This window comes from Budorcas taxicolor, chromosome 15 (assembly GCF_023091745.1).
Source record: "Budorcas taxicolor isolate Tak-1 chromosome 15, Takin1.1, whole genome shotgun sequence".
In the NCBI taxonomy this organism is placed as follows: Eukaryota; Metazoa; Chordata; class Mammalia; order Artiodactyla; family Bovidae; genus Budorcas; species Budorcas taxicolor.
The window spans coordinates 45,091,144-45,163,065 of record NC_068924.1 but is presented as its reverse complement, the minus strand read 5'-3'; the positions used below and the strand labels follow the sequence as shown (position 1 = coordinate 45,163,065).

At 38.7% G+C, this 71,922-nt stretch overlaps 5 protein-coding genes, 1 long non-coding RNA gene and 1 other non-coding gene across 7 annotated transcripts; 5 read left to right on the top strand and 2 right to left on the bottom strand.

Moving 5' to 3' along the window:
* Positions 1–2,137: 2,137 nt before the first annotated feature.
* On the top strand, positions 2,138–3,085 carry LOC128060386 (olfactory receptor 10A4). The gene has a single exon (XM_052652787.1). The coding sequence runs from the start codon at positions 2,138–2,140 to the stop codon at positions 3,083–3,085; it is 948 nt and encodes a 315-aa protein (XP_052508747.1).
* A 1,325-nt stretch (positions 3,086–4,410) lies between these two features.
* LOC128059833 (olfactory receptor 2D2) lies at positions 4,411–5,397 on the bottom strand. Its single transcript, XM_052652117.1, has one exon. The coding sequence runs from the start codon at positions 5,395–5,397 to the stop codon at positions 4,411–4,413; it is 987 nt and encodes a 328-aa protein (XP_052508077.1).
* An 18,531-nt stretch (positions 5,398–23,928) lies between these two features.
* On the top strand, positions 23,929–24,915 carry LOC128060555 (olfactory receptor 2D3). Its single transcript, XM_052652957.1, has one exon. The coding sequence runs from the start codon at positions 23,971–23,973 to the stop codon at positions 24,913–24,915; it is 945 nt and encodes a 314-aa protein (XP_052508917.1). The 5' UTR covers positions 23,929–23,970.
* A 6,228-nt stretch (positions 24,916–31,143) lies between these two features.
* LOC128060029 (uncharacterized) lies at positions 31,144–38,290 on the top strand. The gene is made up of 3 exons (XR_008200647.1): positions 31,144–31,254; positions 35,221–35,308; positions 38,153–38,290. It is a non-coding gene; the product is annotated as an uncharacterized LOC128060029 (long non-coding RNA).
* A 1,280-nt stretch (positions 38,291–39,570) lies between these two features.
* ZNF215 (zinc finger protein 215) lies at positions 39,571–53,620 on the top strand. Its single transcript, XM_052653046.1, has 5 exons — positions 39,571–40,176; positions 47,818–47,906; positions 49,293–49,425; positions 49,966–50,061; positions 52,752–53,620. Exons 1-5 carry the CDS (start codon positions 39,777–39,779, stop codon positions 53,618–53,620), a joined length of 1,587 nt encoding a protein of 528 aa, XP_052509006.1. The 5' UTR covers positions 39,571–39,776.
* Positions 53,621–61,886: 8,266 nt separating this feature from the next.
* TRNAR-ACG (transfer RNA arginine (anticodon ACG)) lies at positions 61,887–61,958 on the top strand. The gene has a single exon. It is a non-coding gene; the product is annotated as a tRNA-Arg (tRNA).
* A 6,472-nt stretch (positions 61,959–68,430) lies between these two features.
* Positions 68,431–71,354, bottom strand: ZNF214 (zinc finger protein 214). Its single transcript, XM_052652097.1, has 2 exons — positions 71,228–71,354; positions 68,431–70,121 (listed from the first exon to the last, which is right to left on the bottom strand). Exons 1-2 carry the CDS (start codon positions 71,352–71,354, stop codon positions 68,431–68,433), a joined length of 1,818 nt encoding a protein of 605 aa, XP_052508057.1.
* Positions 71,355–71,922: the final 568 nt, after the last annotated feature.

The window sequence follows — 71,922 nt, the reverse complement described above, 5'->3', positions numbered from 1 at the left end:
AGCCAGGTGGCATCATTTCCTGAAATGAGGTAGATGAAAGTGAGGAGGAGAGGGTGGCGGAGGTTGGGCAGGAGGAAGATGTGACTGACCAATGATGTATGCAGTCTTTTGTGTCTAAATTCCTTATGAATGTGGCTCACTGTGCCTACACACTGCCTATATAGGTATTTCCCTAATTATTTCATATCTTCTTCATTCTTCAATTAATAACAAATTACTGGGCATGTGCCTTAAAAGTTGAATAGCACAATTTCTGCTCTCAAGGAATATACCCCCTAGAATATGAGATGGAGACATATATTCATGATTATTCTAAGATAAGGACTGTGAAAGTGGTATTTCAGGTCTCCAATGGTGCTAACACCTTGAAATGTTCTGCCCTTCTAGACGTAATCTTGCTTCTTTTCTCCTTTGCTACCATCCTATGCCGAGCACTCCAGCTTAGTCTCACCTGTGAGTTCAGATTCATTTCCATTCTCAGAGAGGGGGTGAAAGTTCCACCTAACAGGCAAACCCATGGTTTGCAGTCAGATGCCAACCCTTGCTGGCTGCCTAACTTCAGGAAAACTACTCCCTTCTCTGGGCTTCATATTCCTTGGATGTAAAGTGAAACTAGTAATAGTCCCTACATCTTCTGGTAGTTGTGAAACAACCATAACACTTGCAAAACCCTCAGAGTACTGTCCAGTATTGACTCGGTGCTCAATAAATGTTCATTTTTACTATGAAAATAAATAAGATTTCAAAAAAGTTTCTATAAAGTAAGTAAGTGATGCCCAGCTTGAGATTTTTTAAATGAATAGAAATCAGGAAAAAAAATTAAAAGACTCTCTATTTTGCTCTTTACCTCCCTCCTTCTTTCACCACCTTGACTTCGTCTTGCACCTGCTCAGGACTTTACTCAAAAATCATCTTCTCAGTGAGACCTTCTGTGACACACCGCACACTCTAAATCCTGTCTTCTCCACTGCTTTATTCTTCTCATCATCTAACATAATAAACATTTTATTCATATAACTTAATATAACCCACATTTCCTGTTAAAAAGTGAGTTATATTTTTGTTTGCTTTATTTACTAGTATATTATCTTCAATATCTAGAGCAGTGTCTGGCACACTAAAGATAATCAATATTTATTGAATAAATTATTTTTTTCTCTTAGTGATTGAAAATAAAAGGCTACAGTGATTTGGGGGCAATATATTATATAAGAAGTAGATCAATGGTGAAACCTTCTGATTCTTTTTCACAGGATTTAACATTATTAGTCACACTTGCATGTTTGATTTGGTCTTTATTAATGTGTAAAATTTGCTTCATATTTCCTGAGAGTCAAGACCCAAGATAACCAGTAGAAGCTGATGAAAGCATTCATACATAACATACCTGTCTGCTCTCTATGGTCTGACAGTATTTTGAGTCTATGTTCTCTTTGCCTGATCACATATATCCACAAGCAGTGGGTTTAGTCCTGTGATCAAGAGAAGCCACAGTTCCTATATTATTCATCTTCTTGTTTAAACTACAATTGTCTGAGTTTAGAAATGTCTGAGTTTAGAATTGATTGAGTTTAGGAATGATTCTTCCAGGATACTGAACTCTTCCCAAGTATGAGCTGCTCCAAACAGGGACACATTCAGGTTTCCTCCTCAGGGATCATTGGTAATAGTTGACTCACTTTCCTTGACTTTCTCCTTCCATCTTTCATTTTGCAGAAAACACACCCTCACCATCTTTCTGCCATTGAGACCCTTCTCTTCAGACATGGTTGGCCTGGCTTCATATTTAGCAATACTGACTGTTGAAGAGAGATAGAATAGAAGGACAAAAATGCAGCTGTGTCTTTGACCATCCTCTATTGAGTAAAGAAAAGTTAGGACATGTATAGATATATATGGTATGCCTCAGTTCAGTCTGAAAAAAAAGTTTACATTCTTCAAAAAAACAAGTGACTCCCATAATCAGACTTGTTTTTAACATTGGAAAGCATAGCTGTTTGAGCTCCAACAATAATAAGAGGATGAGGAATGAGGCCATGGGAATTTCCCTGTCTAAGGGTGTAACAAAGTCTAAATAACATATGGAGACTGCCACCTTCCTGGGGTGTGAATGTCCAATAAAATCCTGAGCAGAGGAATGATGCGGGGAAACGGGACAGTCGTCAGGGAGTTTGTTCTTGTGAGCTTCTCATCCCTGTCCTCTCAGCTACAAACTCTGTTGTTTCTCCTTTTTTTGACCATTTACCTTGTTACCCTGATGGGAAACGTCCTCATAATCCTGGTTACTACAGCTGACTCTGCCCTCCAAAGTCCTATGTACTTCTTCCTCAGGAACTTGTCTTTCCTGGAGATAGGTTTCAACTTGGTTATTGTGCCCAAGATGCTGGGGACCCTGATTATTCAGGACACAACCATCTCCTTCCTCGGCTGTGCTACCCAGATGTACTTCTTCTTCTTCTTCGGAGCTGCCGAGTGCTGCCTCCTGGCCACCATGGCGTATGACCGCTATGTGGCCATCTGTGACCCTTTGCGCTACCCAATCATGATGGGTCGCAGGGCCTGTGGCCAGCTGGCAGCTGCCTCCTGGTTCTCAGGATTCCCAGTGGCTACTGTGCAAACCACATGGATTTTCAGCTTCCCTTTTTGTGGCCCCAACAGGGTGAACCACTTCTTCTGTGACAGCCCCCCTGTCATCGCACTGGTCTGTGCTGACACCTCTCTGTTTGAACTGGAAGCTCTAACAGCTACTGTCCTGTTCATCCTCTTCCCTTTCTTGCTGATCCTGGGCTCCTATGTCCGCATCCTCTCCGCTATCTTCAGGATGCCCTCAGCCGAGGGGAAGCGCAAGGCCTTCTCCACCTGCTCCTCCCACCTTCTGGTTGTCTCCCTCTTCTACAGCACTGCCATCCTCACATACTTTCGACCCCGGTCCAGCAACTCTCCTGAGAGCAAGAAGCTGCTGTCGCTCTCCTACACGGTGGTGACTCCCATGTTGAACCCCATCATCTACAGCTTGAGGAACAGTGAAGTAAAGGCTGCACTAAGGCGGGCCATCCGCAGGACCTTGGGCTTTCAGAAACTATGACTGACTTAGATGGAAACTGAGGGGGTAGAACACATAGGCAAAGGAAAGAAAAGCAAGTTCCTCAAATACATCTTTGGTCTCTATTCTTTCCAAGAGCCACAGTATACACACTGGGACTTTGGACTTTCCATTGGGATCCATTAATGAATGAAAGAACATGAGTGATGCAATAACGAACTTCAGTAGGCCCAGAATTCTCTGGGACTGGGGTACCGATGTCTCTGAGGATGCTATATTGGTTTACACAGATTCGCAGTCTGGTGGTTGACGACTTCATTACTTCTTGTCATTTCTTATTTGCTTTAACTTTTCTTGAACTTCTTCATGTCATTTTATAATTTTCTGCTTTATTTTCTTTTGTACATCCAAGAATTCCACCAGTAACTTTCAAAGATCTTCCTGCTTAGAAGATAAATTAATGATAATTGTGATAATAAATAATAGAGTTTGCTTCATTCTTTCACTCACTTTTTTTTTCAAAATCTTTGGGTTTAGAATCAAACTTTCAAAAATTTAAGAACTCAAAATGTCAACAAATTTTTATTCAGCATATGTAAGACCTTATTTAGACCCTGAAGACACATGGGTGAATAAGACAAATTTCTTGCCTCATGGAATCTATATTCTAGTGAGAAAGAGAGAAAATAAAATGATACTTTAAATCCACCATTTGCTTGTAAATTACCCATGTTTAGAAGGGTATGATTTGAGGACTTCCTCTGCTACCATAATTGGTCTGTGCCTCATATGGGGAAAACTAATTCACTACATGGAAAACTGCCTTAATCTCAAACTATCCACCTTGAATATGGGAGTTGCTTGGCAGAAAGGGTGTAAAAAAATCCCAAGTTAAGTAGATGTGGACAGATTATGGGAAACTACTATGAATAACCCAGATTTTTTGTTTCTAGATTTTTTGGGGAGTAATGTTATTATGATTGGATGGAATCAACTGTCCTTCTTAAGCTTGCATATCCCTCAACAAATTTTGCTGCCCCTTTAAGACTTTGTCAGTGAACATAGTTCAGTTCTAGACTCTTGGCAAAGAGCAGACTTGGGACATGGGCACCGTAGCTTTGTGTAAAGTATTCATAAGAATTTATTGATAATTCATTGATATATTTATTGATATAAAATGGGAGTGTTTCTCAGGTGATTTTTTTAAAAGACTGACCAGAAGGAAGCAGAGCATCCTTTCTAATACTTCATGAATTATTGTCCTTCTTCTTCTACAAAGGGAGTGCTGGATAAAGGATGGAGCATGGGTCCACACATGAGTACCAAGGATGAAAGTTACCATATTCCAGTCTTGCAGAGGCACCTACTCAGCCAGTCTTAGAAGTAGACAACCAGGAGGTTCTTGGTGTCTGGAAAACTCCAAACCTGCATGCGAAATTCTTTGTGGTTACTTTCCTCAGAGCCCCCTTCACATCCTTGTTCCTCAGGCTGTAGATGAGCGGATTAAGCATGGGAGTCACCATTGCATAGAACACAGATACCAGCTTTTCCTGTTCTTTGTAAGACTTTGGTGTCATGTAGGTGACAATTGCTGACCCATAAAAAAGGATGACCACCACAAGATGGGAGCCACAGGTTGAGAATGCCTTGAGCTTGCCCTCAGCTGACCTCATCCTGACCACAGTCACTATGATGCGGCCATAAGACGCCAGGATTAGAGAAACCGGTATGAGGAGAATCACAACCCCCATGAGGAAAATGGCCATCTCTGAAGTGTAGGTGTCTGTGGATGCCAAGATCAACACTGCAGGGGCTTCACAAAAGAAATGAGCAATATTATTGCTGCCTTGGTAGGGCAGCCTTAGTGTGAAGGTGGTGTCCACCACAGACACCAGAATGCCACTGGTCCATGACCCTACAGCCAGCTGGATGCACACCCTCCAAGTCATGGTGCTAGGGTAATGCAGAGGGTTGCAGACAGCCACATATCGATCATAGGACATCACGGCCAAAAGGGCACATTGTGTACACCCAAAAATGAGGAAGAGTAGAAGCTGAGCTGCACAACGTGTGAATGAAATCACTTTCTGTCTGGATAGCAGGTGGACTAGGGCTTGAGGAACAATGTTGGTAGAGAAACAGAGGTCAGCCAGAGATAAATTGCAGAGAAAAAAATACATGGGTGTGTGAAGCTGAGAGTCAACCTGAATAAGGAACATGAGAAGCAGATTTCCAAGCACAGTGACCAGGTAGACACCCAGGAATAAGGTGAAAAGCAGCTGTTGGGTGTGTTGGTCATCAGAGAGTCCCAGAAGGAAGAATTCTGTCACCTGCGTCTGATTTGTCTGTCTCATAGTTTTATCAGTGTGAAGTCACTATACAGTATATATAGTTGGATATAGGCTATAAGATTATACAATTCAGAACTGGAAGGCTTAGAAATTGCCCCCAGTTATACCAACCATTTTAAGAATCCCCTTTATTAGGCTGTTAGGAAAAGACTATACTGCTTTTTTGGAATGTTTTCAATGTTGCAAAACTTAATACTTCATAAGATGGTACATTCATTTCTAGTGTCATCTGACAAGCATATGGTAGATCGAAAGAATCATCTTCATCCTTCTCTATCTGAACAGCATACTTCTAATGATAAAAACAATAGATTGAATTCACTTGTAAAGTCATGAAATTTAATCTCTTTATTATCAGCAAAAACATTTGAGTCTTATTTTGCTCTCGTGACACCTCCCCCATCTCATGATGGTATAGATATTTTTTTTTAGTCTCTCAAACATACAAATCTTCCTATTGTTTCTTCCCTGAAAAACAAAACAAAACAAAACAGTCACTCACCAAGGTATAAGAAAAAGAACCAAAGCACCTTGTAGAATTGATGTTTTTTTCTTGGACAAAATAATCTATTTTGAAAGAGCTAGGAAACCAAGGGATAACTCTGTATGGTGTGCTATAATCTTTCTGAATGTCCTGTCCCCCACTTCAACTGGAGCTCCTGAATATAAATCTTAGCCATCAGTGAACTTCCAAAACACCATTATAACATAATTTCCATTTTAAGCCGGCACCCTGTCTGGTTTGTTTCAGACTAAACAGCACTAATCCACCACTTCCAGCACATCATCTCTCGCTTGTTATTGCCTTATCATCTGTCTTGCATTATCTGTCTACTCTTCTCAGAGACTAAAAACTCCTTTGATAACTGTGTCTATGTCTTTTTCATTTTTGAGTTCTTTAAAAGACATAGCGTAGAACTTTATTCAATAAATTATATTCCATGAAGTAAGTAAAAATAATTTGACCACATAGTTTTTAGTCGAGTTGTTTAGAAAGCCTAGAGACACTTGCAGTAATGTGGGAACAATAATAAAATTTTTTGTGGAGCTGTTGCAAAAAAGAAAGGAAAGAAATTTACTTAAGACTAAAGTTTAGAACTCTATGCAAGTTTTGGGCTATCAGTCCTTTATGTGTTTGGTAAAGGTGATTCAAAGTTTTTTTTTTTTTAAGATTTCACATTAAAAATAAATTTTAAAATACATACATCAAATAGAACGCATAAGATTACCAAGGAAACAGTTACCAAAACAGTTTTGGGGAAAAAAACTATGTGATATAATAATACGTGTGGCTCTTTAACACATTAAAACTTAGGCAGATCTAATAATCACCTTAGTTTCAAAATGATGAGCCTAAATAAGATTTTGAGGTAACGTCAACAACTGCAATATTATTTTAAAATACTTCTAATTTCTGTTGGTGATAAAGTCATGGATACTGCTACATCCAAACAAGAAAGAAATTTCAGTAAAGTAAAAACAAAGGAGATTGAAGAACCCTCATGGAATTGAAGAATTTCAAGTTAGGAAGTTGTGGGCTAAAGGAATCCCAGGAGTTTTCTCAAAAAGTCGTAATTACATTCTATGTTATCAGATAATGGAGTCTTAGGTTTCTGGATGGTTCTAGATGGGTCAATATGATGAAAGATTTCAATTCAACATTGAAATAATAAGCAAACAAATAAAACATTAATAAGAACAATCTCATCTCTGATTGATGGTCATTTGTGTCTTCCTTATCCAATCCCAAGTCACTTTTCTAGCTATTTTTCCTGCCACATACCCAGGACACACTGCATTTTTAAACCTCATTGGTTTTTGCTCAGCATAGTCTCTCTATTAACAGATAAGCCAGCTACGTAGAGATAGCATTGTTTTCCTTGAGCATTCAACACTCCTGCAATATTCAATTACCTGATTTCTGAGCATTATTGGCCAACCACGTGCTTAGTAAAGGGGATACAGATAGAAGACCCAAAGCCAGAGGCCCTCAGATAGGAGGGACCAAACTATAGTCATGTTTCATCTCTAGTGCCATAGTCGTCCCTAGAACAACATAGATTCACAGCATATCATAGTTTAATGAATGAATGTACTGGGCCAAGTGAGTCTGTATCACCTAAAAATTACTTACATCAAAATGATATAGAATTGCTTCTAAGGGAAATATAGTCTGTTGTCAAAACAGCTGATATAAAAATAAATTTTGAGAACAAGCTATGTTAAGATAGATACTTTCAGAATTGTCACGCATTTAGAGAATCCCAGGGACAGGGGAGCCTGGTGGGCTGCCATCTATGGGGTCGCACAGAGTCGGACACGACTGAAGCGACTTAGCAGCAGCAGCAGCAGCAGTAGTGGAAGTTATTACTTCATAGGTTCTTAGTCTCCAGGATATAGTTCAGTTTGGGTCCTTTAGACTTAAGTTATTTCTCTGCCACACATCCTTCCCAGAATAGAAATTAGTGCAACTGTATCAGTCATGTGACTAGATCTCAGGGAAAATTAAATGATTAGCAAATATCTTTCTGTTTTGATGCAAAGAAGTAGAGAGCATAGAACTAAACACTTGTTGCAAAGTTCAAAGTGATGCCTACAATCAGTGGTTAACTTATTGAATGGCCAGTTACAGGATATTGATAATTTCTATGCCTTCTTCATCTCCTATAGATTTTTCAAGATCCCGTTTGGGAAAAAATATTATTTTGGAAAATTTTCTTTTCTGACTCACACATTTTCTCCATTCCCCACTCCCAGTCACTCCCAACGAAACAGACATAGACTCATACACAAATACACACATTCTCAAACATCTAGTCTATCCTAGATACATAAGTGTACCTATAGCATCATAACTCTTAATGAATTATATTGAAATTATTTTCTTTCTCAGAGACTGTAAGATGTTTGAGGGCAGGGACCTCAACTGAATCATCCTTATTTAGAGTAAGTAAGATAAATCCTGGTACAGAAATAATTAACTCACCTTTTTCGAATTGATTTGACCTGAGCCAAAGTAGCAGGAGACAGAGAGGTCAGTGTGAGTCAGAGATGAGTGTGAACTGTCAAAGGGTAGCAGCTCTCATGGGCCCTGAGAGTGCAGCATTAGAGGGCTACACTCTGACCTTGCTTGATTTGTTTTCAAAAGCATATTATTCTCCCATGCAAGCATGGAAAAGAAAATGTCCCCCCAGGTGACTGCATATCTGCCCCTAGGGTCAGGAAGCCTTTGTAAGAAAATGATGTTTACTGTCAATCTTTCTCTTGTGTTATTGTACCTTTTCCTCAGATTCAACATCAGATTGTAAGTTCATTTCTCTAAAAATGACATGTGTTACTGGATGTGGAACAGGACGACAGGGTCACAGAACCAGGCATTGTCTAATCTGACATTTCTTTTAGGAAGAGGATACTGAGGAAATCCATAGGAACCAACAAAAAAATATACTAAATTTATTTTCTGAGGCCAAGATCTTCTGGACTCAAAATCACCTAGTCCCTATTTCCCATACCTATTTACCGTCTTCCATGCCCAGCTCAACAGAAGCATGAGAAGTGTAAGAATCCCCATGGAAGTTCTGCTTATGTTTCCGTCAGGTGAGAACCACAATTCCTCATCACAAAGAATGTGACATTGTAATTGTGGTTTGATAAGGTAAATTCACTGTGGAAAAAACCTTGCCTAGATCTATGCCAGAAGATTTAGCAGTAAGAATCAGACTGTTGGGACAAAATTATTAATAGTTGAATTTTAAAAATCGAATCTATGAAGAGATTTAAACCAGTTCACTCCCAATATATGCCAAGTTATCCCCTTTGTTCAACTCATACCCTCTCTTTTCCTCCCCCTAACAATCATATCAGCATTTTCTCATCCAGTGGAGAGAAAACAAAAAAAAAAAAGATCGCATTAGCATGTTAAAGCCAGTAAAAACATCTCACTGTTGAGGGGAAAATTGCTGCAGGTGTATCAGTTGCAGAATTAGAATAGCGGAGACTGGGGTATTGTGTTATCAAGTTAAATTGCTCAGTAAAATCTCTGAAGTCAAGATCAAGGACAAAGCAGGAAAGGGAATCCGCACATCTTCTGTGTCCTCCTGCTCTATCCAAAGTTCTTATTGATCTGGAGGCATATTGTGCAACAATAGTTCCTTTTAAATGAGCTAAACACCAGAATACCAGGAGCAGCCTCTGGAGCAGCTGAAGTGCTCAGGAGAATTTGAACCATTAGGGTGGATCCTGAGCTGCATTCCTCTCAGAAGGTTCCCAAATGGTTATAAGGAGAACAGAAAATAACATTTAGTAAGCACCCACATCTCCATTTACAAGCCACATTACCAGTTCTTCTAACATGTCTTTTCTTTGGCGAAGTGTTTGTAATTAAGTACTATTTTCTGGGGATTCCCTGGTGGCTCAGACGGTAAAGCATTCGCCTGCAATGCGGGAAACTGGGGTTCAATCCCCGGGTTGGGAAGATCCCCTGGAGAAGGAAATGGCAACCCACTCCAGTACTCTTGCCTGGAAAATTCCATGGATGGATGAGCCTAGTGGGCTACAGTCCATGGGGTCACAAAGAGTTGGACACAATTGAGCAACTTCACTCACTCACTCACTCATTGTTTTCTGGAGGAAAGATTATCAAGTTGCAACCCAAGTTCTATCACATAGTCTGTGTATGATTTTGAGCAATTTTATAATTTACTGAATGCAAATGTAGTATGCCTCAGAAAATAACTAGATCCTCTCATTATTAACATTTAACAATACTTTATTTTCACATACAGTATTTTAATAATTTAATAGTAAGCTATAGACATGATGCCCAGAATATATAAAGAACTTCTACAGATTAGAAAAGTCAGAAAATTCCAGTTTTTAAAATGGGTAAAAGACTTGAATATGTCTTGCAATATAGAAAATAGTTCATAAGCATGTGAACAGCATAATTAGACACCAGAGTGTATAAATTTAAACCATAGTGAAATACCACTAACCCTTAATAAAAATCCATAAAATGACTGAGGATGTGGAAAAATTTTTATTGCTGATTGGAGCATAAATTGGTACAATGAATTTTAAAAGTCCTTTTGGAAGTATCTTTGAAAACTAATCTAAGCATATGTCTTCGCTCCAACAACCTAGTAAATTTTTTTCTGAATATATACCATATAGAGATGCATGTTTATATTTATCACAAGATATGTACAAGGATGTCATAACTCTATTCAAAATAGCTACAGGTGGAAACAATATAAATTCCCATAGACAACAGAAAAGATCTACTGTGGTACAGTCAAGCACTGCAATACTATTAAATAATTTTAAAAGGAAGACCTACTGCTATATATATACAAGCCCACAGAAGAAACGCACAGCATGATGTTCTGTAAAAGAAGCCAGACATACAGAGAAGTAGGTACTGCATGGTTCCATTTATTTGAAGCACAAGAACAGGAAAACCTAACCTTTGCTTTTAGAATCCCAAATAATGGTTACTGTTGAAGGAGTGTTGACTAGGCGCATTTTGATAAGCTGTGAATGTTCTACATTCTGACCTACATAATGGTTATGTAGGTGTACACATATGTAAAAACTTCTTGAGCTATACTTAAGACTGGTTCACATTACTGTGTGTAAGTAGCACCTCATTAAAAGAAAGAGAGGTGAGAGAGAGAGGAGAGAGACAGGAGAGAAAAAATAAAGTGATGCATTTAATTAAAGCTGCTGGGGGCAGAGGTGTGAAGTAGCAGAGCAAATCCAAATTCAAAAGAGGAGATCAATGAAATAGACAACAAAATATAAACATGATAAGATTATCAAAATACCAAACTGGTTCTTTGTAAAGATTACAGAGATAGTCAAAGTTCTGTCCAAAATTATTTTTAAGAGTGAAACAGTAAAATAGAGGATCCCAAAGGGCCATCCCGCAAAGAAATATAAAAGAAAAAATGGCAAATACTGTTGAAAAAAAATCTTTATCTGGACTCTGGAAAATACCAAAAGCTTACAATAAACAGTTGCACGTTTAATCAAGAAAAAGACAACTGGAATCCAATTAGGAGAGCTATGTGCTGTATTAACCAAGAAACTGAAAAGGACAACTTATAGAATAGGGAAAATATTTGCAAACCATATAGCTGATGACAGTTTAGTATCCAGAATGTATAAAGAACCCATTCAACTTAAGACAAGAAGAACCAACCTAATTTTAAAGTGGACTAAATTAAAGTAAGTGCCTGACTCTTTGCAACCCCATGGACTGTAGCCTACCAGGCTCCTCTGTCCATGGGATTCTCCAGGCAAGAATACTGGAGTGAGCTGCCATTTCCTTCTCCAGGGGATCTTCCCGACCCAGGGATCGAACCCAGATCTCCCGCATTGCAGGCAGATGCTTTAACCTCTGAGCCACCAGGGAAGCCCTAAATAAATAAAGTAAAAATGCACAAAGCACTTAAAAGGCATGTCTCCAAAGAAAATGGCTAAGAAGAATATGAAGAATGCTCAACACCATTACACATTTGGGAAATGGAATTTAAAACCACAGTGAGATATCACTTGACACCCACTAGGATAACTATAATAATAAGACACGAAGGAAGGAAGATAAGAACAAGGATTGGTGAAGATGTGGAAAAACTGGAACCCTCATGCATTGCTGTTGGGAATGTAAATTTGTGCAGCTGTTGTGAAAACGTTTGGCAGGTCCTCAATAAGTATAGCGGAGAAGGCGAAGGCACCCCACTCCAGTACTCTTGCCTGGAAAATCCCATGGACAGAGGACCCTGGTGGGCTGCTGTCCATGGGGTCGCGAAGAGTCAGACACGACTGAGCGACTTCCCTTTCACTTTTCACTTTCATGCATTGGAGAAGGAAATGGCAACCCACTCCAGTGTTCTTGCCAGGAGAATCCCAGGGACGGGGGAGCCTGGTTGGGCTGTTGTCTATGAGGTCACACAGAGTCGGACACGACTGAAGTGACTTAGCAGCAGCAGCAGCAGCAGCAATAAGTATAGAACTACCATACATCTTGGCAATTTCATTCCTTGGTAAACACCGAAGAGAACTGAAAATAAGAACTCAAACAAATACTTGTGCATAAATATTCATAGCAGCACTGGTCAAAATACCCTGAAGTTAGAGACAACCCAAATGTCCACCAACTGAGGACTGAAGAAGCAAAATGTGTTATACCCATACAAGGGAATTAAGTACTGATATTTGCGACAGAGTCCATGGAAGGACTCTGAAAACATGTACAAGGCTCTCAATACTTTTATCAGCCTATGGTTTGCAAATATTCTTTCCCATTCTGTGACAAATTCATTTGAGGTAAAGAACTAAGAAGCCCCTATCCCACTCCTTACATCAAAATACATTCTGGATGCAGCAAGATATAAATGTAAGCAAAAATATGAAAATCCTAGAATAAAAAAATTAATATTTTTAAAAAGCATAGTGATTTAAAATATCAATAGAGACCTTTTAAATATTAAAGACTGATTGATTTGGTTAAATTATAAAAACACGTGTGATACAAAAAATCCATAAAGTAGGTCAACAAACAAAATGGAAACATACTTATTTCTGAGAGAAAATCGAAGAGTCAATTTTTCAAAATCAAGGGTCTTACAAAGCAGTTAAAGAAAGTTGGGGTTTCCCTGGTGACTTAGCAGTAAAGAATCCTCCTGCCTATGCAGGAGATGCAGTTTTGATCCCTGGGTCAGGAAGATCCCCTGGAGAAGGAAATGGCAATCCTCTCCAGTATTCTTGCCTGAGAAATCCCATGGACAGAGGAGCCTGGCAGGCTACAGTCCATGGGGTTGCAAAAGAGTCAGATAGTACTTACTGATTTAACAACAAAGAAAGTTGAACAACCTAGTAAGAGAAAATGAGTAAACAGTCCCTTTACAGAAAAGGAAATGAAAAGGATGAATAAACATACAAAATTACGCTCATCCTCAAATATAATTGAAGATTATATAGTAAAATAACAGTGAGGGTTTTTTCCCTAATGGATTAGCAAAATTGAAGAGCATGACATACCAACTGTAAGGAAAGATATAATTAAATAGGAACTTGAATGCAATTTTAATGGAAGTATAAATTAATGCAACTGACAATATTTGTTAATATTTTAAAGGAATATACTTTTAGACCCTCAGGAAACATACTCATCAAATATATTTGAAAAGGACACAAAGATATGTATTCAAAAGTATTCATCATAGCACTGTGTTGATATCTGAAGACTGGAAATAACCCAGAAGTCCATTAACGTGAATATAGTTAAATAGATCATGGCATATTTATACCACAAAACAAAATCCATTTATTTTTAATGAGTTACATTTATATGTTCTGTGAAACCTCAACTAAACTACCAATAATGTCTAAGCCAAACCACAAAACCAGTAAAACTATAGAATTCAAATTAATAGCATTTCCTTAATGTGACAGATGATGTCTTGCTGAAACTAAATTGCCACTTGAACTATGATTGGAGAACTAACAGCTTCAGGACATTTTCTAGAATCTTAGAATCTAGAATCTTGATAACTCGATTCTTCCATCATTTTCATCTTGCATTGCTTGGCCTTTAGATAATATGTATGCCCCATTTAGATATATTTACTTTTTTTTTTCATTAGCTTGAGAGAACTGTAGCAGTAGTTCCATTTTCACATAGTCAAACCAGTCTTAATAGTTTAAGAAACAAAGCTAAAGTTTCATTCTTAAAAACTGTCTTTTGGTTGTAAATTTTCTCCACAAAAGAAAAGCTTTGACTTTGTGTTCAGTAAAAGTATACAATTTTAATATAACAGCACACCCTGTTCTCATGTGATATCAGACAGCACTAACCAAATTAAACTCTACCACTTAAGGTGATCACACGGCACCTAAATAACCATAAATTGAAATGAAAATACAAGCCCTTCAACCAAGTTGCATAACTCAATTAGAAAGCTAGCATCTGCATAACCCAGTATCTGCCCATTTTCATTTCTATTTCATTATCATACAAATGGAGACACAATTTTTGATGACTTATGAACCTCTGAGACTAGGTGTGCTGACATTATTTGAATAACATTTATAAGGTTTAAAAGAGAGATGATTATGATTTGAAGGCTTTAGTCTGTGATTTCAAATATAACATGAAATGCCCTAGGGTGCCTCAAAGGATGGAAAGTATTAAGATAATAAGGTAAAAAGGTTGAGGGTTCTTGAACTCCAGGGATTGCCCTGTTTACATCACTTTCAGGACCTCACTTTTAAATATTCCATGGAAGGAAAATCATCTGTTCAGAGCTGGGACATAGAGAATGGGAATTTGTACCTTGAATTAAGTAAGGCAGAGAAGCTTGGGTCTGAGTGAAACTCACAAGATGACTCTAGTACAGACCTTGAGAGGCATTGCTTAAAAGCCTACCTACAACTGGTGATGTTCTTCAAGAGTGGCTATGCAGGCTATAGGAATCACTCCCTCTGGCACTTGATTCTCATTTCCTTTACCAATGACTCCTCAGCCTTTTTCTATTTTCTCTCTGCCCTCAGGTAAGAGTAGGAAAGTCTCTGATGGACCTCAGTCTACAGTTCTGCGATACAGGTTGGGGACTGGGGTATGGGCATGGTGTTGGGAAAGATGAGCTTTGTCACTCTCTTACCCATTAATTTTTTCCTTGCTAGACTCCCAGAGACAATTCCATTTCCAGTCTTCTCCTCCAGAATCCCAGCCCCAAATCCTCTTCCAGAATTTCTCCTTCTGGGATGAGGCTGTTTCCAGAGAGGTCACATGACTTCCCTCTTGCTGTTGAAAAACAACTTTGATACTCCCCTGCCCTCTGCTGTCAGCCCTTCGGTCTTCACTGCTCCCCCAGCGTCTCCTCTTGAATAGGCAGGGAGCTCAAGGATACTGGGAATCCTGCTTTGAGGAATCCCTTTAAGAGTTTCTTGTCTGTGAACATGCTCTGGGTAGGAGATATGAAGGAACCTGGCCTGTATGATATACTGTTCTAGGAATGCTAGCACTGCCGCCTCCAATCCCCTTGATGAGTCAGAGCAGATGGGGGAAAGCTACAGTCAGCACTGTCCTTCCAGTCTGGGGGAGGACACTAGCCTCCACTGCTGGGCCCTCACACGTATACCTCATATTCCAATATTCTTCTCATACGAGTCAGGCACAGTGACTTCCTATATGACCCAGCCTTGGTCAGTATCCAGTTGGCCCAAAACTTACTCTGCAACTCCTTTTGTTATGGTAAAGATTTGGGGGCTATGAAAATAAGTATATAAGAATACAAAATACTCATGTGAGTCTATCTGTGATTTGTAGCTGTCTGTGTGTTTGTCTGAAATATTGCTTGTGAAATTGACTGAGTAGGTATGCATAGCATCATTATCTGTGTATGACGAGGAGTCATTCCCAAGTGTGCAGTTGGGTGTACATAAGATTAAATCACTAAGAGAAGATATCTGGAAAGATCATACCGGTTATGATGTTATTAGGGCCTCAGAGGTATAAAAGATTCACTGCCTGTCTTTTTTGTTTGGGAAAACAGCCAGACTTACAGATCTCCTCCTGTAGCCCCCTCCTCCTTTTGCTTTTCTCCACATTTCTGGCTTCCTGTCCTCTATGTTCAGCCTCCCCTCCCTACTTTCTTCTAACTTTTTTTCCCATTAATATTTTTCCCATCCATTTTTGCTTCCTCATTTTCTATCTGTATTTAAGAGAATTATTTAGTCAAGTTGACAAAGTTATATGAAAATTTAGAGAGTAAAAGAATAATTTTCCCTGACTTTCCTTGGGATATAAATGATACTACATTTCATCTTATTTGGCTATTTTTTTCACTCATTTATTACTCTCTCTGCTTCGAGATTAAACCAAATTCTTCCTCAACCCACATATATACACACATGTATGTTAAATGTACAAATGCTAGCTTAGAGAGATAACCATTCTTCATATATACTGTACAGTTTCTACCTGAATTCTTAGTTTGTTGTGTGTTAAGTTCATCAGTGTGATAGGGTGTTATTTAAAGGATTCATTGAGATACACACACACATGCACGCACATGTTATTTTGCAAACTACTTTTTTGATGCAACAGTGTCAGACATCTTCCTTTGGAAAATATAGATCTACTTACCTTTCAATGGTTTATTGCATCATCATCATCACCCTAAAGGCAGGCAGGCATTTCTTTAATGTAGTTGCCAGACACTGAGAAAACTATTTTCCATTAAGTTCTTAAGTTAATCTTGATAATCATACAGTGAATTTGTGTTATGTCCATTCTACGTTAGGAAACTGTCACATGCAAGCAAGAGATACTTAAATTGTCCAAGGATACAGAGTTAAGCAATAAGGGGAAAAGGATCCAAAGCTTACATCTGTGAGACTCAGACATCTTTACTCTTACCTGTTTCTCTTGCTATATTGATTACATTAAATAGCAAATCTAGAATTTATTTAACATATCACCTATTGTTAAACTTTAAGTGTTTTTTTCTGGAAATAATTCTATATGTGAAGATCATTTGAGACAAAGATTTTGAATATCTATAATGATTTCCAAAATATAAAGACCTAAAATTAGCATTGTTTAGAAAAAAAGATAAGCTTATTTTAGAATTTTGTGATATTTTGAGATTACCTTCCAGAGATATTTTGGTAAATGTACATGCTACATACTTCAAATCTGTTTGCCCCACTCTCCAATACACAGTGGGTGGCTTCAATCTATTTTCAGCTTTGCTAATTTTCTTATACAGGATTATATTCTGAGTTGGCTATTGTCCAATGTCTGAAAAATGATTGTTCTATATTTTGTTTTATATTTGCTTCCAGAAAGATGGCTAGTTCTATGCCACTTATTTTATCAAGACTAAAAGTAGAAGCAATAAAATGACCTTAGTTTAAAGCATCCTCAATTAAATACTGAGATTTTCCTATTTTCTTATTTTTCCTATATTGTAACTATGTGGCCTTTTAAAGAACAACTTTAAAGCATCACAGTATCAGAAAGGAAGAAAAATAAGCCACCTATAATTCCAGTACCTGGAGTAAACTGCTCTCAACATTTTGGAAAATTTTGTTCAATATTTTCTATACATTTTGAATGTGTGTGCGTGCATGTGTGTGTGTGTGTGTGTGCGCGCGCGTGCACGCGCACACTCAGTTACTCAGTTGTGTCTGACTCTTTTGCAACCCCATTTTCTATAACGCACCAGGCTCCTCTGCCTATAGAATTTTCCAGCCAAGAATACTAGAGTGGGTTGCCATTTCCTACTCCAGGGGATCTTTCCCACCCAGGGATTGAACTTGCATCTCCTGCATTGGCAGCCAGATTCTTTCCCATTAGCACCACCTGGGAGATGTTATTTTTCTCTCTCACACCAATGGAAGATTATTGTCCGCATTATCATTATTGATAATCACTATTCGTAGGGTGTAGAAGAAATGGTGCTCAGATAACATCAGACAAGAGAACAGAAAAAAGAAAATGACAGATTTGACTTTGAAGCTGAGCGTGCTGAGAACAGGTAAGTTATTCCCTGTGGAATTTCAAAAATAACTGGAAAAGGAAATATTTCTTTGAATAACTAAAAGAACTATGCTATACAGTACATCTCTAGGACTTATCTTGTCTAACTGAAACTTCATATCATTTGACTAATACTTTCCCATTTCCTCCTCCCCACAGCCCCTGGCAACTCTCTCCTTCTATGAGTTTGACTATTTTATATTTCTCATATAAGTGATATTACGTATTTGTACTCCTGTGTCTGGCTTATTTCACTGAGCATAATGTCTTCTTAGCTTACCCATGTCATCACAAATAGCAGGATTTCCTTCTTTTTAAGGGTGAATAATGTTCCACTGTGTGTATATCCAACACTTTCTTTACCCATTTTTTATTGAGGTATACTTGCTTTGTGATATTAGCTTCAGGTGTACAACACAGTGATTCAGTGTTGTTATATGCAGATTATACTCTAAATTTACCATACAATGTTGACTAGATTCTCTGTGCTGTAAATATATGCGTGTAGCTTATTTACTTTATACACAGTATTTGGTGCCTCTTAATCTCCTACTTCTGTCCTGCCCCTCCCTCTGTCTTTCTCCCCTTCAGCGACCAGGAGTTTGTTCTCTAGATCTGTGAGTCTATTTCCATTTTGTTATATTCCTTCATTTGTTTTATTTCTTGGATTCCACATATAAGTGAAGTCATACAGTATTTGTCTTCCTCTGACATATTTCACGTGATACCTTCTAGGTCCATCCATCTTGCAGCAAATGGCAGAATTTCATTATTTTTATGGCTGACTACTATTCCTTTGTGTGTATATACTACATCTTCTTTATGCATTCATTTGATGGATATTAAGATTGCTTCTATATATTGATAAGTAATGCTGCTATGAACATCAGGGTGCACCTATCTTTTCAAATCAGTGTTTTTATTTTCTTTGGAAATGCTGGATTATAGGATAGTTCTATTTTCAGTTTTTTGAGAAACTTCCATGATGTTTCCCATTATACCTGCACCAATTTACATTCTCACAGTGTTGAAGTGTTCCCTTTTCTCTGCCTTTTTACCAACATTTACTATACCTGTTTTTTTGTTTTTTATGATAGTCATCCTAACAAGGATGAGGTAATTATTGTGGTTTTGACTTACATTTCGATGTTGATTAGTGATGTTGAGCACTTTTTCATATACCTGTTGGCCATTTGTATGTTTTCTTGAAAAAACATCTATTCAATTCCTTAGTGCATATTTTAATTGTGTTATTTGCTCTTTTGACGTTGCGTGTATGATTTCCTTATGTACTTTAAACATCAACCTTTTTTCTGATAGATGGTTTGCAAATATTTTCTCCCATTCCATAGGTTACCTTTTCGTTTTGTTAACTGTTTCTTTGGGAATGTAGAGGCTTTTTAGATGTAGTTTCACCTGTCTACTTTTGCTTTTGTTGCTTGCGCTTTTACTGTCATATTCAAGGAATCATTCAGGCAGGTCAAGTGGTCTGGTATTCCCATCTCTTGAAGAATTTTCCAGTTTGTTGTGATCCCCACAGTCAAAGGCTTTGGCATAGTCAATAAGGCAGAAATCGATGTTTTTCTGGAACTCTCTTGCTTTGTTGATGATCCAGCGGACGTTGGCAGAGGTTTACCCCATATTTTCTTATAGGAGTTAAGTCTTTATTTTGAGTTAATTTTATATAATGTGAGATAAGGGTCCAGTTTCATTCCTTGGTGTGTAAGTATCCAGTTTTCCCAACAACATTTTTTGAAGAGACTATCCTTTCCCCATTATATATTCTTGACACCTTATTAACCATATACGTGGGGGTTTATTTTCAGTTCAGTTCAGTTCAGTCGCTCAGTCATGTCCGACTCCTTGCGACTCCATGAATCACAGCACGCCAGGCCCCCCGTCCATCACCATATCCCAGAGTTCACTCAGACTCACGTCCATCGAGTCCATGATGCCATCCAGCCATCTCATCCTCGGTCGTCCCCTTCTCCTCCTGCCCCCAATCCCTCCCAGCATCAGAGTCTTTTCCAGTGAGTCAACTCTTCTCATGAGGTGGCCAAAGTACTGGAGTTTCAGCTTTAGCATCATTCCTTCCAAAGAAATCCCAGGGCTGATCTCCTTCAGAATGGACTGGTTGGATCTCCTTGCAGTCCAAGGGACTCTCAAGAGTCTTCTCCAACACCACAGTTCAAAAGCATCAATTCTTCAGCGCTCAGCCTTCTTCACAGTCCAACTCTCACATCCATACATGACTACTGGAAAAACCATAGCCTTGACTAGACGGACCTTAGTCCGCAAAGTAATGTCTCTGCTTTTGAATATGCTATCTAGGTTGGTCATAACTTTTCTTCCAAGGAGTAAGTGTCTTTTAATTTCATGGCTGCAGTCACCATCTGCAGTGATTTTGGAGCCCCCAAAAATAAAGTCTGACACTGTTTCCACTGTTTCCCCATCTATTTCCCATGAAGTGATGGGACCAGATGCCATGATCTTCGTTTTCTGGATGTTGCGCTTCAAGCCAACTTTTTCACTCTCCTCTTTCACTTTCATCAAGAGGCTTTTTAGTTCCTCTTCACTTTCTGCCATTAGGGTGGTGTCATCTGCATATTTGAGGTTCTTGACATTTCTCCCAGCAATCTTGATTCCAGCTTGTGTTTCTTCCAGTCCAGCATTTCTCATGATGTACTCTGCATAGAAGTTAAATAAGCAGGGTGACAATATACAGCCTTGACGTATACCTTTTCCTATTTGGAACCAGTCTGTTGTTCCATGTCCAGTTCTAACTGTTGCTTCCTGACCTGCATACAGATTTCTCAAGAGGCAGGTTAGGTGGTCTGGCATTCCCATATCTTTCAGAGTTTCCCACAGTTTATTGTGATCCACACAGTCAAAGGCTTTAGCATAGTCAATAAAGCAGAAATAGATGTTTTTCTGGAACTCTCTTGCTCTTTCCATGATCCAGCAGATGTTGGCAATTTGATCTCTGGTTCCTCTGTCTTTTCTAAAACCAGCTTGAACATCAGGGAGTTCACAGTTCATGTATTGCTGAAGCCTGGCTTGGAGAATTTTGAGCATTACTTTACTAGCATGTGAGATGAGTGCAACTGTGCAGTAGTTTGAGCATTCTTTGGCATTGCCTTTCTTCGGAATTGGAATGAAAACTGACCTTTTACAGTCCTGTGGCCACTGCTGAATTGTCCAAATTTGCTGGCATATTGAGTGCAGCACTTTCACAGCATCATCTTTCAGGATTTGAAACAGCTCAACTGGGATTCCATCACCTCCACCAGCTTTGTTCGTAGTGATGCTTTCTAAGGCCCACTTAACTTCACATTCCAAGATGTCTGGCTCTAGATTAGTGATCACATCATCATGATTATCTGGGTCGTCAAGATCTTTTCTGTACAGTTCTTCCGTGTATTCTTGCCACCTCTTCTTAATATCTTCTGCTTCTGTTAGGTCCCTACCATTTCTGTCCTTTATCAAGCCCATCTTTGCATGAAATGTTCCCTTGGTATCTCTAATTTTCTTAAAGAGATCTCTAGTCTTTCCCATTCTGTTGTTTTCCTCTATTTCTTTGCATTGATCGCTAAATTACATTGCATTGGTCTGAATGTCTGTTTCTAACCATTATTTCACTATGTGATATAAGAATGTACTTTCTTGTGAATATTTTCTGAAATTTAGAGTATTTATTTAGAATGGACTCCTAGAGTTGGATTTAGAAATTGGGATAATGTTTGGGGGTGTTAGAATAAATTAGGCTTAGTGAAAGTGAAAGTGAAAGTGAAGTCGCTCAGTCGTGTCCGACTCTTTGCGACCCCGTGGACTGTAGCCCACCAGGCTCCTCCGTCCATGGGGTTCTCCAGGCAAGAATACTGGAGTCGGTTGCCGTTTCCTTCTCCAGGGGATCTTCCTGACCCAGGAATCGAACCCATGTCTCCTGCATTGCAGGCAGACGCTTTAACCTCTGAGCCACCAGGGAAGCAGGAGGCCTTAATGCTACTCTATTCCAAATCATTCCTCCCCTTAGAATTCTATAAAAGAAATATGAATTAATGAAAACTAAGATGCCACTTTTTATTAATCAGGCTAGTCCCTAATGCCACTGAAGTTCAGAGCTCTGAAGAGCATGGATTGGGCTACATGATCTAGTCTAAAGTTCTTTAAAGTTCCCTTATGGCTTAAACCCATATTGTATCATAATATTGCTTTCTGGCTGGCAAAGTGATGATGAGTACACCAAGGAACTAGTCAAAAATGAGCGAATAGAGCAAGTAAAGTTCTAAAGCACGACCTTGTTCAAGGTCCATTAAGGGACATTAACAGTCCTCTCTTTGGAAGAAGAGAAAAAATAGAAACGAGCATGGCCTTTTAAAGCACAATAACTCTACCTACTAGTAAACAGGGACCAATCAACATCCTCATGTTACAAATCAGATTTTTACTCTTCCTGGGGAGAAAGGACTAGTAAAAAACAGTTTCTTCCTTACCCATGCTACTGAGAACTGGGTCAAAGCATACGAGTATTTGAGTCATTTAATGTATTTAACAAAATTGTTTCTCAGAAATACATTAACTTTCCTACTTACATTGTACAAAAATGCCTTTTTCTCTGCATTTTTGTCATACAGCTAATGAATTCTGACATTTATTAATTGGGTGATTTAACCTCTTTGTGCCTCAATTTTCTCATCTACAAAATAAGACAGTGTCTACTTCAAGATGTTATTAGGACAATTTTATCAAACAAAACCCTTAAAGGAATGCCTGATATGTGTTAAATGCTCAATAAAATACTAGTTATTATTTTTTGTTGTGACTTTTTCTATTAAAACCTTAGCTAATTTCCCAGGTAAAAGCTGTATCTCTCATTGTTGTGATTGTACTTAGTCATAATAATATTGAAGTTTTTTTCTTATGGTTAGTATTTGCATTTTTTTCTTTGTAAATAGTCTGTTCATGTCCTTGGTCCATTATTTCTTAGACTCAACAATTTTCATAGTGTTTTACATAGAATCATAATGTAATAAACTATTTTAAGTTTTTTCTGAAATCTCCCTCAAATATTTTTCTCAGTTTGTAGTTTAATTTTATTCATGATATTATTATCTCATTTATGTTGTAAATTCTACACTTTTCCTTCAAGGTTTCTTAGAAAGCTGTTGTGATTTTCAAGTCTAATCCTAATCATATTTCACAACTTTAACCTATTTTTCCTTTTTTGTGTTGTTTTACTTTTACTATTTTATTCTTTAATCCAAACAGAATTGTCCTTAGTGTTAATATGCTAAGGCTTTATTTTTAAACCCAAGAAAAGTTTGCTGTTTTTTAAGAGGTCAAATTAAACTTGATGCCTGAAACTGTTTCATGTTTTTCAAGCATATGTTATAATTTAACATGTAGTGTTTTGAACAGTTATTGGCACATTTGTTACACATGGTGATAATCGTAACAGTCTACACAGTCATTTCCTAACAATCTGTGTATAGCCGTTTAGTAAAGTTCACATGAACTTTAATACCCTCATATCAGAACATACAAAACCCAAGAAGGTTTTAACAACATCGTATTTTATCTGTAAATAAGTGGTACTGGGGAGGGAGATTTGGGGAAAAAAATAAAGTGAATTTAAATTATAGCCAACTAATAAGAGTAAAATATTCTACTTAGTATCAATTAGAACAAGTTGGATAGCAGAAAGCTAGAAATATCCAATTAAGTTTTTAAACTGAGCTTTAAATGAGCCTCTTCTATAGGTTGTTGTTTTAAGTCAGTCCAGCTCTTTGCAACCTCATGGATAATAGCCTGTCAGGCTCTTTCTGTCCATGGGATTTCCAAGGCAGGAATACTGGGGTAGGTCACCATTTCCTTCTCCAAGGCATCTTCCCCACCCAGGTATTGAAACTGTCTCTCCTGCATGGCAGGCAGATTCTTTACCACTGAGCTACCCAGGAAGACAATATCATAAACCCAAAGTTTGTTATTTTTGTTTGTGCCAAGCAGGGAAACAAACATAAACCTCAATGGGAGAAGATAACCACACTTTTGTGGCAGAAGTTATCTTCCTTGGCCTTTCACAGGACTCACAGATCCAGATCCTGCTGTTCATTCTTTTTCTCATCATTTATCTGTTAACTGTGCTTGGAAACCTGCTTATCATCATTCTTATCTTCATGGATTCTCGACTTCACACCCCCATGTACTTTTTTCTTAGAAACCTCTCTTTTGCAGATCTCTGTTTCTCTACTAGCATTGTCCCTCAAGTGTTGGTCCACTTCCTGGTGAAGAATAAAACTATTTCTTTTGTGGGGTGTATGACACAGGTCATTGTCTTCCTTCTGGTTGGCTGCACAGAATGTGCACTTCTGGCAGTGATGTCCTATGACCGGTATGTGGCGGTGTGCAAGCCCCTGCACTACTCCACCATCATGACCCCACAAGTGTGTCTCCAGTTGGCTATAGGGTCCTGGGCCAGTGGTGCAGTAGTGTCTCTGGTAGACACCACCTTTACTTTCCAACTTCCTTATCAAGGACAGAACATCATCAATCACTACTTTTGTGAACCCCCTGCCCTCCTGAAGCTGGCTTCAGCAGATACTTACAGAACAGAAATGGCCATCTTTGCAATGGGTGTGGTCATCCTCCTAGCTCCTGTTTCCCTGATCCTGGTCTCCTACTGGAATATCATCTCCACTGTGATCCAGATGCAGGCTGGGGAGGGGCAGCTCAAGGCTTTTTCTACCTGTGGCTCCCACCTCATTGTTGTTGTCCTCTTCTATGGATCAGGAATATTCACCTACATGCGGCCAAATTCCAAGACCGTAAAAGAGCAGGATAAAATGATATCTGTGTTCTATACGGTGGTGACTCCAATGTTGAATCCCATAATTTATAGCCTGAGAAACAAGGATGTCAAAGGAGCTCTCAGGAAACTGGCTGGAAGAAAGTCCTTTTCTCAGAGACAGTGACCTTTAGGTTTGACTTTTGGAGACATGGTAACATCCTTAAAAGAAGAACAATCAGCAGTTATGAATTAGGTCATTTCAGGAAGAAGGATAAAAGTAAGGAACACATTTCAGAAACTGTGCCTATAAACAAAGGGAAGAAATAAAAGGATGAAAAGTTAGGTTACTTCTTGATTATGAAAAGGATTAAGTGCTATTTTGAAGGCGCTTTTGGTTAATTCAGTTAACATGGACGTGTTTGAAGCATAGTCACTATTGAATCTACAAGGTTTAAACTGGATTATCCTGAGATAATATCTAATATGAGTTGAATACATTATTTTAACATCAAAGACATTTCAAGTTTGGACGTCCCAGTCCTACAAACCTAGGAATAGTCTCATCAAAACAATCAACATGTTTGGAAGAGTCTTTAATACTGGGATCATTCACGGCCCAGAGCATTCCAGTTGCAAAAAGGTTCCAGAGGCAACGCTACTTCCTAGCTCATGATGTTCTTTTCTGAAAGCTCCAGAAATTTATTTCATCACCTCAAAGTTCATCAACCACAGATTATCAGAGTAAAAAGGGAATTCAGTCATATAATCCAAACATATGTCTGAGGCTTAAACTACTCTATAATATTTCTATTAATTGTACATCATCTGTCTAAACAAGAGTGATATAGCTAGCTCCGTATGCTCTAGGATCATTCCCTTTCATATATAGACAGCTTTTTACTATTATAAAGATCTTCCTTCAGTTTTCCTATATTTTCAACCAACTCTCACTACTTTTACTCCTAGAATAATTTTTCATTATCCTTCTATACTAAAACTCACTGAAGTCAATTTCTACATCTACCCAAATTCATTTCTCACAGCCAATCACCCACTTGTTCTTTTAAAATTCCTTTATCTAACATTCTTTGGTACCCTATATTCATTTGGATCATCTTCCTTTGAATGATCCCAATTTACCCAATGAATATCTCTTCTGAAAGTAAAATAGAATTTTAGAAATTGGAGTTTACCAACTCTAGGCTGGTACCTCCATAAGCTTAGCTGTCTCTAACTACATCTCACCATGGCTCATCTTCTCTAGAATGGTCAATTCTGGAGTTCACTTCAGGTTCTCATGAAATCTTAATCCAAATAAACTGGCTGACAACTGCTTGGCTCTTTTACCCAAACTTTAATCAGTTACACATTTAGAGGAGTTTCCATGGTAACCATTCCACAGTTACCATAAACATGGGTCAGGAACAACATGCCTCAGATTGATTTTGCAGTAGAATATCTCCCCATGGAGGAGATATCTAGTACCTAAAGTTCTTATTTCTTTCATTCATGTATCCATGAAATCATTTTAAAACCATTTATTGAGCTCTTATTTCATTTTATGTTATCCAACTCTGAGTGTGTGCAATACACCCAAAGAAATGACTGACACATAATGTGTTTTCATACACGTTTGCATTTGTCACTTGCCTTTTAAAATTACTAGAATAGACAAACTCTAACTGGAGAGTAAGGATCAGAGAAAACCCCTATTCAAGCTTGTGATAATTGAGGTGATATAGAAAAGGACAAAAATTAATAGTTGAAGTTTGTAACTTGGCTGCCAGTGATGATCCAGATGAAATCTAATTCAGTAACTGGAGAAAAAAGAAAAAAAACAGAAAATGTATGCAGAAAATGGAGACACTAATTTGGAGAAGTTTCGCCATGAGGGCGAAGGAAGAAATAAGATATGACTGTGAAAGTGGGATTGTGGACTTTTAACTTTCCTTTTTTTTTTCTTTTATTTTCTTAACATTTCTAGGCCCCTTCCCTTTTCCTTCAGACTTTAACCCCTTAGTCACTGCCACTTTCCCTAACACACTGCTCTTTTAAAAGCTCTTGGTTACTTTAATTTTCACAGAGAATTAAATATTCAGATACTTTGCATTCTCATAATTCTTTGATCTTCATTCCTTCAATGATTTCAACCGTGGTCATATCTTAAATATTGTCGTTGCCAATAGTTGTCATCTCCACTTTCCAAATTGTGAAACTGCAGAATCCTGAGCAAATAAAATGACTGCTGCTTTAAGGCACTAAGTTTTGAGATGGCTTGTTATGCAGCAATGGATAACTAAAACTCAGAGAGAATCATCTCCATCCCATTCAAACAGATGTCTGTGGGGCTTTTTCACATTACCAATGAAAACTACTACCTCTCCTGCTATGGAGGGAGATGGGGATAAAGGACCAAGAAGCTTCTAAAGAATTATAATAAAGATGATGTATCAGTCAGGATTTTTAGTTGCAAGTAACAGAAACTGACTATGATTTAAGCTAAAAAGAAAAATTACTGAATAATATTAATTTCTATCTTCAGCCAGAACCACAGCTCTAATTCATTTATCACAGAATGGGTCAGAATCCCATACACAGAGGAGCCTGGTGGGCTACAGTCCACAGGGTCACAGAGAGTCAGTCAGACACGACTGGTAACTGCACGCACGCATGCACGCACAGGTCAGCTAAGGATATTACTGCCATTCAGCACTAGGTGGCGCAGTTTACACAGTCAATACCGTCTTCAGGCTGGCGCAGCAATTCGCTGAACCTGGAAATTGGAATATTGCGGCTTCCTCTGAAAAGTCAAAGTGAAGTCGCTCAGTCGTGTCCGACTCTTTGCGACCCCATGGACTGTAGCCTACCAGGCTTCTCCATCCATGGGATTTTCCAGGCAAGAATACTGGAGTGGGTTACCACCGCTGGTAGAAAAAAAGAAATTGCTGACAACACAACCTCAACCAAGAGATCAAGGTTAACATAAATAGTGTTAAATCCTGTTGACAGTATGTTCCCTTGAGATGATGTGATGGAAACAGCACTTTATGATCAGAAGATCTTCAAACCCATAATCTCAGTCTCATCAGGAGAAAATTATCAAATTCTCATACATGGGCTTCCTGTAAAATGTATAACCTTTACTCCTCAAAACTTTAAACGCCCTCAAAAACAAATCTGAAAAACTGTAACAGCCAGGAGGAGCCCAAGGAGACATGACAACTTAATGTAACATGGTATCCTGAGTAGAATCCTGGATCAGAAAATAAGGATAAAAACAAAAGGAAATCCAAGCAAAGTGTAAAGTTTAGTTAATAATAAGGTATCATTCTTATATTCTTAATTATAGTAGATGTGCCATAATAATGTAAATAATAACAATGGACTGCGGATAGTGACTGAAGCCATGAAATTAAAAGACTCTTGATCCTTGGAAGAAACGCTATGACAAACCTAGAAAGCATATAGAAAAGCAGAGACATCACTTTGCTGACAAAGATCCATACAGTTAAAGTAATGTTTTTTTCCAGCAGTCATGTACGGATGTGAGAGTTGGACCATAAAGAAGGCTGAGCACCAAAAAATTGATGCTTCCATACTGCGGTGCTAGAGAAGACTCTTGAGAGTCCCTTGGACAGCAAGGAGATCCAACCAGTCAATCTGCAAGGAAATCAGACCTGAATATTCATAAGGACTATTGCTGAAGTTGAAGCTCCAATAATTTGGCCACTTGATGTGAAGGGCCAATTCATTGGAAAAGACCCTGATGGCTGGGAAAGATTGAGGGCAGGGGGAGAAAGGGGTGAAGGAGGATGAGATGGTTGGATGGCATCACTGACTCAATGGACATGAGTTTGAGCAAACTCTGGGAGATAGTGAAAACCAGGATAGCCTGGCATGCTGCTGAAGTCCATGGGTCACAAACAGTCAGACACAACTAAGCAACTGAACAAAAACAAGGTCAATAATGGGAAAAGTTTATGGGGAGGTATCTGGGAATTCGTTGTACTACCAGCTCAGTTCAGTCGCTCAGTCACATCCAACTCTGGGACCCCATGGACTGTGTAGCATGCCAGGCTTCCCTGTCCATCACCAACTCCCAGAGCCTACTCAAATTCATGTCCATCGAGTCGGTGATGCCATCCAACCATTTCATCCTCGGTCATCCTCTTCTCCTCCCATGTTCAATCATTCCCAGCACCAGGGTCTTTTCAAATGAGTCAGTTCTTCACATCAAGTGGCCCAAGTATTGGAGTTTCAGCTTCAGCATCAGTCCTTCCAATGAATATTCAGAACTGATTTCCTCTAGGATGGACTGGTTGGATCTCCTTGCTGTCCAAGGGACTCTCAAGAGTCTTCTCCAACACCACAGTTCAAAAGCATGAATTCTTCAGCACTCAGCTTTCTTTATACTCCAACTCTTATATCCATACATGACCACTGTAAAACTATAGCCTTGACTAGACGGACCTGTGTTGGCAAAGTAATGTCTCTGCTTTTTAATATGCTGTCTAGGCTGGTCGTAACTTTCCTTCCAAGGACTAAGCATCTTTTAATTTCATGGCTGCAGTCACTGCTGCTGCTGCTAAGTCACTTCAGTTGTGCGACCCCATAGATGGCAGCCCACCACCAGGCTCCCCGTCCCTAGGATTCTCCAGGCAAGAGTACAAGAGTGGGGTGCCATTGCCTTCTCCAGCTGCAGTCACTATCTGCATTGATTTTGGAGCCCAAAAATATAAAGTCTGACACTGTTTCCACTGTTTCCCCATTGATTTCCCATGAAGTGATGGAATGATCTTAGTTTTCTGAATGTTGAGTTTTAAGCCAACTTTTTCACTCTCCTCTTTCACTTTCATCAAGAGGGTTTTGAGTTCCTCTTCACTTTCTGCCATAAGGGTGGTGTCATCTGCTTATCTGAGGTTATTGGTATTTCTCCCGGCAATCTCGATTCCAGCTTGTGCTTCCTCCAGCCCAGTGTTTCTCATGATATATTCTGCATATAAGTTAAATAAGCAGGGTGACAATATACACCCTGACGTACTCCTTTTCCTATTTGGAACCACATATAAGTTGAATAAGCAGGGTGACAATATACAGCCTTGATGCATTACTTTCCCAATTTGGAACCAGTCTGTTGTTCCATGTCCAGTTCTAACTGTTGCTTCTTGACCTGCATACAGATTTCTCAGAAAGCAGGTCAGATGATCTGGTATTCCCATCTGTTTCAGAATTTTCCACAGTTTATTGTAATCTCCACAGTCAAAGGCTTTGGCATAGTCAATAAAACAGAAGTAGATATTTTCTGGAACTCTCTTGCTTTTTCGATGATCCAGCGGATGCTGGCAATCTGATCTCTGGTTCCTCTGCCTTTTCTAAATCCAGCTTGAACATCTGGAAGTTCACAGTTCACGTACGCTGTACTATAGCTTCTCATTTTTTCATTAACTCTAAAACTGACCTAAAAATTAAAGTCTGTTTTTAAAAAAGCAAAGGAACTGATGCTCTTGCTTTAACCCCATGGACAGAGGAGCCTGGAAGGCTGCAGTCCATGGGGTCGCTGTGGGTCGGGCACGACTGAGCAACTTCATTTTCACTTTCACGCATTGGAGAAGGAAATTGCAACCCACTCCATTGTTCTTGCCTGGAGAATCCCAGGGACGGGGGAGCCTGGTGGGCTGCCGTCTCTGGGGTCACACAGAGTCGGATATGACTGAGGCGACTTAGCAGCTCTTAATTTACAGTCTAGACTGGGTGTATCTAATTGATTAAGTCCTAACTCCAATGCAGACCAAGGCATTTAATATCAGATGTATTCAATTTCTATGGACAGAGACAGGCTTCAACTCTCCACAACACTCAACAGAAGACTATAATTATAGAAAGGTTATTCAAATGATCAGACGCCTAAAAGAAACAAATATCCATGACACATAGCCCATGAAACTACCCCTTCTCGTATCTTGACAATCTACAAATTCCTGACTGCTTTTTGATTCCAGGAGAAAGGGGAGACGAGCAGTGAAAACATGTAAGAAAGATTTCAGCCAGTTTTAGATGTATTTGGAGGAAGCCACAGAAGTTTGACAAGCCATTTTCCCTCCTACCCTAAGGGCGGCCCTCGGTTCTAGGCTCTAGAGTTGGACTCAAGGCTACAAAGTGGGAGGGGGCCTGGGAAAGGGGCGGGTCTGGGAGAGGCCCCACCCTCTGTCAACTTTACAAATGGGTCGCGGGTGCTGCTGGGAGCTCAAGCCGAGCCTGGTGAGCATGCGCAGGTGTGCCGGCCTGCTTCTGGAGTTTAAGAGGTACGGAACCGGCGCCGGCGAGTAAGGGTCAAGTGTGATACATGGTACTTCAGTTCTGGAGTGTTTACCAACGCAAGCTCCCTTCCCCGACCGGGCGGGCGACTTGTGCGGCTCCTCTGAACTGGCTCCTCTGAACTGGCTCCTGGGTGTGACTGAACCCAGCGCTGGCTGGGAGCGGTACTTGGAGGTATCACGCGGCTCAGCGGGCAGTGAGGAGGCGGGTGAGTGGAATTGGGAATCCCGCTAGAGGGCATTTACGCGGAACGCACGGGCCTCCTCGCCTTGTTTGCAGTTGCCCGGATTCCAGCTCTGCGCTCTGCAATTTCTGCTGGAAACGCTGGAGGAGGGCGGGACCTGACAGGGGTGGAGGCCTGGGCTGTGGAAGGAAGTCAGCGCATGGGAGAGGAGAAGTAAGCAGGGTATGGGTGGGAAACAGCAAGGCTAGGTTTCATGTCCAGATCCCCTGTCTCCCCTTCAATTCTGCGATGCGGGCGGTCTCCAGGCGCTTACCCTGGTAAATATATCTTACGCAGCTTGATTTTGGAGTGATTCCAGATCAAGTGTGATTGGATCGATTAACTGGAAAAGAAAATGGAGAAAAGTTCATTCCAATTTGCCTTGCTTTCTGTCATTCCTGGCCACGCGCTGAAAGTAACTTAGTAATTTTATATTTAGTAGTAAATATAATGAGAGATGTATTACATTTTAATATATAAATCCCTTTTTTTAAATTTTTCTCACTTTGAGTTGAATGTGTAATTCATTTCATTCTTGTTTGTTTATATATGTAAGCGAAGCGAAGTCGCTCAGTCGTGTCCGACTCTTTGAGACCCCATGGACTGTAGCCTACCAGGCTTCTCCGTCCATGGGATTCTCCAGGCAAGAATACTGGAGTGGGTTACCATTTCCTTCTCCAGGGGATCTTCCCGACCCAGGGATCGAACCTGGGTCTCCCGCATTGGAGGCAGACGCTTTAACCTCTGAGCCACCTTTTCCTAACAGTAGAACTTGAGCTGTCCTATATAGATTTTGAAATGCAGTGTTAGGAAGTGTTTTTAATTTGAGTTGTGTTTTAGAAGCAAAAGTTAAATTTCAAAGTAGTTGAGATTGTTTTTTCTATTTCTACTTGGTGTTAAGATCCAGTCTTCATTCTGATAATAAACGTGGTTTGAACAACTTTTATTTACTTTTTGTTTATTGAATTTTTTGGTACCTTAATGAAGTAGCGGCTTTGGTAAGCATTCTCTTTATTCAGATGCTTATTGACACACTGCTTTATGCTCCTTTTTACAAGCTAATCTCCTAAGGTAAGATTCTCCTTACCTCGGGGTATTGCTCTGCCTATGACGTATTTGATTAAAAACAACCCTTCTTACAGATACTACCTATTCCTCATAATTAGCGTCTGTTCCAGTTCCTTGACGCTGTAAAATCATTTGAACTTGTGTCAGCTGGCTATTTAATCTAACTCCGGCTTCCTGTCACCTGCGCCTTACTGAGCCCTTCCTTCAGAGGTGCTGGCTTAGCGCCTTAACTCTTCATCCTGAGTTACACCATCGTCCTTAAAGGTGTCTGTTTAGTACTTTAGAGTTTAAACTTCTTTTTAAACTTCAACAGTTCTTGACTATTCCATTGCTCCTCCCTTAAACGGAGCACTTAAGCTATTCGCACTCACGGCGGTACCTTGGTCCGTTTATCATCCCTACTGTTCCTCTTTTGAAATCTTCCTGAACATCTCTAACCTGCTCTCGTAGCTTTATAATTATTTATACTGAGTAATATATTTTTAATGTATAAAATCCCTAGTGTATTCTGATGCTTTTTCTCTCTTTGAGTTGAATGTGTAGTTCATCTCATTCTTGTTTAATATATGTAAAGCTTCACTATTTCCTAACAGTAGAACTTGAGCTGTGCTATATAGAATTTAAAGTGGGGTGTTTGAAGTGTTTTTAATTAAGTTGAATTGTGTTTTAGAAGCAAAAGTTAAATTTCAAAGTAGTTGAAATTGTTTTTTCTATTTCTACATGGTGTTAAGAGCTAGTTTTCATTCTGATAATAAATGTGGTTTATACAACTTTTGTTTACCGTTTGTTTATTGAAGAGTTTTGGTACCTTAATAAGTAGCAGCTTTTTAAAGCATTCTCATAAGAGCTTGAATAGAAATTACATTCTATCTGGTTTTATATATCAAAGTAAGCATATTCATGTCCACTGTGCTGTTAATTTTAGTTTACTTTATTTGCTAAGGACTGAAAAAGTTGTCTTAGTCTCCTATTTATATTGTGCTATTATTGATCACATCTCTTGTTGTCTGGAAGTTTTGCTATAAATATATTTCAGTTATGGATTTGATACAGATAAGTAGTAGTCATAATGTCATGAGTCGTGCCTTCAATCATTAAAAAGTTTCCTCGTCTAATTTCATTCATTTGAGCTTTCAATTCAGTATATATCTTAATTCAGTTTATCCCTGCATATTTTGTTGTTTAAATTTGCTTGTTATTTCTTTAATAATCCCTTTAAGCTTTGGAGTTCTTTTGGATGTCTCTTAAGTTTTTATGTAATTGAGTTAAATTTTTACTCAGTGCATTTATCGTTACAATGGATATTCTTGTTTGATAAATCTACTTTTTTTTTTTTAATGCTCCCATGGTTTTTGTTTTTAACGTGTGATCTGTGAACTAATTCTTAGAGTATCGGGGCCCATGGTTAATTCTGCTGAAACTCAGTGAGTGATACCTCTTCAGCACTTGGAACTTTTTTTTTTTAAATAAACCCATACATTCCTAAAGTTTTGGAAAAGGTTTGTGTTGGATCTCAGAATCTTTCCTCAGTTGATCCACTTTGCCCTGTGTCCCCATTTAATGGGGATCTTAATCAGTATATAAATGGTTTCAAATATTTGTACAAGACAGTGAAAATATGGTTTAAAGAAACAGTTTAGCAAAGGCAACCACTTAGAATATGCTAGGAGGTGACCATAGTGAAGGTGGAAACTCATCTGCCTGTGTGAATCTTAAACTGTTTCAACAGAGCAGGCAGGCCATGTCAAATAGAAGATAGGGATTGAGTGAAGGGTTACATGTGAAACATCTATTCCAGTTATCTCCCCAAACTCCCAGCCCTCTTTTCACATGCATAGAGAAGCAGTTTAGCTCCAGCACCTTCTTCCCACATAAGGTTCTTTTCTAAATAAATTGAATAAACCCTCTGAGGATAACGAAGACTTTTACGTTTGGTGTTGACATTTTTTATAGTAAAACCTTTTCACTCTGTTGTGTAGGGAGCCCATAGCTTGACAGCCAACTCCTCCTCTCACCCTAAATCAAAGCCTACCAATGTGTATGTCTCACTGATATTCACATCAGTTCAGTTCAGTTACTCAGTTGTGTCCGACTCTTTGCAGCCCCATGGACTGCAGCACACCAGGCCTCCCTGTCCATCACCAGCTGCCACAGTTTACTCAAACTCATGTCCATTGAGTCAGTGATGCCGTACAACCATCTCATCCTCTGTCGTCCCATTCTCCTCCTGCCTTCAATCTTTCCCAGCATCAGGGTCTTTTCAAATGAGTTAGTTCTTTGCATCAGGTGGCCAAAGTATTGGAGTTTCAGCTTCAGCGTCAGTCATTCTAATGAATATTCAGGACTGATTTCCTTGAGGATTGACTGATTGGATCTCCTTGCTGTCTAAGGGACTGTCAAGAGTCTTCTCCAGCACCACAGTATGGAAGCATCAATTCTTTGGTGCTCAGCCTTCTTTTTGGTCCAACTCTCACATCTGTACATGACTACTGGAAAAAACATAGCTTTGACTATATGGATCTTTGTTGGCAAAGTGATTTCTCTGCTCTTTTATATGCTGCCTGTGTTGGTCATAGCTTTTCTTCCAAGGATCAAGCGTCTTTTAATTTCAAGGCTGCAGTCACCATCTGCAGTGATTTTGGAGCCCCCCCAAAATAAAGTCTGTCATTGTTTCCATTGCTTCCCCATCTATTTGCCATGAAGTGATGGGAACAGATGCCATGATCTTAGTTTTCTGAATGTTGAGTTTTAAGCCAGCTTTTTCAGTCTCCCCTTTCACTTTCATCAAGAGGCTGTTTAGTTCTTCTTCATTTTCTGCCATAAGGGCGATGTCATCTGTATATCTGAGGTTATTGATATTTCTCCTGTCAATCTTGATTCCAGCTTGTGCTTCATCCAGCCCAGCGTTTCTCATGATATACTCTGCGTTTAAGTTAAATAAGCGAGGTGGCAAGATATTCAATAGCCCTTGGTAAGTATCCCATTCAGGGCAAATACCCATTAGGAAACCAGTCTACTGATACAGAAGTAGAAACTCATATAACAATCTAGAATAATCAACCTAACGTTTGATTCTTAACTATGAGCAGAAAACTGGGGAACACTAGATGTCTAAAAACCATGATGATTAAAAACCTTGATCACAGAATCAAAGGGAATTCAGGAAACAGGAAAATCTTCAGAGAAATTTGAAATGATACTGTAACTGTGCAAGCACAATGCTATGGGAAGAGAACCATCAGTAAGGAATAGTTTATAAATTTAAAGTGACTGGTAGAAACATTTTTTGTTTCTTCATAAAAGTAAATTCTTCATAGTCAAGTGAAAGAAATCCCCCATAACTCAAAGAAAAAATAAAAGCTTTCATCAGTTTAAAAAAAAAAAAACTTCTGCGGAGTAAATCTGGACATAGAAATTAAGGTAAGGTAGAAAATGGTTGATTTTTATCATAAAAGTTCTCATGTGCCATTTGATTGTTTTTCCTTTTGCCATGTGCATGGATCACTTTGATTTGAAATTTTTTTCCCATGTTTTATTTTTTACCATAATTTTTTTTTCTCCCTTTTCCTCCATATTTTAGGAGACATTTTTAGGCTTTTCTGTCATATCATTGGTTCGATGAAGTGTCACTTCTGCTTTCTACTGCTTCCAATCAAGATTTTAAGTCTGCTAATCTACTTTGATACTTACTTTCATCTCATTCCTGTTTTACCAACAGGATTTTTAATTCTTTTGTTACAATACATCCTTTTGAATCTGTAGACATCAGGCAAGTGTCTTATTTTTTTACATAAAGATTGTGTTTTAGAACAATTTTATCTTTACAGAAAAGTACAGTTTCCATATACCCAAACCATTTCCTCTATTAGTGACAAATTAGTATTGTACACCTGTTTCAATTAATGGGATAATGAAATACTATTTAATTATATTTCAATTAATGAAATAATATTGATATATTAACTGAAGCCTATACTCTATTCATATTTCTTTAGTTTTTACCTAATATCTTTTTTCTGATCCGTGGTCCCAGCCAGGATGCTATATTTTATTTGTTTTATATCCTTAAGCTCCTTGGCTATAACAGTTTCTCAAACTTGCCTTTAATGACTTTTACAATTTTGAGGAGTATAGGTCAGGTATTTTAAAGGAAGCCCATCTATTAGAATTTGATTATTTTTCTCATGATTAGATTGGAATTATTGGTTTAGAGAAGGAAGATCACAGAGAGAAAAGTGCTATTTCCACCACATTGTCTCAACATACTGTCGATGTGACTTACTACTACTGATGTTACCCTTCATCACCTGGTTGAAATAGCATTTGTGAGGTTTCTCCTGTGTGTGTGTGTGTGTGTTAGTTGCTCAGTCATGTCTGATTGTTTGCAACCCTGGAGACTATAGCCCACCAGGCTCCTGTCCATGGAATTCTCTAGGCAAGAATGGAGAATGGAGTGGGTAGCTATTCCCTTCTCCAGGGGATTTTTCTGACCTAGGGATTGAACACAGGTTGCCTGCATTGCAGGCAGATTCATTACTGTCTGAGCCACCAGGGAAGCCCTTTCTCCACTATAAATGCACTTTTCTCCCTCTCCATAGTGTACTCGTTTGGAAGGAAATCACTACAAAGAGCCCACACACAATGGAGAGTTATGCTCTACCTCCTGGAGGGCTGAGTATGTAAATATTTGGAATTCTTCTCGTGGGAGATTTGTGTATTCTTCTGCACTTATTGATTGATTCTTAAGCTATGTTAATGTACTATGCATTTACCCCAGACTCTGTCTTCAAATCCTTTCTGCCTAGTGGCTCAGAACCTACTTGACAAACCAGCATGTTATACTCAGATATTGTTCCCCTAATCTATGTAAACGAAACTGTCTGCATGGTAATCTGCCCTTCTACGAGATTCAAGTCAATCGTTTATGGCCCAGGATGAATCATTCGGTGCCAAGATTATCCCAAAATGCATCTTATGGATAGGGGCCTGGTGCCATTCTGAGTTTTAAGACATTCCTTTCTTTCATTAACAGACTGCTAGTGACTACAGCAGTTATAAGAAATGATACTGTCATTTCTATAACATCCAGCCGAAGACTAGCAGGGGGGTATTCTTTCTGCCCCCTTCTGATGCCTATGTCAGACGCTTTCTCTATCTCCTTTAGACTTTAGTAAAACTTTATTACACAAAAGCTCTGAGCAATCAAGCCTTGTCTCTGGCCCCAGATTGAATTCTCCAGAGGCTAAGAACCCCCAGGTCTTTTCGTTCAGCAACAACCTTTCACTACCCCAGTCCTCAAAGCATCCATTTGTCCATGGAACCCTGGTTCCTTTTATTGAAGAATGGTTTTAGAAACCAAGATCTGGGGGTTAAGTGTTCCTTCTACGCCTGCTCTGCTGACAGAGCCAGGAAATACATGTGTGTATACTAACCCCTATATATTCATATATCTGTAAATATTTCTATATGTAACTTCTTTACCTGTATTAGGCTAAACATAAGTTCATACTGATATCTCCAGCTCTAATTCATTACCACATGGATCATTTGGCCTCCTTCCCTTGGTTATCTGAAAACTCCCACTCAAACATTGCGAAACCTGGCTCTCAGAAACTGCACTCCATTTACTTATTATTCAGTTCCAGCACAAGTGTATATCAGTATCAGAATTGTTCATTTCTACCTTCATGGAAAATAACTATCAACTGGAGCATGTTTCTTATGCCTTTAGTCTTATGGATTCTGCTTATTTCCAAACTCCTTTTTTTACCCCCGTGGAATGTCATATTCTAAAATGTTTTCTTTTCCTCTCTAGCATTGTGTATTTTTCTTTCTATCGCACTGTCATTTCAAAGGCCTTCGTATATCCTTCCCCTGCTGCTGCTGCTGCTGCTGCTGAGTCACTTCAGTCGTGTCCGACTCTGTGCAACCCCATAGACGGCAGCCCACCAGGCTCCCCCATCCCTGGGATTCTCTAGGCAAGAATACTGGAGTGGGTTGCCATTTCCTTCTCCAATGCATGAAAGTGAAAAGTCAAAGTGAAGTCGCCCAGTCGTGTCCGACTCTTCGCGACCCCGTGGACTGCAGCCTACCAGGCTCCTCTGTCCATGCGATTTTCCAGGCAAGAGTACTGGAGTGGGTGCCATTGCCTTCTCCAATATCCTTCCCTTACTTTGTTTATTAATCCTTACTTGAATGTTGATTGATCTATTCAGGTGGACATTGCCAGTAGATGAGGTAAGGAAATACTTTTATACATAAACTTTGGGCCAGATTGTAAGGTATACTTATAGGCAGACACATCTGTGTTGTGTATGATAATATATGATAATCTATTGAATGCTTACTATCTGCTGAGAAGTAAGGTGAGTGTTCTTTTAATCCCTATAATTCAATCAGACAGATTTTGTTACATTCATTTACAGTTGAGAAAACTCAGACTTTGGCTAAACAATTTGCTCAAGTTCATACATGTAGTAACTAGTACAGTCTGGATTTAACCTCATGTCTACAACTCCAAAGTGTGTACTCTTAGCTACTATATATAGACTATATCAGGGTTTCTTAACTTCAGAATTATTGACATTGCGGCTAGATAATTATTTTTTATAAGAGGATGTAATATGCACTGCAGGGTGTTTAGCAGCTTCCCTGCTATACCCACTAGATGCCAGTAACAGCCCCCACTTGTGACAACCAGAACTGTCTCCAGGCATTGCCAGATTTTCTCTGTTGGCAGAATTGCACCTGAGAACCACTAGCCTAGTGGCTTACAATAAACATGACTCCTGAATGGTTAACTGCATCTGGACTGGGAGAGCTGTAAACCTGATGGAAAGTTGGATCTGAACTTCTCTGACTGTAGTGACTCTTGTAATCAGGCATGTTCTTTTGGGGAGCTCTGAGAGTTTCACTTGTAAAGTTGTTAGATATTGGTCCTGTGGAAGGAACCTTTCAGTCAAGATGCTTTCTGCCCAACCCTCATGGGCCACTTTGCCTTGCACTTGAGCTATACTCTGTGAGAACTCCCACTGAAGAAAAATTCCAGTTCCTCAGTCCTCTGCTAGCAAGCATTGTTTTCTGTCTAGTAGCCTTCTTAGTAGCTGGGGCCAAATATGATGTGTGGTAGACTTGTAAGTCTTGAATGTTGGGTTGAGCCTAAGACCTCCCTGTTGCACATTGCACACTGGTTCATAGCGAATCCTAACAAATGAAAACTTGTAATTATTATAAGGGAATATACTTTTTGACCTAGATCTCATTTTTTTTTTTTTTTTTTTTTTTCAGTTTCTCAGTTACTTGAATATTGGCTGTGTGTCTAAAGCTCCTGGAACTTTTCTCACTGCATATATACATTGTACACAAGTGCTTACCCCCAGCCTGAGAATTATTGGAATCTTCTGGTAAGACAAATTTGAGTGGGAGTTCTGTGGAGGAGGATGCAGCTTTTGAGCAAGCTGATGACTGTCTCAAAACCTCATAACCTGGCTCCTCATGAACAAAGTGAGGTCCTGAGAGCAGATACGTCTTGGCAGCAGGAAACCATCCCAGTCGTGGAGACAGATGACTGTGAGGCCTCTCGTCAGCGATTCAGGCATTTCCAGTATTTGGAAGTGTCTGGGCCTCGTGAAGCCCTGAGCCAACTCTGGGAGCTCAGTCTTCGGTGGCTGAGACCAGAAATTCATACCAAGAAGCAGATTCTAGAGCTATTGGTGCTGGAGCAGTTCCTGACAATTCTCCCTGAAGAAGTCAGGACTTGGGTGAATTTACAATATCCGAAGAATAGCAAAGAAGTGGTGAGCCTCATACAGGATGTGATTGATATGCTTGAAGATGAAGGTGAGAATATAGAAAATTGGACGTAGAATAGTTGACCCTCTCCCATATGAGGAAAAATTATCTATAAAAAATTTTTTATTTGTATATAGTTGATGTACAATATTATGTAAGTTGGAGGTTTATGATATGTTATTATTTGGTCCCTAAGTTGTGTCTGACTCTTGGCAACCCTGTGGACTGCAGCATGCCAGGCTCCCCTGACCTTTACAGTCCCCCGGAGTTTGCTCAAACTCATGTGCATTGAGTCGATGCTACCATCCAACTATCTCATTCTCACTCCCTTCTCCTCCTGCCCTCAATCTTTCCCAGCATCAGGGTCTTTTCCAGTGAGTTCACTTTTTGCATCAGGTGGCCAAAGTATTGGAGCTTCAACTTTATTATCAGTCCTTCCAATATAGTGATTCACAATTTTACAAGATTATACTCCATTTATAGTCATTATAAAATATTGGCTATATTCCTTCTGTTGTATAATATATCATTGTAGCTTATTTTATACATAATAGTTTTTACCTATTCATTCTCTACCCTTTTACTCCCCTATTCCCTCTTCCTGCTGGTAACCACTAGTCTATGAGTCTGTTTCTCTTTTGTTATATCCAGTAGTTTGTTGTATTTTTTAGATTCCACATGTAAGTGATATCATAGAGTATTTGTCTTCCTCTGTCTGACTTATTTCACTTAGCATAGTAACTTTTTCCGAACTGGAGTGGTGTCAAGGGCCAGATCATAAAGAACTTGACTATACTAGGAAGGCTGAACTGAGACCTCAGAGATTGAGTAGGGGAGTAAAATAATTTGATTTGCCTTTCAAAAATACTCTGTTGGTTTCATTGTAGAACAGGGGTCAGTAGACCATGACCACAGGCCAACTATTTTTGGAAATAAATTTTTATTGGAACACAGGTACATCCCATTTGTTTACATTTTGTCTATAGCTACTTTCCTGCTATGGCTGGAGTTGATTGGTTATAGCAGAGACTATATGGCCTGGAAAGCCTGAATAAAATATTTAAATCTGGGTCTTTATAGGAAAAGTTTATCAATATCTGCAATAAAGGATAGCACTGCGAGCTCTGAAAATAGGAAAACCAGTTAGGAGCTAGTGTAGTAGTCAGGTGTTAGAGATGAGGAAGCATTGGGAAAACAGGAGATTGAACCTAAAGGATTTACATATTATCTGTGAATGGGATAAATGTTCAGGCTTGCATGAATGGGGTGTTAAATAACAGATTTTGTTGGAGGAGAGATTGATATATTAATTATGTGACACATTGAATTTGAGGTCTTTGTGCAACAGCCACAATGAACCATCTAATATGTAATGAACAATTTGGCTTTAATGCTGAAGCCATTTTAGTAGAAGTTTAGTAGTTTTTGTTGCTGCTATAACAGGTTACCATTAATTTTATTACTTAAAACAATATGAATTATAGCCCTACATGTCTGTAAGTTAGTGGGTCTTTCTGCACTAAAATCAAGAAGGAAAAATACATGAACTTATAGGTATGAATGGGAGTAGAAGAAATACAGATTCTTAGGAAGACCCAGTATTTAAGAGCTGGTATAGATATAACTCCCTGCAGGAAGAAATGGCAACCCACTCCAGTATTCTTGCCTGTAAAATCTCATGGACAGAGGAGCCTGGTGGGCTACATTCCATGGGATCGCAGAGTCGGACATGGCTGAGCACACACACATAGCTTTAACTACCATTAAAGAAAACAGATCTAGGATAGAGGAACGTGTTAAACTATACCATGGGAATGCCGTTAGTAAAATCTAATTTGTCAGAAACTGCAAGACAATCCAGTTTCTAGAACAAAATTCTAAGGAAGTAGGGAGGGGCATGGAAGAGGGATTTAGAGATTAAAAGAAACATGAAAGATATGTAACTGATCATGTGAATGTGTGGACCTTATAACAAACAGTTGAGGCAATTGACTGGATATTTGACTAAGAATTATTAATTAGAAACAGTGATGATATAGGTGTTGGAGTTATATTTAGTCTTTATCTAAAAAGTAAAAATCAAGGACTGAGAAAAAGAAGAAAACTCAAAATAAGGTCTGCAGGCTAGAAAGGAGTAATCCATAGAGTCAAAGAACCAGGCAAGATTGGTGTCTTGAGCTAAGAAAGAAGAAATCTGAAAGAAGGGGTGGTGAACACTGTTGCAACAACAAAAAAAGTCTTATAAAAATGAGTACTGAAAATAATTGATTGAAATTGTTGGTTAGATCAGTGGTCCAGCATGGGTCTGTCTGGGCTAAAATCAAGGCTTCAGCAGTTCTTTGTTTTTGAGTCTCCTGCGCCCCTTCCCCCATCTTCAAACTGGCCATGGTGAACTGGGTCCTTTACACACTGCCATCTCTCTGACACTCCATTCTGTTGTCACAGTGTGTGCTGGCACACATGCAGTTGCTCACACTCATTCTTTCACTTTCTCTGTGTCACTGACCACAGCTGGGAAAGGTTCTCTGCTTTTCAAGAACTATGTGATTTGATTGAGACCACCCAGATAATCCAGAATCATTTCTTCATCTCAAAGATCTTTAATGTTACAGAATCCCTTTTGCCATACTATCCAAGGGTTTGGGCATGAATATCTCAAGGGGCCTATTATTCTGCCTATCACATGGGTAAAAAAAAATATGAAATATGAGGCGAGAGTGTGATAATGATTATAGACTATTCCTGAGAAGTTTAGTTGGGAAGGAAATGAGAGGTTGCAGGGTAATACAGGACTGGGAAAGGCTTTTGGTTTCTTTTAACATGTTGTGGATCCCTGAAAAATCCACTTAAAGGGTTTGCCTTTATTTTTACTTAATTTAGATCTCTCAGGAGGGCTTCCATAGTGGTTCAGACAGTAAAGAATCCACCTGCAATGCAGGAGACCTGGGTTCGATCCCTGGGTTGGGAAGATCCCCTGGAGGAGGAAATGGCAACCCACTCCAGGATTCTTGCCTGGAGAATCCCATGGACAGAGGAGCCTGGCGGGCTATAGTCCATGGGGTTGCAAAGAGTTGGACAGGACTGAGTGACTTAGCATACACAGATCTCTCAGGGCTGAGAGGCTACTGGCTAGCATTTGTTGAAAACATTTAATGAAAACTGTATTAGCTACTGCCACCTGGAACAGCAAATAAATAGTTGGGACAAACATAAACCAAACAAAAAGATTGGGAGGAAACCTGCTTTAGGGAGTAAAGAATTTGAAAGCTCCTACAAATTCTTAGAGATCTAGGAGGCTGAGTATGTGTTCTGAAAGACCTGAGGCTTCCCTGATTCTCACCTCTGTCCAGTCTTCAGGCTCTGCTCAAGCAGAGGTGATAACTATCTGGCTAAGTGTTGAAGGCATTCCCTATACGGACAGGCCATCTACAAAGGCTAGGGAATGGTTTTGAGTGTTTTCCCCCCTCCGTAGTTCAGTTCAGTCGCTCAGTCATATCTGATTCTTTGCAACCTCATGGACTGCAACACACCAGGCTTCCTTGTCCATCAGGCTTCCTCTCCCTGTTTCAAGCATTTAAGGGAATCTCTGTGGAATTGCAAGCTAACCAATAAGCTGATGAAACACACTTAAGTGGACACAGAAAACAAAGAATATAGGCTTTATAAAATTTTTTAAAAGTTGAAGATTAGCAATATTGATAAAAGTTTAGCTACAATGATCAAGAAAAAAAAAAAGACTAAAATCACTGAGATTGGGAATAAAGGTAGGGAGATTATTATTAAAGTTGCATAAATCAAAGGACACTGTGAAAACTTAGATGAAATAGAAAATTTTCCAAAACAACCCAAACTGATTCTGAACCCATCTATAACAACTGAATTTTAAAAATGTCAAGCAAGTAAAAAATCTTTTTGAGGAAGTGGGGATGGAGAAAGTATGACTATATCTAAGCAGTTGCTTAGACCATAAGTAAGTTACCAAGACCATAGTAGTGGAGAATGAGAGGAGGTGACTTTGGTGGGCAAGATCCATTTTAAATTAAAAGGGAGAAAGAACATAGAAACAGCTTGAGAATGCATCAATTTATGAATTTTTTCTTTGAATGGCATGAGAGTTTCAGAGAACACAATTGTAAAGGTTTAGAAAGGAGGTCAGGGGGGAAAAGGAAAGGAAGCAGTACTCAGTGAGAGTGATAAAATGGAGGATGGTTGATTTAAGGCTTTTGCATCTTTTCAAGATATAGCTTGCATATTTCCAAGAATGACAAGACTAAAAAAACCTCAACATAATAAAAGCTATATATGACAAACCCACAGCAAACATTATCCTCAATGGTGAACAATTGAAAGCATTTCCCCTAAAGTCAGGAACAAGACAAGGGTGCCCACTTTCACCGCTACTATTCAGCATAGTTCTGGAAGTTTTGGCCACAGCAATCAGACCAGAAAAAGAAATAAACGGAATCCAAATTGGAAAAGAAGAAGTAAAACTCTCACTGTTTGCAGATGACATGATCATCTACATAGAAAACCCTAAAGACTCCACCAGAAAATTACTAGAGCTAATCAATGAATATAGTGAAGTTGCAGGATATAAAATCAACACACAGAAATCCCTTTGCATTCCTATACAATAATAATGAGAAAGTAGAAAAAGAAGGAAACAATTCCATTCACCATTGCAACAAAAAGAATAAAATACTTAGGAATATACCTACCTAAAGAAACTAAAGACCTATATATAGAAAACTATAAAATACTAATGAAAGAAATCAAAGAGGACACTAATAGATGGAGAAATATACCATGTTCATGGATCAGAAGAATCAATATAGTGAAAATGAGTATACAGATTGAATGCAATCCCTATCAAGCTACCAGCGATATTTTTCACAGAACTAGAACAAATAATTTCAAGATTTGTATGGAAATACAAAAAACCTCGAATAGCCAAAGCAATCTTGAGGAAGAAGAATGGAACTGGAGGAATCAACCTGCCTGACTTCAGGCTCTACTACAAAGCCACAGTCATCAAGACAGTATGGTACTGGGACAAAGACAGAAATATAGATCAATGGAACAAAATAGAAAGCCCAGAGATAAATTCACACACCTATGGACACCTTATCTTTGACAAAGGAGGCAAGAATATACAATGGAGTAAAGACAATCTCTTTAACAAGTGGTGCTGGGAAAACTAGTCAACCACTTGTAAAAGAATGAAACTAGATCACTTTCTAACACCACACACAAAAATAAACTCAAAATGGATTAAAGATCTAAATGTAAGACCAGAAACTATAAAACTCCTAGAGGAGAACATAGGCAAAACACTCTCCGACATAAATCACAGCAGGATCCTCTATGATCCACCTCCCAGAAAACTGGAAATAAAAGCAAAAATAAACAAATGGGATCTAATTAAAATTAAAAGCTTCTGCACAACAAATGAAAATAGAAGCAAGGTGAAAAGACAGCGTTCTGAATGGGAGAAAATAATAGCAAATGAAGCAACTGACAAACAACTAATCTCAAAAATATACAAGCAACTCCTGGAGCTCAATTCCAGAAAAATAAATGACCCAATCAAAAAATGGGCCAAAGAACTAAATAGACATTTCTCCAAAGAAGACATACGGATGGCTAACAAACACATGAAAAGATGTTCAGCATCACTCATTATTAGAGAAATGCAAATCAAGACAACAATGAAGTACCACTTCTTACCAGTCAGAATGGCTGCGATCCAAAAGTCTACAAGCAATAAATGCTGGAGAGGGTGTGGAGAGAGGGGAACCCTCTTACACTGTTGGTGGGAATGCAGGCTAGTACAGCCACTATGGAAAACAGTGTGGAGATTCCTTAAAAAATTGCAAATAGAACTACCTTATGACCCAGCAGTCCCACTGTTGGGCATACACACTGAGGAAACCAGAATTGAAGGAGACACGTGTACCCCAATGTTCATCGCAGCGCTGTTTAAAATAGCCAGGACATGGAAATAACCCAGATGTCCATCAGCAGATGAATGGATAAGAAAGCTGTGGTACGTATACACAATGGAGTATTACGCAGCCATTAAAAAGAATACATTTGAATCAGTTCTGATGAGATGGATGAAACTGGAGCCGATTATACAGAGTGAAGTAAGCCAGAGGGAAAAACACCAATACAGTATACTAACATATATATGGAATTTGGAAAGATGGTAATGATGACCCTGTGTGCGGGACAGCAAAAGAAACACAGATGGGTAGAGTGGACTTTTGGACTCGGGGAGAGGGAGAAGGTGGGATGATTTGGGAGAATGGCATTGAAACATGTATACTATCATGTAAGAAACGAATCGCCAGTCTATGTTCGATGCAGGATACAGGATGCTTGGGGCTGGTGCATGGGGATGATCCAGAGAGATGATATGGGGTGGAAGGTGGGAGGGGGGTTCATGTTTGGGAACTCATGTACACCCGTAGTGGATTCATGTCAATGTATGGCAAAACCAATACAGTAATGTAAAGTAAAGTAAAAATGAAAATTTAAACAAACAAAAAAAAACATGGACTAGTCACTGTCCGAGGAATTATGTGACCGAGGTCTCACAAAGTGTTATAGGCCTGAATAAAGTTAACAGACTATAATTTTATTGGCAACATTCAAATGGCATGTTGCTGAAATTTGGGGGGTTTCTCCCTCAATTTTGCCTTTATTTACAAAGTGGTCTCATAAATATTTCTTGCATTGTTTTTGTTTTTTCTTATTTCACCCGGAATCAATAAGGGTGAAATACAGACCAGTATTGGTCCATAGTCTCACATTTGAAGGTTAGTGGTGTAACTAATGAATCTTGGAGTAACATTAGAAACTAGCCCTTGGGTATGGATGGCATCACTGACTCAATGGACGTGAGTCTGAGTGAACTCCGGGAGTTGGTGATGGACAAGGAGGCCTGGCGTGCTGCAATTCATGGGGTCGCAAAGAGTCGGACACGACTGAGCGGCTGAACTGAACTGATACATATATGTCTCACCAAAGGGCTGGAGAACAGAATTGGTTGCCACAAAGATTTTTATGTCATAGAAGAGTCAGTAAGTCTGTGTGTAGTATACACAAAGCAACTTAGAGGAAAAGAATCCTTGCACAGAGTAATCCCCAATGTCTTTGAGGAAGTGATTGGTTAGATAAAATATTATTAGCTCCCAGTAGAATTACAGCCTGTGGTGGCTAAGCCTTAATTAGGATTTAGTTTTGACAAGATTAAAGTTATTATTTTTTTTGATCTGCTATAATCACAGATGAGGCATCAAAGTATTATTTTCCCTCTTCTCTATGATCTAGTAGTTCTCCACCCCTGGTAGAATATCAGAATCACTTTTAGACCTTTTTAAAACTCTAAGATCTGGGACTTCCCTAGTGGTCCAGTGGTTTAGAATCCTCACTTCTACTGCAGAGGTTGTGGTTTCCATCCCTGGTTCAGTGAACTAAGATCCTGCATGCTGCATGGTGCAGTCAAAAAGTAAATAAGAACAATAATAAAGAAATAAAAATCTGGGCCCCACCCCTGGAGATTCTGGTTGCTGGTAGAACTTGACATTTTTTTCAAGCTTCTCAAGTCGCATGGTGAAACTGCTGTAATTATTAGAAGTTCCTCTGGGGAAAAATGTTTCTCCCTAATGTTTTCTTCATCTTCAGGTATAACCTGCAAGGATTCTGTCCTACATCAGAAAGGGAGCTTCAGGAAAGAGAAAATGGAAGCTGACTTAATAACAGGCAAATCCCAGGTAAATTAGGATTCCAGTCTTTATTGAAACATCCTGCCTTTTCTTTTTGGTCTTTGAACTTTTGCCAAACATAAGGGCATGACTGTTATTCTCCCACAGGACACTGGACCCATTTTAGCTGATGATACACTTTTTGGAAAATATTTTATTTTGTATATTCTCTGTGCATCTATGCCCTCAAGATTGTAGATGATAACTGAAACTGTAGGCATAGGGCCTCCCCAGGGAATGTTTAGAATTCAAAGTGAAGAGAACCAAGGGCAGAATCCTGAGCAATGTCAATTAATAGGCAAGAGCAGAAGAAACCTCAAAGGATACTGAAATGAAGGGACCAAAGTTGTAGAGGAAAGCCAGGTCAATATGATGTCACCTTGAAAGCAAAGGATGAACATTTTCAAGTATATTTCATATTTCAGTTCTTCAAAAGTTCAGGAAAGTACAGCTGAGTAGTGTCTGTTCTCTTAGCGTCAAGGAGATATACGCGTGCATGGGAACAGAAGCCAGATTGCTGAGGGTTGAGGAGAGGAAAAGTGAGGAAGTAGGCCAAACACACGTAGACAACTTATTCACAAAGACTGGCTCTGGGGCAGAGGAGGGTTTGTGTGATTTGTATTTCAGTGTGAGTGGTGGTGCCTAGAAGGACAAGGTTAAGAGTGCTGAACAGAGAAGTGCAACAACTAGTGGGATGAGGGCCTGAAGTATTTTTGCAGTGCCTAACATTTCTAAGGGCTGGGAATATGACGGTAAAGCAAACACCTGCCATTGTGGAGATTATATTCTAGTAGAAGTAGACAGACAAATACAAGCAAATAAAATAATTGCAGAGAGTAATAATTATTACAGAGAAAAATAAACATAACCCAGTAGACTGATTAGGAAGAAGGCTACTTTGTTGGGTAATCAGAGAGGGGAAAAAAAATGTATTTAACAGAGTGACATTGGGCTCTGAAACCTGAAGGATGAGGCATTAAAAGGTTGCATTTCCCAATTAGAGATGCTCCCTCTTCTGCTAGCGGAGCCTACATCTTCATTACAAATTTCCCACATTCTACCTTAAACTCTTCCTGTTCTGAACTCTTTGTGTAAGTTATTTGTACTCTAATTTTTTGTTCCACAGTTATTCCAACTGTTTTTACTCTTCAATTAAAATATAAGCTCATCTAGAATTAGGACGGCCCTTCATTTTCCTTTTGCAGCCCTCACAGAGTACCAAGTTGATAGGGCCCTCACGTAACTTGATTTTTTACCACTTAGAACTGCCAACACTGTCCTATCAATTATTTTTGTATATTCTGACTACCTACCCTATTCTTTCCAAATTCATTTCTTCTCTTGTAATACTAATATTTTGGAGACCTTTAATTAAATAGGAACTTAATGTTTTAGGAACCAGTGAAATTCGAAGATGTGGTTGTGGAATTCAGCAAAGAAGAGTGGGGGCAACTGGACCCTGCTGTAAAGAACCTGTACAGGCATGTGATGCTGGAGAACTATAGGAACCTGAATGCACTGCATAAAGGTGATATCTGTGTATTTACCTCATCTGCCCTTTCGTAGTCTCTTCATGCGTGCGTGCTCAGTCGCTTCAGTCATGTCCAACTCTTTGGAACCCTGTGGACTGTATGTAGCCTGCCAGGCTCTTCTGTTCATGGAGATTCTCCAGGCAAGAATACTGGAGTGAGTTGCCATGCCCTCCTCCAGGGGATCTTCCTGACCCAGGGATCCAGGCCTCATCTCTTATGTCTCCTGCATTGTTGGGTGGCTTCTTTACCACTAGCGCCACCTGGGAAGCCCAGTAGTCTCTTCATCTTCTGTTAAAAACTAGGACTGCTGAAGTGGTTGAGGGCATTTGAGTTTGGGTTTAGATTTTCTAGTAACTTGGGAACAATAGCAGATGTTCTTGCTGAATGTGATTGAAAGTCCTTTCTGATGTAGAGCTAGAAATACACAGGTTCACTGGCCTTGTCTTTTAGCAGCTCAGAGACTACTACTTTGGGATTGAGTTCTCTTCTCTCTAAAAATGTCTGAAATGTCTTTGTTTCCTTTTCCCCATGAAAAGAGCATCTACTTTCCAAACCAGTTGAGACCTCCAAGTTGGAGAGTAAGAAAGAAAGTTGGATAATGGAGCAAGAAATCCAAAGAACAGCTGTTTTTGGTAAGAATCAGGCAGATCTGAGGCATTTGTAAGAAGCTTCTGTTCATTAAATACACAGATAATGTATGACCCAGTTTGAGTTGGGTTTCTGTTCATTAAATACACAGATAATGTATGACCCAGTTTGAGTTGGGTTTAAGTTGATAGTCAGGAGGTGACAACAAACCAGCTAAACTTTGAAGAAAAAGTCATTGCTTTTCATTCACAGACTTTTTTTTTTCCTTATGTGAACAGGCAAAACAGTGGTGTGGATTAGAAACACAGACTCCTTATTTTTTTTTAATTGATGTGTAGTTGATTTACAGTGTTGTGTTAGTTTCTGGTGTACTGAAAAGTGATGCAGTTAGGCATGTCTATATATCAAAATATATCCTCAGTATCAAAATTATTATATCTGTTAAGGATTTTGTAAGATGGCCAGATATAAAATAAATAGATTAGTAGGTTTTCTATATCTTAGAACTAAGTGACTTGAAAATAACAAAATACATTAGAGCGATTTTTTAAAATAGAAGTAAAGAAGTTACGTGAAAAATGAGTTGTACAAATGTAAAGAGAACATAGACTTATTAGGGAAATACAACCAGGAATTTTGCTGTTCAGTAAATCCTGCTAGAACAATTATGGTTTTGATCATCTATTACTTCTTACAGATCATTCTAAAACTTAGTGACTTAAAACAATTATCTTAGTAATTCTCACAATTTTGTGAGTTGACTTAGGAATTCTTAGATTTCATATGATATTGGCTGAGGATGCAGTGTTCTGGCCACTTGACTGGGCTGGAATGGCCAAGATGACTCATCACATAACCGGAGGTTGATGCAGGCTGTCATGGGAATTTTGCTGGTCCTGTGGACCAGAATACCTGTACCTGGCCTCCTGAGGCAAGGACTCCTCACAGCACAGCAGCCATACTCTGAGAGGAAACATCCTGAGAGGAATTGGAAGCTGTCAGTCTTCTAAAGGCTAGGCCCAGAAGTAGCCTAGTATCACTTCTGCTACATTCTGTTGGCTAAGCAGGGACAGAATCAGCCCAAATTCCTGGGGAAGAAAAAAAAAACACTAAAAAACACTGCACTTCTCTATGAAGAGCATATCAGAGAATGTGCCATAATTTTGATCTGCTGTAGTTTGTCCTCTGACCACAAGTTGACTTCATTTTCCTCGTTAATTACATTTACTCTCTCCCCAGATGTCATCTCATTATGGCATCAAGTTTGAAGTCCAGAAACTCATTTTGTAAATTAAGTCCAGGTTTGGAAGAGATTCCTCTTGCTCTGAAAACCTGTGACTTCAAGGAACAAGTTATCTGCTCCCACACATCCAACATACACTGGTGAGGTAGGGACAGGAAAACTGCAGTCAGTATTCCCAGTATATGCCTAGGCTCCACCCTAGGACACTGATTTAATAGTCTACTTTCTAGCATGGGCATTGTATAGACAAATGATTTCTCCTAGAAATTAGACTAAAGGAGGCTGAACTGATATATACTTGACAAAGTTGGATGTATCAGTGGGAGCTGCTTTGAGGTAAAAGTCATTTCATCAAGTAAAACAGTATTACCTAAGGACAGATTAGATGTGAGAGATGAAGAGCCGTGGTTATTCAAGTTTTCTTTATAAACTCCAGTGTAAATGTTAAAAGACCAATGACTCATTAAACAAAAATGAGGATGTCAAGGGAAGCTGTTTCCACATGGAGGGAGATGGTCTCTCATTTGTTGAGTTTTGGAAGAGAGTAGGGATAGTCAAGTGGAGATGTCCTAGAAACTGTGTGAAACTGCAAAGCTGAAGATCTTAGCTACTGATAAATCATGGAAGATAACAATGTTAGACATATCTGAAATTATGTGGAAAAAGAGAAAGAAAGGTCATTTAAATTTAATTTTTAAAGAAATGCTAGAATGCACAGTTTACTGGGTATATATATACACACAGAAATTAAGTGAAAAAGGAATTTTGAGAAAGGAAGTGAAACTTTATCAGAAGAAATAGAGAAACTAAAGAGAGGTGGAAAGAGAAAAACCTAGCCTGAATCAGGTAAAGTTTTGAGTCCTAAGAAACACATAGAAAAATGTCTGAGCATTTTTAGAATCAGGAGTGATTTTTGCACCCAGAATAAGAATAGTTTCCATGCTATTATATATTTCAGTTCTTTCTGTCTCTTTTAAATACAGGGAATAATTGCTGCTGTAAGGATAATAGGGGCATTATGATTGCAGGTTTGCTTTAAGGTACGGGGCCTATAAATTTAGACATGTTCCTAAAGAAATGATTAAATTGGTATTTTAGAAGGGCGTATTATTTGAAACAGCTTGGGTTAAAAGAGACAAATTACTGGAGAAAGCAAGATTAGGTATAACTCTCACAGACTAGTTATGAACCAGTGATGGCTTGAAATGTGATATGCCATGCCATCTCTGTATATATACTGATATTCTGTCAAGTTCTGTGTATTCTCCTTAGTATTCCTAAATAGCTCTCCTCATGTTTTGTGATCTCCTCATCCTCTTTTTAATATTTTTATCTCATTTATTTCTTCTATAATCCTTGTTTTCTAACCCCACCTCACATTGTAATTCTGTATTTAAAGATCCATAAGATATACCCTTATGTGGCTTAGCATTCCTTTGCTAATTAAGCAATTTTTCCCTCCAGTTCATGGCATTTTTTATTTATTTTTAGACAGAGAGAGAATTTCAGAAAATCAGGAATTAGTCCCCAAACAGAGAATTTCTGGAGAAGAATCATCCCGTGCAGTGATTATGACAAGACTGACTGAAGGTGGACATTTTCCTATAGATGCCCGGAACAGTGATGACTGGTTATATAGGAATCAGGAACCCTGGGACATAAATTTGCCACAAGAAGTTTTCATTCCTAATATAGTCTACACTAAGGAGGGAGACTTTGAATGCAGTGAAAATAAAGTAAGCTCTGATGTTAAGTCAGTTAAGTCAATTTTTGATACACAACAGGGAATTCCTATGAGAAAGGATTCCCCAAAGTGTGATCAACTTAAAACTAACTTTGAATTTAATTTAGACTCAGTAGGTAAGCAGCATTCAGCATATAAGTGTGGGAGTGCCTTGAGCCTGAGTACAGATATTCAGCTCCCCAAAAGTCGTACCGTACTGAATTTCTATAAATGTTATCAGTGTGGAAAGGCCTTCAGCCGCAGTTCATCGCTCGTTCGACATCAGATCATTCACACAGGAGAGAGACCCTATAAATGCAGTGAATGTGGAAGATGCTTCAACCGACGTTCAAACCTTACTAAGCATCAAAAACTTCACACTGCAACAAAAGCCTGGGGAGGCAATCAGTCTGGAAAAGCCCTCAGTGCGCATAAAGACAGTAATAAAAATCCAGGACTCCATTCTCCAAATAATCTCTATGAATGTGTTACGTGTGGAAAATCCTTCACCCGTAGCTCCTCACTTACTCGACATCAAACGATTCATACAGGAGAGAAACCATTCAAATGTAAGCAATGTAAGAAAACCTTTACCAGAAGTTCAAACCTGCTTAAACACCAAAAAATTCATACTTGAGAGAAGTCCTGTGATAGCAACAATGTGAGATTTGTCAGACTGCAAAACTCATTCAAAGTCTGTGAATTTCTTCTGGAAGGAATCCTGTGAATATAGTAAATGGAAGAAAATATTTGTCAGAGAGTATTCTTTAATTGATACGACTGAATTAATACTGGAGGTAAATTGGATATAAATCTGAGGGAGCTTTTCCAGGTTTCATATGAAGCCATAAGGGTTCGGAATTAAACAGCAATGTGGTAGTGTTTGTCATTATTCTGATGTCCATTTACCATCATCTCTCCCTAGTTCATAAATGAAACCTATGGAATAATTACATTCACCTGATATATTGATGAAGTAGATATTAGGGCGGAGCCAAGCAATACCCTTGGAGTGAAATCTAATTAAACTCAAACTTTCAGTCCTTATAAGAAGGTCACAAGCAACCAGGAGCTCATGAGAATATAGAAGGACACTTCTAGGGACTGACTCTGAATTAATGCAAAGACTACAGAGACCGCCAGTTACCCAACCCGTGGTGATGTCCTTGGGTGTCCTGGTGCTGAGCGGGGACTGGAATGGAAGAGTATTATCAGCTGCAATGGTGGGTAGATATGTTGTTAATCTACATGTATTCTCAATATCTGCATTTGTTAAAGTACTCTGGGATCTAGGCTTGAGAGACATCCATAACCCTAAGGCTTGTCATTTATCCCAAACATTAAAAGGTCAACAGAGTCCTAATCCTCTGTGTATCAGAACTTCCTCTTTCTTCTGTAAGCTGCCTCGGGATCCCTGAGGATTCTTGAACCAATATGCTTATGTTAGTTTGCCCCCAAAGAAACATACTGGAGACATGCCCAGTGAATGTTGATGGTGGCTTTTGTCAGGGTTCATACCTTATCCAAAGGCAGAAAATGTATTCTGAAGTGAACCCCTCCCTACAATGAGTTAATAAATGTGAAAAATTATTCTGTGTTCATCTGTTCATCCTTTATACCACAAGCCGTTAACTTAAGACAAATCCCTACAGAAGTAATTGGTAGGATTCTCCACAAATTGTCTTTTATTTATATGAATTTCCCAAACAAAAGCAAAACACTCCAAACATAAATTCTTGAGGTACATAGTTCAGTCATTCATCAAAGCAATGACACATTTAATATAATGGATTATGACATTCTCATTTTAGGCATTCTGAGTCTAATAGTTTACCTTTTTTATAAGCTATTTTCTTTTGGGTAATTGATAGATAAAAGTACTATTTTCATTTTTTATCTTTTTTTCTCAGGAGCTATTTTGGCCTAAGTAAAATGCTTATTTTTTCTCCTAGATCTCTAAGCTTTCCAAAAAAAGAAAAAAAGATATGTATACTATTTACTAAGTTAAACATACTTAGCTTCAAAGAAAATCATAGATTTAAGAAGTGAATTTAGATACACTACATCCCACTTCCCTTAAAAAAATTACCTTGAACAAGTAGGAATATGTTTCTAGATGAGATTATTGTAGAGATGTTGAATCTCCCCACATTAAACTTTTAAATTTTAATTAACATTTTACTAGGAAGATTTCTTTCACAAAGTGATGAAAGGTTTATTTTGTAGAAGTAACAAGTTAAAATAACTATGAACTTTTTATTAAAGAGGAATGATAATAGGAACCTTAATAACATAGTATGGTACTAACCTGAGAATTGAAATCTCTGGAACAGAACTGTAACTAGACCTAGATGTTTGTAAGAATTTAGTATATCATAAATTATCACTTCACATTGGTGTGGGAAAAAAACTAGTTAATATTACATTTATATCATGTAGGTACATTCATTAGATGAATTTATAATATAGGTTGATATTTATTAAAAGCAAAAATTAAAAGTTGAACATCAGTGAAAACTGGTCTAAAAAGTGAACTGTCAATACATGAAAAAGGGATAACCAATAAACAGGGGAAACACTGTTCTTACTAATAAAAACATAGCATTTGGTGCTCATAACATATGAAAGGAATAATAAAGCTTATTTTAACAGAACTGTCAAGAAATGGCAACTATAACCATTGGCATAATGGTTAACCAAATGGCAACTAATAACCACTGACTTACTGCCTTTCTGGAGAGCCAGTTTGACAACGTGTATGAAGAACCTTTTAAAAAGAATACATTGAAGGGAACAGGTCAGGAGTTAAGGATTCAGGAACCTCAAGAATGCATGACTTTTCCCTAGAGGGCAGGCAGCACAGGATCACAATCTACAACAGAAAAGCACAGAAGAGTTGCAGAAAGGACCAGGCATCCAGCCTATAAAGTAAGGGAGTAAGCAGAGCTCAACCTGAGATAGCAAAAAACAAGCATGATTCAAGAACCACCTGACTCAGCAGCAGGAACAGCAGCGACAATCAGTGAGGGACTAGGTCAGAGATGAGCTAGGGGTGAGCACATCACACGGGTTCTCTGATAACCACTTAAATATAACAGTAATCACTTAAATATTTGTCCATTTCTTCATATTTAGGGAGCTGTGATCAAGTTTTCATTGGCACAGATTCCTCTGGATCAGAACATGGATAACTCCTACACTCCCATAACTTATTGCAGTAATTATGATGATCATTTGTCTCTAACACATGTACACCATCTGGTCATCTGCCTCTCTTGAATTATATGATTACCATTAAGATCAAGAAACTGCTGCATTTCCTTTGCAGCGGTTTTCACCATCATCTCTAGCCTAGACAGACACTGCAAAACTCTTCAAGAATGTCTTTGCACCGTTTTCAAAATATCTCTTATCTTTGTAGAAGAGAGTAATAATCCATTCCAACATTCCATCACCCTGAACCTCTTAACACTGTCCCTATGGTATTTGAGAAGTTACTAGAAGTAGGCCCAGTTTGATTCCAGGTTTTAATTAGCCAGTTTAACAGAATAGGTTTTCTTTTGTTTAAAGCAACACATTAAACTCCAGGCCCCAGATGTTTGCACCCATGACAGTGAATTCAACCCAAATGTAATTTCCATTTGGTCTGTCTTAGAATCTACTCCCACAATTTCTCTCATGGCTCTTGCTGATACAGAGATCTTGCAGTTTTTACAGTGCTAACAACAGGTAATCTCTAGGACATTTTTTCTATCAGGGCTAAGTTGAGATCTAAGTCTCATTATGGGCCTGGAGCCAGTGACAGTGGTGGGGGTGAGCAGTGGAGAGGTGTGGTATCAGCTTGTGAGGCAAATGCTCCAGGTGTAGTCAGGAGTAAGCTTGAATCGTCTGGAGGTGTGACATGCTCAAATAAGTAGATAAGGGATACTGTTTCATTGAAGAGAGGTTCTGAGGAATGGGATGGCTGTGTTAGCCTCATCGGTGTCTGCCCAAGTGCCTGTCCATTGTTCTTCACCAGTTTTCTTAACCGTATTTCATACCAAGTTCTGAATTTAATTGGTACAGCAATTCTTCAACTACTTCAATCAAGAGTGAGGTTCAACCCTTAGTCATATTTGCCTTGCAATTGTTGAAAATCGGAACTACTACAAAATTTCCATAGGGTCCCTCTGGTGATCCTCCTCTGGTTCTGAATCGTATGCTCACAGCTCTTGGTTGCTCTTGTTCTCTGTGTTTATTCTCTAAGGTGACAGAAAATCCAGATGGCTCCACATCTTTAAAATCATTATTTTCACCATAGCAACTGAATGCCATGGCCACTTGATCTCTCAACACCTTGCCCTCACCTGCACTTTTATTCACTTCTACCACTAGTGATAACTGGAGAAATCTCTATGCCTTAAAATTATTTTCCCCTCAGCAAGGAGGTTATCTCTGTGCTGCTCCTAGCAGCCCAATGAACCTCATTTAAAGGATCTGTTTTGTATGTCCACATTGGTCCCAGTAAATATTTCAGTCTGGGTCCTAGCCGGAAACGTACTCTAATTTTAGAGTAATTTGATGACAGTTTGACAATATAGGATTATTTAGGAGTTTAGGGAAACCCCAAGAAACGGGAATATTCCAGGGGTAGTAACAAGGGGATATCATATCGCTAGGCCTGCCTGAAGAGACAGAGCAAGGAGAAGCTAGAAGGAGGTCATGTAAAGAAGGCACTTTGGTAAGAACTGTGACTTCAGATCTAGAAAAGTAGCCTGTCAAAATCAACCCTCCAGTCTGTCGGGGCTCCCCATTGGCCAAGCCTAGTCACAGCCAGAGCCCTAGGGGAGCCATGTAGGTCAGTCTTCTCATGTCAGAGAAGGATAAAGAGTGGATTTAGAAAAGCAAATGGAAGACACCCTGGCAATGGACAGGATCCAAAATGATCCGATGAGAGACTTTTAGTGGACCTCAGTCTTTCTTGATTTATCTGTGATATATACAGGGTGTCCAGATCTCCTTGGAGTGGCTTCTGTACCCAGTTAGATTATCTGTAGCATAAATAGAAGTGTTTTTGTTTGTTTTTGAGATTCAGTTAACATATAACAGCTTCAAGTGTACAACAGGATGGTTCATTATTTGTATATATTGTGATGACCACAAGCAGACTAGTTAACATTTGTCACTGCACATAATTTTTTTTCTTAAAATGAGAATTTTTAAAATTTAGCAACTTTGAAATACACAATACAGTATTCTTAACCATAGTCTGTCCATACTGTACATTTTATCCCCAAGACTTATTTATAACTGGAAGTTTGTGCCTTTTCACCACATTCATTCATTTCATCCATTCCCCGCTCCCTGACTCCTGATAACCACCAATCTGTTCTCTGTATCTGTGAGTTTGTGGAGTTTTGTTGTTTAGAGGTGGTTAATTTTATTTTTTTTTTAAGATTCCATATATGAGTGAGATCATACAGTATTTGTCTTTCTGTGTCTAACTTATTTGCCTTATCATAATGCTATCAAGACTTCCCAGGTGGTGCTGGTGGTAAAGAAACCCTCTGCCAGTGCAGGTGATATAACAGACATGGGTTCAGTCTCTGGGTTGGGAAGATCCCCTGGAGAAGGAAATGGCAACCTGCTCCAATATTCTTGCCTGGAAAATTCCATGGATAGGGAAGCCTGGTGGGCTATAGTCAGTGGGGTTGCAGAGTCGGACATGACTGAGCGCTCATACCCACAATGCCATCAAGATCCATCTGTGTGGTTGCAGATGGAAAGATTTCCCTTATGGCCAAATAATATTCCATTGTGTATAAATATACATACCAGATTGGACACTTAGGTTGCTTCCATGTCTTCGGTATTGTAAGTAAAGCTGCCGTGAATATGGGAGTGCAGGTATCTTTCTGATTTAGTGTTTTATTTTTTGGCTAAATACCCAGAAGTGGAATTGCTGAATCATACAGTAGTTCTGTTTGTAATTTTTTGAGGAACCTCCATACTGTTGTCCAGCAGTAATGGCTGTACCTATTTACATTCCCTCCAGCAGCGCACAAGGGCTCCCTTTTGTCCACATCCTTGCTAATACTCGTTATTTCTTGTCTTTTAGATAGCCATTCTAATAGATGTGAGGTGGTATCTCATTATGGTTTTGAGGACATCTCCTTGATTAGTGATGTCAAGCACCTTTTCATGTACCTTTTAGCCATTCATTTGTCATCTTTGGAAAAACATCCTTTCCAATCCTCTGCCTGTTTTTTCATTAGATTGTTTTTTGCTACTGAGTTGTGTTTATGTATTTTTGATATTAACCCCTTATCAGATATACTTTTTTATTTTTATTTTTTTACAATTATTGTCTCCCATTTGGTAGGTTGCCTTTTCATTTTGTTGATGGTTTCCTTGGCTGGGCAGAAGCTTTTTACTTTGATGTAGTCTTACTTGTTTATTTCTGCTTTTGCTGCCTTTGCTTCTAGTGTCAAATCCAAAAAATCATCTTTAAATAAGTCAGATAAAACTGTGAGATGCTTAAAGTATACATCCTGGTGATTTGCTACCTATACATTGTGAAAGGATTCCTCCGATCTATAGTTAACACATCATCTCCAGGCCAGCCAAACTGCTTGAAGGTGTTGTCCATACTGGCTCTGTACTGATGATTCCACTAACATATACTAGTACTTTTTTCAAGTTTATATGTTTCTTTGAATTGAAAAAAAAAAGTATTTCTATTGTTCACACTAAATTATGACTGGATTATGAACAGTGGTCCTGATATCTTCATGAGTGAGTGTGAAAGTTGCTCAGTCGTGTCTGACTCTTTGCGACCCCATGGACTATACAGTCGATGGAATTCTCCAGGCTAGAATACTGGAGTGGGTAGCCTTTCCCTTCTCCAGGGGATCTTCCCAACCCAGGGATTGAATCCTCCCACATTTCAGGCAGCTTTGATTGATTCTTTACCAGCTGAGGCACAAGGGAAGCCCGATTATCTTCATAGATGTGATCTTTAAAGTTAGTAATTTACCAATACTAGTTGTGCTCTCGGAGAAGGCAATGGCACCCCACTCCAGTACTCTTGCCTGGAAAATCCCATGGATGGAGGAGCCTGGTGGGCTGCAGTCCATGGGGTCGCTAAGAGTCAGAAACGACTGAGCGACTTCACTTTCACCTTTCACTTTCATGCATTGGAGAAGGAAATGGCAACCCACTCCAGTATTCTTGCCTGGAGAATCTCAGGGACGGGGGAGCCTGGCGGGCTGCTGTCTATGGGGTCACACAGAGTCGGACACGACTGAAGCGATGCAGCAGCAGCAGCAGCAGTTGTGCTCTATCAATTTTCTCTTAGAACTCTTTGATATCCAAGTTGATTTCTCTTGCTCTTATTACTTCATTTTGATGCTGTAATGGCTGAAAGCATTGGTTATTTCTTACAAGAAAGATTTACTTTTGTTTGTCAGAGATAACTAGGTTACTGTTCTAGCAAGTGAAGAAAATCATAAGAGATACCACTTACTAAATATATCTGACAATGAGTTTAGTGACTAAAAAAAGTTTCTGAGGAAAATATGTAGGATTTGTATTTTGATACTCACTTTTCAATGAAAATTTTAATATATCTCCTAATATAGTCTTAAGAGATGGAAAGGCAAACTTCTAGGTTTTAATTCTCAATTTGCCACTTCGTTGTTGTTGACTGAGCCACTTCAGTTGCTCAGTCATGTCTGACTCTTTGTGACCCATGGACTGCAGCACACCAGGCTTCCCTGTCCTTCACTATATCCCAGAGTTTGTGCAAACTCACGTCCTTTGAGTCAGCGATGCCATCCAACCATCTTGTCCTCTGTTGTCTTCTTTTCCTCCTGCCTTCAGTCTTTCCCAGCATCAAAGTCTTTTCCAATGAGGTGGCTCTTTGCATCAAGTGGCCACAGTATTAGAACTTCTTGTCCTATAACCAGTTATGTAACTTGGGATTCTAATTTTTATTTGAGAAGGGATAGTGGGTCCACATTTTGATTGTTCTACAGCTCAAATGGAATAATATGTAAGTACAGGAATTGCAAATGAAATTCAGATATATGACTTTTAGCAGTGTTTGACTCATTGTAAATGCTAAAAAGTCACAGCCATTATAGATGTTAATCATTGACCAAAGAAGCAATAGCCTGGCTCAGAAATTGTTTAACAGTCAACCCTCTAAAATATCAAATACAATAAACAAATTCTAGCTCCAGGGATGAAGGATTCCTCAACGTATGTGTTCAGATTTTCTAAGAGTGAAATTTATTTTTCTCTGGGAGAACCTTTAGCCCTAGAATTCATCACTGATACAGCAGTTCATTTTGACAGGGATAGATCCCACTCTGCCCCCACTATTTACTTTAGTATATTTTCAGCTGTGAAATGGTTTACTTTTTTTTTTTTTCAGAAGGAGAGAGGCTTACCTTTACTTTTCCTATCTATCACTGAACTAGAAAAGGAAAGTAATAACTCCTGGAGACCTGTTCAGAGATGAATATCAACTATGGAAAAATCCATTCAAAAATCCTATGCCTGTGGCAGTACTCTCAATAAAGTGTGTCTATGTTTACACATTCAGACTTTATTTTGGGGGGCTCCAAAATCACTGCAGATGGTGATTGCAGCCATGAAATTAAAAGACACTTACTCCTTGGAAGGAAAGTTATGACCAACCTAGATAGAATATTAAAAAGCAGAGATATTACTTTGCCAACAAAGGTCCATCTAGGCAAGGCTGTGGTTTTTCAAGTGGTCATATATGGATGTGAGAGTTGGGCTGTGAAGAAAGCTGAGCACCGAAGAACTGATGCTTTTGAACTGTGGTGTTGGAGAAGACTCTTGAGAGTCCCTTGGACTGCAAGGAGATCCAACCAGTCCATCCTAAAGGATGGACTTCCCTGGTGGCTCAGATGGTAAAGCGTCTGTCTACGATGCGGGAGACCCAGGTTCGATCCCTGGGTTGGGAAGATCCCTTGGAGAAGGAAATGGCAATCCACTCCAGTACTATTGCCTGGAAAATCCCATGGACAGAGGAGCCTGGTAGGCTACAGTCCATGGGGACTCGCAAAGAGTCGGACACGACTGAGCGATTTCACGTTCATCCTAAAGGAGATCAGTCCTGGGTGTTCATTGGAAGGACTGATGCTGAGGCTGAAACTCCAATACTTTGGCCACCTCATGCAAAGAGTTGACTCATTGGAAAAAACCCTGATGCTGGGAGGGATTGGGAGCAAGAAGAAAAGGGGACGACAGGGGATGAGATGGCTGGATGGCATCACGGACTGGATGCACGTGAGTCTGGGTGGACTCTAGGAGTTGGTGATGGACAGGGAGGCCTGGCATGCTGCGATTCATGGGGTCACAAAGAGTTGGACACAACTGAGCAACTGAACTGAATGTTTACACATGTGAATGCAGGCCTACCAAGGATAGCAGATACTGACTAGATCAAAGAAATTATTTTGAAAACAAGAAAAACCAGCAGAAACTAACACATGGGAGCATACTCATCTGTTGTCTGACAATCGGAAAGTGGGTGTTGATAAGGATCTGCCCAGGTGGGAGACAACAGGAAAGCAAAGGGGCCTTTTGCCCACTGGAAGATAAAACCAGATATCTGGTCTAATACTAAAATACAGGCATACCTTGGAGATACTCTGGGTTCGGTTTCAGACCATCTCAATAAAGCAAAAACTGGTAAAGGAAGTCATTTTTTATTTTTTGGTTTCTCAGTTCATACAGAAAGTCATGTTTATACTGTACTATAGTCCATTAAGTGTACAACAGCATTATTTCTAAAAAGAAAATGTATATAACCTTAATTTAAAAATACTTTATTGCTAAAAAATGCTAACCATCATCTTACAAGGCAGGGTTGCCACAAACCTTCAATTTGTAAACAATTAAGAAAACCCAAACCTCAACATCTGTGAAGAACAGTTAAGGGAGGTGTGCCTGTATGCACGTCATAGAGGAAACCGTAACTAAAAAGGACAAGAGATAAAAGGGTTGAGGGAAGAAAAGGAAGAGGCTACTAGATTAAACTTCCCAGAATAACAGAATTTTCCTTTGTGTCTTCATGGATACAAAATGGTAACATCTCAGTGGTTTTGATTTCTGAATGAAAATGTGTAATCCCTTGGAATTAAAAAAATCTAAATCAGTACTCTGCATCAGCTACTTATTTGATTCTTTGATCCTAAAATAATTCCTTCATGTTCACTATTTAGTAGATAATACAAAAGTGGAGAAAGAAAGCTGACCTGAGGATAACCTGCACAGTGATTTGCTTGACGCTGTTTTAAAGTTTTATTTCTTCTCAATTGCATTATGAATATAAAAAATGCTGTAGTTTAAAGAGTAGGGGAGTTTTAAAGTCAGGTTTCTCTTCCTGTGACTCAGTTTTCATATAAAAGGAACTGGAAATAACAGGCTTCCTTGGTGGCTTGGACAATAAAGAATCTGCCTGCAATGCCAGGAGACCTGGGTTTGATCTCTGGGTGGGGAAGATCCCCTGGAGAAAGGAATAGCTATCCACTCCAATATTCTTGCCTGGAGAATCCCATGGACAGAGCAGCTTGGCGGCCTGTGGGGTCACAGTCAGATGCGACTGTGCAACTACCATTTTAACTTTTTGTGGGGCACCTGTAAAGATTTTAATGGATTCTTTGCTCCTAAACCCCCCAAATTCTTTTCCTCTCAATAGACTTGAAATCATTCAAAGATGTGAAGTTAATTAAGATGATGTTGTCTCTTTAACAGTATCCACTCCTAAAACATTTATAGTATGTCAACACTGTGCTAGAAGTTGGAGACCCTCCAGGAACTCATGATACCTATATAGAAGGTACTATACAAATGATGTGAAAGCACAGGATTCCAGAGACTAGATTTGGCTAAGTTTAAGCCTCCACCTTGGGGACAAGATCTTTGAGATGACTCTGAAACTGCATTTCAGCATGAAGAAACAATAAACTCATTTTTTAGTGACTGTGTTTTCCAGTTTTACTCTGGTGGGCATACTAATGAAGTGAAAAATAAATTCAACTTTTATAAAAGGAAACTGCTTCCTATTATCAAAACTCATTGACACCTGCTGGTTGTCATGTCTACTGTATGGCCTCATGACCTCCATGCTTGCTCCTTCTTTGATAGTAGCTGGTTGTATCATGTAATTTCATTATTCCATTTCTTTACCAAATTATATTTCTGCTTCCTTTTAACCCAATAACTGAATATAGAAAATCATTATAAAAATTACCTAAAGTAATAGAAAACTTGATACATGAGCATATTTATGGCAGTTCAATTCATGATATAAAAATAAAAAATGTAAATCCCTGATAATATAAAGATAATAACATATTATGATACAGTCACACAATGGAATATGTAGCCATTATTTACATTTTAAATTTTATGTAAACAAGTTTATATGAAACTAAGACACCAATAAAAATATAAAAGATACAGAAAAATATGAAGAACATTAAAACCACAATTCAGCCTATCAAACTCATTAACATTTTTGTATATTTCCAATATTTTCTCCATGAAAATATAAATACATATTTATATATAAATAGAATCTTATCCTATATAGAGTTCTATATATATCTTGTACTTTTTCTCTTAATACCATAAGTATATTCTTATCCTTACAACATTCTTGGAAAATAAAAGTTTTAATGACTGCATAATATTACATCATGTAGATGCATCATAATTTGACCTTTCCCCTATTTTGGGGGGGAGGACAGCATAAAAATATTTTTGTAAGTATCTTGAGCATTTATCTGTGTGTGTGTTCTAATGTAGTTCAGAATGCTTGGCCCAGACTCACCACTTTCTGGAGAAACCTAATTGAACATCAGTGCTCCCAGGGCATGTTTTAAAACACCAGAGTTAACATCTGAACAAAGCTAGCTAAACCAAAGGCTTACCTACTAGCCTATGGTTTGGCCCAGACTAAAAGACTTGTCAGGAGGTAGAAATTATAAGTTGAACCAATCATCTCCCTGCCACTCAGAAATCTGGAGACCCAGAAAGAAGTTACAAGTTAGTGGTGGACAATAAAATTGAAAAATACATATACATATATTCAAGGGTGTGGTGCGATTATAAGCATGCACAGAGTGAACAGGAAGTCAGTCTGTAGAGGCGTGGATAACCAAAGAGAAACAAAAATAAGTTCTTGAAGGAGTAGCCTCGTCTAATGGCTTTCTAGAGCAAGTTCTCACATTTAAGCTTCTGTCCCTGTGGGTTTTGTTGTTTTGGTGAGATTCTGAAACATAATGTTATATAACACTTTTTGTATGAAATAAGTAGAGCTTTGCTCTTTGCAGATATGATTTCCGTAACAGTAGGTAACTCTATTTCCATAGAATATATGCCTAGATATGAAATCACTGTAGGAGAATGAGTAATAACAATTTTAAGGCTTATGATTCACCAAATAGCTTTTCCAAAGTCTATCAATTTAGTCTCAACAAAAGCAGTATATAAGTATCAGTCATTCTGTACTCACTGAAAATAGCTTTTATAATTTTTGTTAATTTAAAAAGTGGTATTTCATCGCTTTAAGGGGCTTCCCAGATGGCGCTAATTGTAAAGAATCCGCCTGCCCAATGCAGGAGACAAAAAGAGACATGGCTTTGATCTCTGGGTTGGGAAGATCTCCTGGAAAAGGAAATGGCAACCTGCTCCAGTAATCTTGCCTGGAAAATTCCATGGACAGAAGAGCCTGGTGGGCTACAGTCCATGGGGTTGCAAAACGTTGGAGATGACTGAGTGCACATATACACATTGCTTTAATCTGTTGGTGTCCTGTGCCATCTCTCATTACAAGGGCTTTCCTTGTGGCTCAGCTGGTAAAGAATCTGCTTGCAATGTAGGAGATCTGTATTCGATCCCTGGGTTGGGAAGATCCCCTGGAGAAGGGAAAGGCCACCCATTCCAGTATTCTGGCCTGGAGAATCCCACGGACTGTATAATCCATGGGGTCGCAAGAGTCAGACACGACGGAACGACTTTCACTTTCACTTAGTATTACAAACTCTATTTTGCACCCATAGTATTTTTCTGATTATTGTAATATTTAGAAAGTTATTGGTTTTTATATTTTTACCCACCTTAATGGTTTATAATTAGTTCATTTAAATTAACTTTTAAAACATATTGTAGACATGCCTTTATGTTTGCCTAATAAACATTTGCCTGTTCTCTTATATGAATAAGATTAATCAATAAATCAATACTGAGAAGTTGAAAATTGGTCAATTAACCAGTATCATTTTGCTATAGTCTTTGAATCACATATAAGTAAAAATTTTAATTCAATCAAGGGTTTTCAAAACTTCTTAAAGGGAGATTTAAGCTATTTTGATAAATCTGATTTGCTCTCACCTAGATATGTGTTCTCTAGTTTTTTAAATCTATTGTTTTTGTTTTCTGCCTTTTGCTTTAGGGACTGAATATTCTTTGTTTTTATCTTCCTGTTTTGAAATATATGTGCTTTCTTTAGTTCTTTTAATTGTAATTTCAAACTCGGTAAAAAAAAAATTTTAGGCCTTTATTTCTAGAATTGTTAAATTCAAGAAAATGTAATGAATCCATGCTATTTAAGACCATAAATGTAGAATACTTTCTTTTGCTATTCTTCCCTCATCTTGTTGGCAAATTTAGCAAATAAAAACACAGGGTGCTGTTAAGTTTGAATTTCATATAAGCAAATACTTTCTTAGTATAAGTTCCATGCAGTATTTGGGACATGCTTATAAAAAATAATCATTGTAGATCTGAAAAATCAGATATATGATGAAAATTCAGAAAAACCTGATTGAAGGCAGGAGGAGAAGGGGACAACAGAGGATGAGATGATTGGATGGCATCACCGACTGGATGGATGTAAGTTTGAGCAAGCTCCGGGAGTTGGTGTTGGACAGGGAAGCCTGGTGTGCTGCAGTCCATGGGGTCACAGAGTCAGATACGACTGAGCGACTGAACTGAATTGAACTGATCTGAAAAATCAGACCTAATTGGGTGTCCTGGATTCCTTTACCTGATAATCCTACTATCCCATCCAGTCTTTAATATATAATGTTCTTATACTCAGCATTTCTATATTAATACCTTCTTGTACAACTATTTTAACATTTTTCAAGTTTTGTAAACAAATTAACAATTCAGAATTAACTGCATGTTTAATTTTAGTGTTTGTTACCGTCCTTTTACATTATGACTTCCACATTCTTGAGATCTGTTTAAGAAAGGTATATATGTTTTCTGGGTTTTGTTTTTGTTGTTTTTGCTTATCTGTTACCTATAGATATAAAAACAATTTAGTTGATAAGAAAAAATATAGGTGATAACAGATTTTTGAGTCTCACAATTCTGAAGGTGTTATCACACTGTCTCTTGACATTTACTATTGGAGAGTTCTGTATCTATTCTCCCGCTTAGGTTTTGTAGATAACCAGAATTTTTCCACACCTCCTAGGGTCTAAACGAATGCATAAATATAGAAAACTGGGCAGGGGAATGGGTGGGAGTGTGTTATGGTAACTTCAGAGTGTAGCACCCTTGCAAGAAAAGGATGGTTCTTGAGTTTTCTGGTTGACAGAAATAAATTATCTACGATATCCTGTCTTGGATAAAGGGAAATACAGTGTTTTCTGATCTTTTCTCATAAGCAATTGAAATTTACTGACCCTTTAGTTAATTCTTCCATATCTGAGTTGTCTGCCAGTTTGAGTTACAGGTTTTGCATATTCTCTTTTTTTCTGTAGCTTCTAAGGGACTTTACAGTTGAGTCAAGATTCTTTCTGTTCATTGAGAGCTAGCCAATTTCAATTCAAACCCAAATACAAGCAAATGTTTTGAAGTCAGTGAAAACACAAAGTTGAACGTACAGTATGATTTCATGCACATGAATATGCACAGAAAAAAGACTTAGAATGAAACAGGATGAGACGTTTTCTTCTTGATTCATTTACATATTTTATAATAACTATGCATATGGGGTTTTCCTGGTGGCTAAGATGGTAAAGAATTCACCTGCAATGCAGGAGACCTGGGTTCAATCCTTGGGTCAGGAAGATCCCCTGGAGAAGGGAATGGCTACCCACTCTAGTATTCTTGACAGGAGAATTCGATGCACAGTGGAGCCTGGCAGGCTACAGTCCATGGGGTTGCAAACAGTCGGACTCAATTGAGCAACTAACACACACTACTATACCTAATATATATGATAGAAAAAGAAAATACTTTAAAATACTGTCCTACGCATCTCTTCTTAAAGCAATTGATTCTTAGTAGGAATTAGAGGAAATTTTAAATGGTGCTTGGGATTATTTGGGTTATTTATAGCACTTTTCCAGCAGCATTTACTAGGCTTAAAGTGAAGCTTTGATTAAAGCCGTTACAACAAAATGAACAGAATTACAAGGTTTCTCTTCTGCAGTTATTGTAAAGATGTGAATTCTGATTGAATCCCTTGTAATACTCATGGCATTTATAAGTTTTCTCTCCTGTGTGGACTCTCTGATGAATTCGAAGAGCTGAGCTGTGGCTAAAACCCTTACCACACTTAGCACATTGATAAGGCTTCTCTCCTGTGTGGATCCTCTGGTGAATATGAAGATTTGAGCTGTGACTAAAGCCCTTTCCACAGTCATCACATTTATAGGGTTTTTCTCCTGTATGGACTCTCTGATGAATGAGAAGATGTGAACGCTGACTGAAACCTTTACCACACTGTTCACATTTATAGGGTTTCTCTCCAGTATGCACTCTTTGATGAGTGTGAAGTTTTGAACTCTTGCTGAAGCCCTTCCCACATTCATGACAAATATAGGGTTTCTCCCCCGTATGGACCCTCTGATGAATGCGAAGATCTGAGCTGTGACTAAAGTCCTTCCCACAGGTGTCACATTTGTATGGCTTCTCTCCTGTATGCACTCTCTGATGGATTTGAAGATTTGAGCGCTGGGTAAAGCCCTTACCACAGTCACCACATTTATAGGACTTTTCTCCTGTGTGGACTAACTGATGAATTCGAAGATTTGAGCTCTGACTGAAGCCTTTACCACACTCATCACACTTATATGGTTTCTCTCCGGTGTGGACTCTCTGATGAACATGAAGTACTGAACTCCGACTAAAACTCTTACCACACTGATCACACTTAAAAGGCTTCTCTCCTATGTGAAGTCTCTGGTGAATGTGAAGCAACGAATTTCTACCAAGGTCCTTATCACACTGCAATTTATAGAGTTTCTCTTCCAGGTGGAATCTTTGATGATGGGGAAGCCTGGGGATCTGACTGAAGCTATTACTACACAGGTTACATATATAAGGTACCTCCCCTGGGTGGGCTCTCTGATGAAAGTGAACACCAAAGCTCTGACTAAAGTTACTGGCAACTTCATCACATCTGTACAGCTGCTTACCTGTGTGGATTCTTGGATGTCTGTATAGGTCTGATCTCTGAGGGAAGCATGTGGGGCTGATGGAGCATGCATACAACTTTTCTCCAAGTTGATTTCTCTTGTGGAGAACACACTGTGAGTTCCAGTAATAAATTTCTTTACATTTTTTACATGCACAGTATTTCTCTTCCATAGAGCCTTTCAGCAGGTAATTTTGGCATATCTCCCCAATGTACTCTGGAAAGGCTTCTTGTCCTGGGATAGAATGCTGACGTTTAAGCTTCTGTTCTTTTTCCAGAGAGAGATTTCTCCTGGATATGCCAACATGGTATCTGAGTCCTTGAAAACCACATGAATCACTCACATAGACTTTTCTACCGTCGTCTTCAGAGTGTTTCCTTTCTAAGGACCAACAAGGTATACACTTGGTATATTTTAAGTTCCTGGGACTTTTGCCTTCAAAAGTCAGTTCATAGTTCCCATACCCTGCTACTTGTGTGGGGAGTGTTGACCATTCTTGATAGTGAGAAAGGTGTTGCTGCTTTAGGTCTTTGGAATCTATACCTTGAACCATTTCCACATAGTTTTTATTCTCATATGTCGGAGTGCTGGCAGTCTTCCAGCCTTGCCAGCAGGAAAGATTTTCATGGTCTAAATAGCTGAATCTTTCTTCCTGGGGTTTGCAGCTGTCTTTCCAATTTCCTAAAATATAAGCAGATAATCCAGTGGTGAGATGAGAGCTATGTTTAAAAATTTCCAAGTATCTCAAGTCAACAAGCTCCAGAATTATAGGAATGATATGTATGGGCACAAGTGAGAAAGGAGGGTTATGATTTAGGCTGCTCCATATTGGGTATGAAATTCATTTGTTTAATCATTCATAGATGTATTCATTTCACTCATTCATTCAATAAACATACCTTGAGCATCTACTACTTACTAAATATTATTAGAAATAAAAAAGAAAGTGATTGGCTACATGGAAATCATCTTAAAGACAGATTTAATTAGATTACTCTATTTGGGAAATTATTATAAGAAATAAAATACCTGTTTCTCTTTTTTGTTCTAAAATAGTGTAGTAGATTGTGTAAAAAACAATTCTCTGCTTATTTACATTTTTGGGTGTTCCTCTTATACACTGACTCTCTAATTTGCTTTGGCCACTGGGACAAAAGTGAGACAAACAGAAATCTGAAAAGTACTTGTATTTGGGGGTTGGTCTCTTTTGCTGGTTTTGATAGTCCTGTGATCACAAAATAAGCCTGGGCTGGCCTCCTTGAAGAGAGACATATGGTCAACACATGGCCATTATAACATTGATACTGACCAACTGCCAGACATGAGACATCTGAATAAGGCTATTCAGCTTTATTTTACACCATCTAGCCCCAAACAAGTCACTCCTGATAGAAGATCCATGTAACCAATTGGAATCATGAAACATAACAAAGTTTTAAGTTACTAAGTTTAGGGTAGTTTGTTATATAACAAAAACTAACTCATACAAATAGAACATAAGCAAGAACAAACTTAGGACTGCACAAAATTATAGATGGAAATCTGTGCTTTATGTGTAATCCAGAAAATATTCACAAATAATAATAATCACAGACACCTATTAATTATATAACCAAATTTTGGAAGATACCTTGTTTTCTCTATCTGTTATTTTTCATGTGATTTAAGACCCATTTTTGAGAATCTCTTTTACCTCAATACAGCAATCAGATAAAGAACCAAAATACTCAACAAAACAGGTCCCGGAAAAAACTAACCTTATTCCCTAAGAGTTGGGATAACTTTACCTACTAACATGACATTTGTGTAATTCTCCCACATGACCTCTCTGTAGAGCTTTTTCTGAGAAGAATCCAACAATTTCCACTCCTCCCAAGTAAAACTAACAGTCACATCTTCAAATGTTACTGCCATCTGGTCGAAGATTAGCTTTCCAGGAGGAAGCAATCTAAATAAGAAGATGGACAACGAAAAAAACATTCAGCATGTAACATAAGTGGTAAACCAAAAAGAAATAACTAATAATGAAGAAAGACAAGAAAAGTAAGAAGAGACATAACATAGGTCAAGTGGTTAAATAATGTATATAATCAATGAATACCATCACCATCATAAGAAACATTTATATACCATTTGTCTGCTAACCACTGGGCCAGGTAAGTACTTCACATGTGTCTCAAGTAATCCTTATAGTGATCCTTTGTTGCAGATACTATTATTATCCCCATTTACACATTAGTAAATAATGGTTGAAAAAGATTAATTCCCAAGATCATGAACCTGGAGGTATTGCAGCTAGGATCCAGGTCTACACACTTTGAAAAAGAACTGTTTGCCAACTATAACAATATCACTTCATGTTGCTTGTATTATTGCTTCATGATTGGTCATTTTAGACATTATCTATTTACTTCCTACCTCTACTTTTCATCCTCAGTGGTGACCCACTCTAGTATTCTTGCCTGGAAAATCCCATGGGTGG

Excerpts from the sequence above, each read along its gene's own strand:
- LOC128060555 (XM_052652957.1), top strand. The coding sequence starts at position 23,971 with ATGGGAGAAGATAACCACACTTTTGTGGCAGAAGTTATCTTCCTTGGC.
- ZNF215 (XM_052653046.1), top strand. The coding sequence starts at position 39,777 with ATGCAGCTTTTGAGCAAGCTGATGACTGTCTCAAAACCTCATAACCTG. Across the intron at positions 49,426-49,965 it reads CCTGAATGCACTGCATAAAG|AGCATCTACTTTCCAAACCA; the intron begins GTGATATCTGTG and ends CCCCATGAAAAG. Across the intron at positions 50,062-52,751 it reads CCAAAGAACAGCTGTTTTTG|ACAGAGAGAGAATTTCAGAA; the intron begins GTAAGAATCAGG and ends ATTTATTTTTAG.
- LOC128059833 (XM_052652117.1), bottom strand. The coding sequence starts at position 5,397 with ATGAGACAGACAAATCAGACGCAGGTGACAGAATTCTTCCTTCTGGGA.
- LOC128060386 (XM_052652787.1), top strand. The coding sequence starts at position 2,138 with ATGATGCGGGGAAACGGGACAGTCGTCAGGGAGTTTGTTCTTGTGAGC.
- ZNF214 (XM_052652097.1), bottom strand. The coding sequence starts at position 71,354 with ATGGCAGTAACATTTGAAGATGTGACTGTTAGTTTTACTTGGGAGGAG. Across the intron at positions 70,122-71,227 it reads CACAAATGTCATGTTAGTAG|GAAATTGGAAAGACAGCTGC; the intron begins GTAAAGTTATCC and ends CTTATATTTTAG.